The 56,078-nt window shown below is 42.9% G+C and overlaps 5 protein-coding genes across 5 annotated transcripts in view; 2 read left to right on the top strand and 3 right to left on the bottom strand.

Moving 5' to 3' along the window:
• LOC306924332 (rho guanine nucleotide exchange factor 2-like) overlaps window positions 1–4,626 on the top strand; it is a 75,491-nt gene extending 70,865 nt beyond the window's left edge. Inside the window, exon 24 of the mRNA XM_079502824.1 lies at window positions 246–4,626. Within this exon, the coding sequence (XP_079358950.1) occupies window positions 246–328 (83 nt within the window). The 3' untranslated portion in view covers window positions 329–4,626. The remainder of the gene's footprint in view (window positions 1–245) is intronic.
• Window positions 4,627–11,204: 6,578 nt separating this feature from the next.
• LOC306924333 (free fatty acid receptor 3-like) lies at window positions 11,205–12,725 on the top strand (the record flags this gene model as incomplete). The annotated part of the gene is made up of 2 exons (XM_079502825.1): window positions 11,205–11,303; window positions 11,862–12,725. The coding sequence occupies 2 exons, from the start codon at window positions 11,205–11,207 to the stop codon at window positions 12,723–12,725; spliced, it is 963 nt and encodes a 320-aa protein (XP_079358951.1).
• Window positions 12,726–22,609: 9,884 nt separating this feature from the next.
• Window positions 22,610–38,037, bottom strand: LOC306924334 (uncharacterized protein). Its single transcript, XM_079502826.1, has 4 exons — window positions 37,773–38,037; window positions 28,643–30,237; window positions 25,788–25,824; window positions 22,610–24,866 (listed from the first exon to the last, which is right to left on the bottom strand). Exons 2-4 carry the CDS (start codon window positions 30,233–30,235, stop codon window positions 23,260–23,262), a joined length of 3,237 nt encoding a protein of 1,078 aa, XP_079358952.1. The 5' UTR covers window positions 30,236–30,237; window positions 37,773–38,037; the 3' UTR covers window positions 22,610–23,259.
• On the bottom strand, window positions 35,073–36,275 carry LOC306924416 (tripartite motif-containing protein 29-like; the record flags this gene model as incomplete). Its single annotated transcript, XM_079502910.1, has 2 exons — window positions 35,073–36,098; window positions 36,212–36,275. 2 exons carry the CDS (start codon window positions 36,273–36,275, stop codon window positions 35,200–35,202), a joined length of 963 nt encoding a protein of 320 aa, XP_079359036.1. The 3' UTR covers window positions 35,073–35,199.
• Window positions 38,038–41,388: 3,351 nt separating the features above from the next.
• On the bottom strand, window positions 41,389–42,987 carry LOC306924417 (E3 ubiquitin-protein ligase TRIM39-like; the record flags this gene model as incomplete). The annotated part of the gene is made up of 1 exon (XM_079502911.1): window positions 41,389–42,987. One exon carries the CDS (start codon window positions 42,985–42,987, stop codon window positions 41,389–41,391), a length of 1,599 nt encoding a protein of 532 aa, XP_079359037.1.
• Between the last annotated feature and the right edge of the window lie 13,091 nt (window positions 42,988–56,078).

Below are 56,078 nucleotides of genomic sequence, written 5' to 3' on the forward strand. Positions count from 1 at the left end.
TCGGTCAGTAGGGACCTTCCTCAGGCAGGTCAGCCTGAGGAAGGTCCCTACTGACCGAAACGTTGCTTCATTAAATAAGACAATACTCTTGTGCCGAGCAGATACACAGTGTGCGGGTGTACCTTATTGCTTTCTTTGATGTCCACTGGCCTACGCACCTGTGCATACGCCTGATTGCTAGGTGTGCGATAGTTTTCTCCTACATTGGCGTCATATTAAAAATAACTCCCAACGTATTCTTTCAGACCTGCAGGACATCCCGGAGGAGTCCGAATTTGGGCCGGAGAGTCGGGAGGCGGAGCCTGAAGCTGGGACCACGCCCAGTTAACGGTGGCCCCTCCCTCCCACCGCAAAGCCGCTGAACGCTTCTGTGGGGAAAAAAGGAAACGGGTTCATTTTTCAACTGAAAAAAAACTGCTGGATGAGTTCAGTTCGGCTCCGTGAAAAAACATTCATTGCATACTTAAAGGGACACTTCACCCTTTTTGCAAAAAAAATATATGTTACTGACGTTTAGAAGCGTTAGAACACTTTCCTGGGGGTCTTTATGTGTGTAATATGTGGTTTTAGATATTTTAGATTGTAGCAGTGAACCCAGTGTCTCTGATGTCATGGACACTGGGCTCACTTCCTTCCTGGACTATAATTCCCATAATACTTTGGTGCACTGCTCCTCCTTGTGGATAGGGGGGGGGGGGGGGGGGGGGGGGCTGTCTTACTGAGACAACATGTAGTCCAGGAAGTAAGTGAGCCCAGTGTCCCTGACATCAGAGACACTGGGCTCACTGGCTACCCCCAGGAAAGTGTTCTAAAGCTCCTAAACATCATTAACATATATTGTTTTGCAAAAAGGGTGAAGTGTCCCTTTAACACACTACATGCTCCATGACTCTGGACAGTACGTTTAGTATATACTCAATGACTGTGGACTACATTACTGTACATACTGCATGACTGTGGACTAATATAGTACAGACTACATACTCCATGACTATGGAAAAGTACATACTAGGGGGTGTGCATTTCACATTCTGAAAGTTATTCGGTACATATATATATCGAGTCCTATAGGGTATGTGAATCGCCAGCTTCATCGTGATAATAATTCTAATATTATTTTACCGATATCACTCGATTATATCGCGTTTCGCTTCCATTTTAGGCGCGTTGCGTTTCGATATATATCGACGACATCTTATGCCCCCGGGGCTGACAACAATCATGTTACATTTACATTCACTTAAAGGGGCATTCCACTCATTTTCAACATTTCACTATGTCATTAATGTACCTTTTAAGAGCTGTTGTGTGGAAATAATAAAAAAGTTCCCCCATTCTGTGTTTCCTAGAACTGTAATTATGAAAAACACCTCTAGTTCCAGGAAACACAGAATGGGGGGACTTTTTTATTATTTCCATGAACAGCTCTAAGGTATATTAATGACATAGTAAAATGTTGAAAATGGGTGGTTTTCCCCTTTAACAAAGGAGCAGACTGGAATGTGATTTGACAATACATTTTTATTTAACTTTTTACCGTCATTTTCTAATCACTGAATTGTATTACTGGAGATACAATAAATGATTATCATGTATTTATTATTGATAACATTTATTAATGATAATATTCTGATCATCCATCCAGGCTGCTCGTGTTGTCGTTGGGGAAGATCATTTCTACCCTCCAGACGAACCACCGCGTTGCAAAGCTGCAAACCGGCGTGACCACTGCCTTATTAACCCATTCTGGGCGGGAACCCCTTTTTGGTGTTTTAAGCATTATGTTACACTTTAGCTATTGAAAAATAGCAGATCTACAAGCTCATCAGTGCCGCGCTACGAGCTTGTAGGTGTGCTATTTTTGAAAAATCGTGAACATGTGGCGCAAATGAAATTGAATATATATTCTTTCAGAGCGAATGTTTTTAACTCAAATATTTGCTTCTGGGATGTTGTTCCATGGAACAACATGTTTTCAGATGGGGGTCGGCGGCCAATTATATATATTTTTGGGGGTCCTTGACATGGAAATGTTTGAGAACCACTGACAGAAACATCACTAACTCAGGAAATAAAGAACCGTGTGAGCATCCACAAGCCATGGTCGCTTCTGGATTTTAACCCATTTAGACCTGAGATCAGATTCTAAAAATGTCTTCTACATCCTGACAGTTTTCTGAAAAAGCTATGTTTCTGTGTCGGTCGTTCTTCGATTTTTCAAAAATAGCAGACCTACAAGCTTGTAGATCTGCTATTTTTCAATAGCTAAAGCATAACATAATGCTAACACCAAAAGGGGTTCCCGCCCAGAATGGGTTAAATTCCGAAACGGTGTCTTTTATCTGATTTTAAAAATTATTAATATATATTTTTTTTAAATGTGAATCATTTGTTTTGCTTTGCATAGATCGGAACAATTGAATCAATGAAGTTTGAACCAGATCGATGGATTGTTACCCCCCCCCCCCCCCCTAGAATCTGGATATGCGTCCCGACAGAATCCGACATTGGTTCAAATCAGTGAATAATCACACCTCTACCACTGTACCGTATTATACACTCCATGACTACGGACTACACAGAACATATTACTATGACTATTTGACTACATCTTTACTACATACTCTGTGACTATGGGACGATGTACAGTTGAGTATTCTGAACATATTCATGAACATAACATGCGTAGGTCGGAGCAGCCCCCGGAGGTTGAGGACCTCATCCAGAGAAGTTGAAAAATGAAACTTTTTTTCTCCTCGAGCGAAACGTCGCTTTCACACCCAAGTAAGCTTCACCGACAAACCAGTCACGAAACGCCAAAACCATGACTTTACAGCTGGATCCACCAACCTACCGACCGACCGACCGACCACGTCCTCCAATGGGACGGGGAGTGATGGTAGAATTAGACTCTACTTTGCTTTGGTTTAGTAAAAAGAAAATGCATGAGACTTATGACCCGTCATAATATAAGATACGTTTTTTTTGAGCTATCCTCCTTAATATAAGATAAGTTATGATCTATCCTCTTTATATAAATGTGGATCATCATCATCCGACTTGGCGTTCCACCTCGGGGGGGGGCGCACGGGGCGGTGACGCCCCGGCCCCTCGCGCTGGGATTCCGAGAGGAACGGTGACCGTTTTGTTTTATCACATACCCCCATAGGCCTTATTTATCCACAAAGAAAGGAAGAAAAAAAACGGCATTTAATGAACCCCTTTTGATTGAGGAAACGCATTAGGCAGGCGCTGTCAAAAAACTAAAAATGGCTCAACGTGCGACGGGGAGAAGAGAATTGGCCCGCCACTACTCGCCGCTATGCAGCCGTCGACAGTCGCTCTGTTTTTCGAGTTGGGCTGTTTTGACCTCAGTCGTACCTTTTTTTTACCAAAACCGTATGTGTAGCGTCTCGTTTAGGAGTTCACGACTTCACTGTCTTGACGTGAGTTTCGTTAGTTGCGAGGCGGCTCCTCCTCCTCGTTACCAGTTCAAGAGACATTATGGCAGCTGACCAATTGGCACAATTGGCTGACCAATTGGCTGACCAATTGGCTGACAATTGGCTGACCAATTGGCTGACAATTGGCTGACCAATTGGCGCACAAGGCTTAGTCGGCACCCTCAAGCATTCCTTGTGTGTACTGTTTTTCCTACCCGCCTCACCCAAGGCAAACGAAGACAGGTGCCGGGGGGTATGTGATAAGTTCTGAGCCCTCCTATCCTAAATGTACGATATGTTAGTCCTCCTGAGATGTTGTTTGAAGGCTCCATCCCTGTATGTCATTGTAAACTCTCTTTTGAGCGTTTTGTCTCTGTCTAAAACCGATATATCCGTTAACGTACTGACAGAGTCGGGGGACACCCGAGAATGGAGAACTTGAAACCTTTTTATGTAATCTTATGGAATGAGATTTAGACGTGTAGATTTTACCTTGCATTTTGCCAGTAGAGTTCCCGCGGAGCGCGGTAAGGAAGTATGTTATTTCTGATGTACTGTAACTTGACTTGTAGTCTCACTTATTATGTACAAAGAGCTGTGCTCCTCTCCTCTGCCCCTGCTAGGACAAACGGCACCACCTGCTGTCTGGACGTGTTATTACACGTCAACAAGAAGGGCCCCTCTCTTCTTTTTGGGGGGGCTCCGATTTCATACCAGCAAACCGTGAAGTCACTGTAAATTCTGCTAAAACTGTAAACTATCTGCTTGCGCGTGAGCAATACTGTACCATTGGCGAGACAGGAGATAGTTGTTGAAGTTATTTTTTTTCCCCCCCCTTCGGTTTGAGTATGCAGACATTGAGTGCCGTTTGGTTCCTGCGGGGCATTCCGTTGAGACTGACTGAATAGGGCGGGGTGGGGGGTTGGGGGGTGTATTATACTTGTTTTACAAATATTTGTGCCTGCTTTTTTTTTGTTCTTCCAAAGGGCTTTCGGGGTCAGGTTCCTATATCTGGCTCACATCAAAAATCCACTTGTATCAAAACAAAACCAAACTGCCTGGTTATCAGAGTAGAGTAGAGTAGAGGGGAAGTCTTTGGACCATTTTCTTTTTTAATATATATATAAATATAATTATATTATGACGTCCTCTTGTCGGGTGGAAACCTAGTGTTTCAAATTCAAGTATAGCAGATCGACGAGCTCGAAAAAACGCGTCGTTTCGTGTCGCGTCGCGTTTCGAGCATGTAGATCTGCGACTAGGCTACAGTAGCTTGACAGGATAGGGGGAGCGAGACGGGGGGTGGGAGGGGGGGTGGTTTCGGGAGACACGCAGCAAAGGTCGTCGGGTTCGGGACTCGAACCCGCACCACGCTGTCAGGCCTAGTTGCCTGGACCGCTCAGCCAGGCCGCAGGGCGTTCATTTAACGAAAAAACACCGGAAGTTAAAAAATCTCGGAGATGGGTGGTTTCCGCCCGACAGCGACGGCATGAAGAGGGGCCGTTCAGAACCAAAGCTGTAGTGTCCGAGGGGTCACGGGGTCAAGAGCCGTGCAGGGGGGGGGGCTTACCCCAACGACTGACCTTTAACCCCTAGAGCCTTACCTGTATACTTCTCCTTACGGCGGTGCTGCGATGCGTTGTGAGCTCATCGAGGTGCTATTTTCAGCTCGCGACGCCATCGAAGTATATATTATAACGGAAGCATCGCGGCCGGTTCAGGCTAACGCTCCGATATAGACTAACGCTGGTCAGCATGACTCTGTTCAATAAGTCTTAATATTATTTTAATATGATATAATGGGAAAGTTGACTGAACGAGGTTTATTTTAATGCCACACATAACATCCCGGTAGCTGCCCTTGGTCCGGTCTCGGCTCCATTAGCACGAGCTGGAGTTAGTCATGGTTTTGCTCAACAGCAATTTCTTTTGGTCAAACCTCGGTAGCGATCACTGCCTGACCAGCACCATGACATGATGTTCTGGTTCATTCTAAACCACCGGTTCCCAAACAGTAGGTCGGGGAGCACATTTTCAATGAAAATGTGCTCCCCGACCTACTGTTGGATTTTTACTCAAGTCGTGACCCATGACATTTTTTCATGGGTAACGACTTGAGTAAAAATCCCATTTTCTTTTCCTACATTTAAAAAAATAATGATTTTTCAAAAATATTTTATTTTTATTTATTTTCGATTTTTACTAAGAGAACCGTCGTTCACGATCGCCAATTTTTTGCCCGCGGCTGAAAGTTGTAGTCCGGGGGCGGCCTTAACCACTTGAGCTCCATTTCAATAATCCTATTTGTGAACATGTTCGTCTGTATAACGAATGCCGTGCCCCAAAATGAGGATGCCAGGTTGAGTGGTTTAAGAACATCTGTAGACCGGCGTTCACACCGGATACGATACGTTTATTTTTTTTCCCGGGGGGAGCAACAACGAACTCGGTGTTAAGTCAATTATGAAGACGTGATATTTCACGCCTACGCCCGGAGAGAGACACACATTTAGATGGAAAATGTTCAACTCAAGCGGTTTTCGCTGAAGAGAACTACAGAAACGGTGTGTGGAGCGAATTAAGCCAAACGTGTCACATCCGGTCTGAATGCAACAAAGTGTTGAGTTTCCCACGATTCAAGCGAAAACTGTTTTTTTTATCGCGTTCAGTGTGAATTCACTTTGAACGTAACATCAACAACGAAATCAGACACAGCAGGATATATATTTGTCATTTTCCCCCCTCTCTCATATTGCCCGATTATTATATTTTAAGTAAATTTAATCGTCTGTATAAATGTTTGATCAGTCATTTTGGGGGGGGGGGAAGATATGAGACCTTGTAAATGTTTTATGTTATTTTATTGCCTTTTTTTTTGTATCATTTTCCCAGTTGACTTCCCGTTTACTGTGTGCTGTTCATAAACCTTCCAGAAATTCCGATCAGTGGTCCTGTGTGGTTTGTCCGTGCACGTGTTTGTGTGTGTGTGCTTGTGCGCGCGTGCGTGCGTGAGAGAGAAGTATGGGGTGTGTTGTGTGTGTCACATGACATCAAAGTCCATTAGAGACAATGCAGTCACACCCAGGCAGCAGATGGTATGGTACTACTACAACAAACGCATACGCAGGCTGGGAGGTCCCGCTTTACAGCAAACAGCGGGAGGTTCTTCCAATAAATAGGGCAGACACACCTCCTGGCTGCCTGTCTTATGTCGGCCAGATACGATATTTAGTCGGCAGTACATATTGTCCCAATACCATCGATTCTACAAATGTCTTCTAAATCCTGACAGTTCTGTGAAAAACCCATGTTTCTATGTCAGTTGTGTTCAAAAAGTTTCATGTCAAGGACCCCCAAAAATATGTAATGTAATTGGCCGCCGACCCCCATCTGAAAATATGTAGTTCCAAGGACCTCCCCAGAATCAAAGATTTGAGTTGAAAACGTTCACTCTGAAAGAATATATATTCAAAGATTTCTGCCTCATTTTCCCGATTTTTCAAAAATAGCAGACCTACAAGCTCGTAGCGCGCCACTCGGTGGCGCGCTATGAGCTTGTAGATCTGCTATTTTTCAATAGCTAAATTATAACATAATGTTTAAAACACCAAAAGGGGTTCCCGCCCAAAATGGGTTAAGAACAAAACCGCTGTAGTTGAGGCAACCTTTCACACTTACTGTGTGCATTGACTATAATATTAGTTTTTTTTCATATGGGCCCTTGCATGTCTGAAGTAAAATGAGACGGAAGTAGCATGAGCTTAAATTCATATTTCGAAAATGTTTCAGATGTTTCAAAAATGTCTGAGAATAAGAATGATGATGGTCATGGAAGGGGAACCTTCTGAAAGCTTCAGAAAGGCAAAGATAATCAACTTCAAAATCTCCAAATAACGGTCAAAATGACCTCTCAGACATGCTAGTGTTATTAAGAAGTTTGTACAATTGGCCAAATCAATTTTATTCCATACCCTCTGGTGGGTACTACTAGATAATTATACACAACTCATGTCCATGGGATACTTTGATAATAATTGGAATTCATTCATATCACTTCTGTTTAACCACTTGGAGTAGACCCTCTATAGTCTGGAAATAAAAAGGTCTGGGTTTCCGTCGAGGCTAATACTTAGTAAGATGGACCACCAAACCTTCTTTCCCAAAAAATTGCAGATCTACAAGCGCACAATGCCAACGCGTAGTGATCTTGTAGACCGGCTATTTTTTGGTGAACGTTCCCCCTCAGAATAGGGATGCTGGGGTTCAAGGGGCGACTGTGGCTCAAGAGGTAGAGCAGGTCGTCCAATGATCCATGGGTCGGCGGTTCGAATCCCGGCTCCTCCTGGCTACATGTCGAAGTGTCCTTGGGCAAGACACTGAACCCCAAATTGCTCCCGATGTGCTGGTTGGTACCTTGCATGGCTTCCGCCGCAATCGGTGTATGAATGGGTGAATGTAATGCACAATCTATGTAAAGCGCCTTGGATAAAGGCGCTATATAGATTTACCATTTACCAAGTGGGTCAATGTCAAGTTTTAAGTTATTTTCACAGTTATCTGTCGTACTGGTACTTTAAGTACATTTGAGGCCAATACTTTTGCACTTTTACTGAAGTCATATTGTAGTCCCTGGAATTTTACTTGTATTTCTATATTGCAGTATTGATACTTCTACTTAAAGGACCACTTCACCACTTTTCAACCTATCTTCATATAATAGGTCCTCACTAATAATCATGATAAAATGGCACAATTCTTTTATACTCAGTCTTGTCTCATAGGAGGGCTGTGGGCAGTTTAGAAACGTCCTCCAGTGACATCATTAGGCAGATTTATTTTTTTACAAAGATGTTTAGATTTTCATTTTCGTGAGAACGATGGCTTCCATTTTCGCATTGCAACTTTTCAGGACTACAAAGCCTGCAGTTTCTATTAGCTTGTATTCCCCATCGATGATGTCACTGGAGGACGGGTTTCTGAACTGCCCACAGCCCTCCTATGAGACACAGACCGAGTAGGAAAAAAATTGTGCCATTTTGTTTCATACTTATTAGTGAGGACCTATTATATGAAGATAAGTTGAAAAGTGGTGAAGTGGTCCTTTAACCCATTCTGGGTGGGAACCCCTTTTGGTGTTTTAAACATATGTTATACTTTAAGCTATTGAAAAATAGCAGATCTACAAGCTCATAGCGCTACGAGCTTGTAGATCTGCTATTTTTTTTAAATCGTGAAAATGTGGCACAAATCTTTGAATATAGCGAACGTTTTCAACTCAAATCTTTGCTTCTGGTGGTGTGGGGGGGGGGGGGGGGTCGGAGGCCAAATACATAGAATTCTGGGGCTCCTTGACATGAAATAGTTTGAGAACCACTGACGGAAGACATTTTGTAGAATCTGGTCTCGGTCAAAATGGGTTAAGTCAAAATTGTGAGTACTTTTTCCACCACTGGTTGCCAGGCTCACATATGTTTGCTTCTGTCTGATAACGCCATTCATTCAAACGCCTGCTTGACCGGGCTGATATGATGTTTGAACATGAACATGCAGAACAAACACGGACGGGTACAGAAGCTAATTAAATGCCCCACTTCCAAAAGGCAGATGTTCTGTCCCTCGTGCAAACAATTCTGCCATGAGTCTTGTCAGAAGACCCAACCCTGACCGTCTTGAAGACTGGTGATATAACACTTCTGGTTTCCAGCATCGACGGAGGTGAGCTTGCAATTTGTTGTATTGATAATCTGAATAATATTTTACTTTTCCTCATGCAGTACGTATGCAAACCAGCCAAACCTTAACCTCATCATTTCATATTGATGCATTTCATTTCTGATGTGTAGACCTATGTAGTCTTGCATATACAGCCATTTCACAGCTCCACCAGTATAGGCACAGATCTCTGGAGGTCTGGCTGTGTGGATCTTTATTTTTATTTTTATGAGCGATAGGTTGGAAAGACATTTCTTTGAGACACACATCTGGGTATTTGACCAATAAGCACCTTTATTTGCACCTTCAACACGTTTATTCCTTACTTCTATTGGCATGGAGTCACTGTATAGCTAAAAGAATAGAATAGGTTCTATCTATGCACACAGAATAACTCTTCCTATTTCCGGTCCCCTTCCCTATAGAGCGTCGCAGTCCCGCCTCCTACCCTGGACCAAGGACAGTCTAAGAAGGATGAGACGCGAAGACCGTACGGGCGACGCCATGTTGCTTTGGAAGGAAAGAAACATGCGCAATGGGCTATATGCAGCCAACACTTCCGCGTTCAGCTTCCTTGGTCTCAACTGCGCATGTTTCTTTCCTTCCAAAGCAACATGGCGTCCCCCGCACGGTCTTCGCGTCTCATCCTTCTTAGACTGTCCTTGCCCTGGACCAGGAAATGAAACCCAATGCATTTTCCTCATAGACATTTCTTAAAGTATTTATTTAAAGACGGTTACGCCGCGGACAAAGCCAACTCGAGTCGTGACAACTCATGACAACACAAACAATATTTTGGACCAAACAAATAATTAGAAAGAAGAAAAAAACGGCAGGTTACAACACTTTTTGTTGTTTTTCTTCTTTGTAATTATTTGTTTGGTCCAAAATATTGTTTGTGTTGTCATGAGTTGTCACGACTCGAGTTGGCTTTGTCCGCGGCATAACCGTCTTTAAATAAATACTTGTCTATGAGGAAAATGCATTGGGTTTCATTTCCTGGTCCAGGGTAGGAGGCGGGACTGCGACGCTCTATAGGGAAAGATAAATGGGCGGAGTTTGGGCAGAGCCTGCCTTAGAAGGACTCGTTCTGGGCACCATGTTGTTGTTGTTGTACACTGCCCGAGTTCAGTGCATTCAGTGCTTGCTTTGACTACAGACTGACGTAACAAACAACATGGCGGCCGAGTTATGCCGCCGTCGGCCCGAATGTCAACCATCTCGTCACCTCGCTCTTTCCCTATACTTCCTTCCACAGGTGTTACTGATGACACTACTACTCCATTTAAGTGTACAGTGGTTCTCAAACTTTTTCATTTCAAGGACCAACATAATTCTATGAGAGTGTATAGAAATGGAACCAAAATGTACCCTTAGGTGCCCTGCCATTTTGGTTCCATTTGTACACGCAGTTACACACACATTCGGAACGGGGACTGCCCATTCTGGGCGGGAACCCCTTTTGGTGTTAGCATCATGTTATGCTTTAGCTATTGAAAAATAGCAGATCTACAAGCTCGTAGCGCGCCACCGAGTGGCGCGCTACGAGCTTGTAGGTCTGCTATTTTTGAAAAATCGAAGAACGACTGACAATAGAAACATAGCTTTTTCAGAAAACTGTCGGGTTGTAGAAGACATTTTTAGAATCTGATCTCAGGTCAAAATGGGTTAAGTCAGACCTCCCCGTTTGTCCGACCTGTGCTGCGGGTTACAAATCAACCCGTGCTGCGGGTTACATCCGGGCCTCTTCCCTACATCCTTCCACTGTGTGAAAAGAGGAGTTAACGGGCAATTATGGGCACTGTATTTTGCCCGTAAACCTCAAGTTTAGCAGGCATATACAGAAATATACGGTAATATACAGGTGTGATGGTACAATTCGGGAGTTTACCAGGCTCTTCATCTGTAACACCTGTGAAGGAAGTATAGTTATATAGGAGTTATTCTGTGTGCACAGAGCTTATTCTGCTAAACTGAAACGTTCCTCTGCGTCACTGATGTCATGCTCTCTGTGCAGTGTCTTATAAACGACAAGAGTAACTAACCACCATGCCAAAGATGGGCCACCTGCTGCTCTCCGTCCACATCGCCACCTTCCTGACGGCGCTTCCCGGCAACGTCCTGGCCTTTCACGCCCTCCTCCGCCAGGTGCGGAAAAGTACTCAATTGTTTTTACTTCAGTAAAAGTACCAATACTGCAATTTAGAACTACTACAAGTAAAAGTACGGAATTGAAAATGTACTTGAGTAAAAGTACAAAAGTATCGGCATCAAAATGTACTTAAAGTAGTAAAAGTAAAAGTACTCATTGTGCAGAATGTCCCATTTCACAAGTTCAAAATGTGTACAAAATCTATTGAAAATAGCCGATCTACAAGCTCACAATGCGTCGCGTTGCGACACATTGTGAGCTTGTAGATCGGCTATTTTCAAATGGCCGAAATGTATAGGGTTGAAGTGGTTAATGTATGTTTTCTAATCAAAATTAAAATCTCCAAAGTAACTAGTAACTAAAGTTTTCAAATAATTGTAGTACAAATTACAAAAAGTACAAATTGTGGCTCTGAGATGTAGTGGAGTAGAAGTACAAGTAGGCCTACTGGAAATTGGAAATACTCAAGTAAAGTACAAATGCCTCAAAATTGTACTTAAGTACAGTACTTAAGTAAAAGTACTTAGTTACTTTCCACCACTGTCCTCCGCCAGGTGCGGCGGCGCCACCCTACCCCCGCAGACGTCCTCCTCCTCAACCTCGCCACCTCAAACCTCATGTTCCTCCTGGCGCTCCTTCCGTTCAAACTGAACGAGGCTGCGGAGTCGGACCGCCTACCCTGCTTCCCGTGTACCGTCGCCAGCTTCCTGACCTGTCTCGCCGTCTGCACCGGCGCGCTGTTCCTGGCGGCCGTGAGCGTGGACCGCTACCTGGCCGTGGCTTTCCCCCTCGGGTACTACGTGGCCCGCAGGCCGCGCCACGCGGCCATGGCCAGCGTCGTCTTATGGGCGGTGTCTTCTCTGAATCTCGGCGTGGCCTACGCCATCGAATGGTGGATTAATAAAGGCGATGGTGGCGACGGCGCCAAGAAAAATAACACCACTCCCGTCCCTCTCCCCCCCACTACTCCCCGGCCGTCGTTAACGTGCTACTTGAACCCGAACGCGGACCAGCTCGGCGTCCTCGTCCGGGTCCGTCTGGAGGTCTTCGTGGTTCTCTTCGGCCTGCCTCTCCTCGTCTGCTGCTTCTGCTACGTCAACGTCGTCCTGGTTTGGGCCAGGCTGCCCAACGCCGGGCGGCGGCGGAGGCTGCGCGCCGTGGGCCAGGCCCTGGGCACCCTGTGGGTGTTCGCGCTCTGCCTGGGCCCGTACGGCGTGTGCCGCGTCGTGGGGGCTGTGCGTCAGGACGACGGGAGTGGTTGGAGCGAGGTGGCGTTGCTTGCCGGCTCCTTCAACGCCTGCCTGGACCTCGTCGTGTTCTACTTTTCCTCGGCGGCCGTCAGGAGCTCGCTCAACAGCTGCTTCAAGAGATGTCTCATAAGAGCAGCTGAAGCCAAGCCATTCATAACCATACGCTAGGTGTGTCGATGTTGTATGAATGTACAGTAATACATGATCATTGATTTCTATGTAATTATTTCCAGTAATGTTTATTTGTATCCTGCACATGTGCGTGCGTGCGTGCGTGCGTGCGTGCGTGCGTGCGTGCGTGCGTGCGCACATGCACACACACACACACAGTCACTCACTCACTCCCTCACTCACTCACTCACTCACTCACGCTCACTCACTCACTCACTCACGCTCACTCACTCACTCACTCACTCACTCACTCACTCACTCACTCACTCACTCACTCACGCTCACTCACTCACTCACTCACGCTCACTCACTCGCTCACTCACTCACTCACTCACGCTCACTCACTCACTCACGCTCACTCACTCACTCACTCACTCACTCACTCACTCACTCACTCACTCACTCACGCTCACTCACTCACTCACTCACTCACTCACTCACTCACGCTCACTCACTCACTCGCTCACTCACTCACTCACGCTCACTCACTCACTCACGCTCACTCACGCTCACTCACTCACTCACTCACTCACTCACTCACTCACTCACTCACGCTCACTCACTCACTCACTCACTCACGCTCACTCACTCACTCGCTCACTCACTCACTCACGCTCACTCACTCACTCACGCTCACTCACTCACTCACTCACTCACTCACTCACTCACTCACTCACTCACTCACGCTCACTCACTCACTCACTCACTCACTCACGCTCACTCACTCACTCGCTCACTCACTCACTCAGGCTCACTCACTCACGCTCACTCACTCACTCACTCACTCACTCACTCACGCTCACTCACTCACTCACGCTCACTCACTCACTCACTCACTCACTCACTCACTCACTCACGCTCACTCACTCACTCACTCACTCACTCACTCACTCACGCTCACTCACTCGCTCGCTCACTCACTCACTCACGCTCACTCACTCACTCACGCTCACTCACTCACTCACTCACTCACTCACTCACTCACGCTCACTCACTCACTCACACTCACTCACTCACTCACTCACTCACTCACTCACGCTCACTCACTCACTCACTCACTCACTCACTCACGCTCACTCACGCTCACTCACTCACTCACTCACTCACTCACTCACTCACGCTCACTCACTCACTCACTCACTCACGCTCACTCACTCACTCACTCACTCACTCACTCACTCACTCACTCACTCACTCACTCACTCACGCTCACTCACTCACTCACTCACTCACTCACTCACTCACTCACTCACGCTCACTCACTCACTCACTCACTCACTCACGCTCACTCACTCACTCACTCACTCGCTCACGCTCACGCTCACTCACTCACTCACTCACTCACTCACTCACTCACGCTCACTCACTCACTCACTCACTCACTCACTCACTCACTCACTCACTCACTCACTCACTCACGCTCACTCACTCACTCACTCACTCACTCACTCACTCACTCACGCTCGCTCGCTCGCTCGCTCGCTCACTCACTCACTCACTCACTCACTCACTCACTCACTCACTCACTCACTCACTCACTCACTCAAAGGACAGCAGTGGAAATTATGCTGCAGTGTTTCTCAAACTTTTAAATGTGGTTCTTCGACCCCGTCAAGGAACCCTGCGGGTCCCTATAGTCTCCTACCCCAATGGAAACAAGGCGCCATAGTGCTTTCTTGGGTTTAAATCCTCTTGGCAGACCTTGTATTAAACTGTACTCTTTTCTGTAAACTGCTAATCAAGTATTAATCAATCAATCAATTCATCAATCAATCAATTAATCCCTGGAACCCCACTTTGAGAACTACTGTTCTATTGCGTTTTGTCCAGTTGACAGATGAAGAACTTCATTCATTTTGGGCGGGTTTAATTTTAAACATTATGTTATAATTTAGCTATTGAAAAATAGCAGATCTACAAGCTCATAGCGCGCCACCGAGTGGTGCGCTACGAGCTTGTAGGTCTGCTATTTTTGAAAAATCGTGAAAATGTGGCACAAATCTTTGAATATATATTCTTTCAGAGCCAACGTTTTTAACTCAACTTTGTTTCTGAGGGGTTCCTGGAATAACATATTTTCAGATGGGGGGGTAGGTGGCCAATTACATATCATTTTTCGGGTCCTTGACATGAAATATTGAGCACCACTGATACAGAAACATGAGGTTTTTCAGAAAATTGTCACCATTTCGAAGACATTTTTAAAATTTCGACGTCAGCCCTAAATGGGTTAATCTGCACACCTCATAGACGGGGCTCATTGCTGACCATGTTTAGGGTCCTATACCTCCACAAGTGGAAGGAAACATCACCACCTTGGCTTGAAGGTTGACCAGAGATGACCCGTGTGTTGTGAATGAATGAATGAATGAATGATTTTATTTCCGTGTCAGGCTTTCGCAGCCCATTCCTCACAGGATTATATTCAGACACAATTTTCAATAAATGATATGTCCTGTGCCAACACGCTGACACCAAAATATTAAACAAAAATAAACATCACACAATGTATACATAACTCTGACCGAGAGTACATTCAAGTAGTCATTTTATTTTTTTTAAAGAGAGAGAGAGAGGGAAAGAAAAGAACTATGTTGTACCTACCATGGTATGTATTAGACGTTGTAATGTGAGTTACAGCGAGAACCCCTTTTGGTGTTTTAAACATTATGTTATAATTTAGCTATTGAAAAATAGCAGATCTACAAGCTCATAGCGCGCCACCGAGTGGCGCGCTACGAGCTTGTAGGTCTGCTATTTTTGAAAAAATCGTGAAAATATTTATTTCAGAAAACTGGAGGATCTTTGAATCTTTGAATATATTTATATTCTTTCAGAAGACTTTTTATTTATTTCGACGTCAGGCCTAAATGGGTTTAACCTGTATGCCTATGTATTAATGTTGTTCACACTGTAGGCTTGTGTCCCTGTAGGACGGTATAGGCCACCAACCAGCACAGTATGTCTTGGTGAGGTCTTGCCTATGATGTTGATCATCAAGGCAATGTTCTCAGTACAGTAGACAAGCAGCAGGAGAATGATCTCTGAATCCAGTCCTGAAATATACACCACACACACCTCCTCCTCCTGCATTGCATCCATCATGTGGACTGAACTCACACACCAGGTAGAAAAAAATAACTCTTCAATTGGTTGAGAATTTGAGAGCTTGGAAATAAAGAACCAAAACTTTGTTTTTTTATCGGTCAACCAATTACAGACAGTGGAAAATGTCATTGTACCAGATATAACGTATAGGCTAGACTGCTCGATCTGTGCCAGCTGTGTGATGTAATTTGAATGCCATTGTGTTCAAGGTTGTGCAAAATAGAGAATTGTGTGTCATTTTTTTTTGGTTTTTTAAAGTGTTTTCACCAATTTCTCACATGGCTCACAAAACAAATCTACAAATACTAGGCCTATATTACTGTTACTGTCAGGGCAGGGATTTCATGGAGGCCATGAGTGCCGTGCACCCTCTGTGACCCTCAGCTAGGCCTTCTTTCTGCCCGTCAAAGAATCTATGCCAGTGGCATTGATGACCTGCCCACATGTGTAACAGGTACGGTCACCCCTTTATCGTCTCGCCCCACTACTCTACCTAGCTGTAAATAACAAATATAATTCATGTTGGTGATTATATAAAAGGTATTATCATATTAATTTATCATTGTGAAGTTCACTCTGTATATCCACGGGCATAATAGCATGATGATTCCATTACAAAACATGGGCTACATGGAAGAAATGTGTTTAATAAAACGAAATGAACTGCGAGAAGGTCCTAAATTAACTTAATTAAGCAGTCACTGTCTCTGTGTCATGATGTTCCTTCTTAATTTTACAGAGTAATAGAGATCGACTCTGCTGCCCCATCTGGCGGAGTCAGGTTAGAGATCGACTACTATACAATCAAATAAATCTGTATACAAGATAATTTCAGATTTCAGAGAGGGAGGGAAATACTAAAATAACTGTTAACTTCATTAAAACATTTTGCGGGGGAGAGTTGGTAAAGGGGCGAGTCGTTTGGTATTCCCCACATGCACTGCCCCAGCTTATTTTATTTAGCAGTTTTCTGCTCTGCTCTTTATGATCAATTCTGTTTCTAGACACCAGTAATTTTGTTGAGATTCGGAATTCTTATAACCCCTAGAATGAGTGGAATCCAGTGACTATGATGAGTGCATGAACTACAAAATAAAACTTAAATAATTAACGTTAACTGCTTGTTTATTTCACATCAGGTCAAACACTTATTTATTTGGATTTATAGGCTATACCAGCCTTACAGTATAGAGCAGAGAAGTAGTCCACTTTGAAACAAAAGAATGCTTAATAATCTCACATCACATTAAAAAGAAATATCGCATCAATCTATTACAGTGCTTCAACCAGTTGTCTGAGTAATATTTAGTTGACTCTATTGAATATTATATATAATATTATAATATTTATTTGTGTAAAAATCAACACAAAGGAAGCTCACAATAATCCACTCCCTTCTAGGACACTCAAAAGCATGACAGTGATACAAAGTGTTTTCATTTTTGCTTAACAGGAGAGATGATCAGAGGAGAAGCTTTCTCATCACCATCAGGAATGAGCGGTGAGAAAAATGGGAAATTGAATCTCTTATCAGATATCATATTATCTTCGCAGTAGAGAAGAGCCCTGGTTTCAACATCATAAAAGGAGACCTGCTGTGCCTCAATATCCAGAAACACACCAATCTTCTGGACATCGATTTTTACAGAGTCGGGCGTCAAACATTTATTCTCCACTGAGTAGTTTCCTCCATTAACCACCTGCAAGCTGATGGCTTCATTCCAAGGCAGCTCACTATTTTTTCTGTTGATAGACTCATCAACCACCCCAATGGTCCACGCAGTCTTTCCTTTAAGCTGAACCTCATAATAAACCTTCCCTGAATAAAAGCCCTCTTTTACCAACACACAGGGAACTGTATCAAATCTCTCTTTCTTGTCAGGAAGAATCTTTCTCACGTTTCCATATTTCACTTGCTTCCCGTCCAAAGACAGGATGAGGTTGGGGTGCGCTGTGTCAGGGTCCAGAGTCACATCTACTGCATACTGCTGCTGGATCTTCTTCAGCATGACTTCGGGGAGCTTCTCCATTTCTCCATCCAGTGTCTCCTGCAGCTGAACGATAGCTGTGCGTATATTCTTCACACTCACCTCACAGGACAGCTTAACCTGACTCAACGTGCTCAGGTGTGCTACGCTGTAGCGAGACGGGAAGCTCTGCAGAAGGTGGAGGTGGTCCTCGGTGTCCAAGAGCTGCTCCAGTTCAATGCTTTTCCTCTGGAGCTCAGTGACCTCTTCCTCCAGCTTTCTGATGAGGCCCTCGGCCTCGCGTGTTGCCGATCGGGACTTCAACTCTATCACCTCGATGAGCTCAGCCTCTGTTTTCTTAATGGAAGACACCAGAGCGGAGCAGACCTGAACGGTGTCCGCTTTTTCATTCTCTGCCATTATATTGTATTTCTCTACTGTGACTCTGAACTGCTGAATCTTTTCCTGTCGCTCCCGGATCATCTTCTCTAGCTCAGCCTTTTTCTCGTCCAGCTGCGGACGCTTCTCTTTGTACTCTACCTCTATCAGGACCGTGTCGTGATCTTTATGATCTGTCTTCAAACATGTGACGCAAATGTATTTGCTGTCTCTTCTACAGAAGAGCTCCAGCATCTTGCCGTGTTCTTTACACAGCCTGTCCTCCAGTTTTACAGGGTCGACTAACTTGTGTGTCTTCAAGGCTGCAACTCTTTGATGAGGCTCCAGATGCATCTCACAATAAGAGGTCACACATGACAGGCAGCTCTTCACGGCTTTAATCTTGGTGTCAGAGCAGACATCACAGGGCACCTCCTCTGGGATGGGAATGGGAGCATCTAGTTTAGACTTCTTGAAATGAGCAGCCAGCTCAGAGATCAGCGTGTTGACATAGAGATCTGGTCTCGGGTCAAAAGCTTTTTTACACATGGGACAGTGGCAGACGTCAATGCTGTCCCAGTACTTTGTGATGCAGGCTTTGCAGAAGTTGTGTCCACACGGAGTAGCTACAGGCTGACTGAAGAGATCCAGACAGATGGAGCAGAGAAAATTGTCCTCTGACATCGCACTGGCACTGGCAGAGGCCATAGCTGTAGGAGGAGAGGAGATGTTTTATTAACCCAAATATATCATAGTGAAAAACATACATTTTGTAATAGTGACTGTAAAGCAGTCTGAACACAAACTAAATGGCTGCCATATACTGTAAATGTAGAACATAAGATGTGCTGAACTCACGATTAAAGTAAGTTATTATTATTATTTATTATTATTATCATTATATTATAAGAAGAGGAGGAAGAAGAGGATAGAGGGGATATTTTATTAAACCAGAGACGTCAGGGGACTGCTCTTAAGTCAGAACTCCTGTCATACCTAAACGTTTTAAGATTGACTGTAAAGTCCTTGTCTTTTCATCAATAAAAAATAAGTGAAACAAAAACGATTGACTGTAAAGCACTCCGAACACAAGCTGCATGGCTGCCATATACTGTAAATGTAGAAAATAAGATGTGCTGAACTCACAATTATAGTTGGAAAAGTGAGTGTTGTTGAATTCTTAAAGTATTTTATAAGAATTATAGACAAGGAAAGCACTTCCCAGTTTACTGTTCCCACACAGACATTTGTGTTCACTGGATTTCCATTCGTTGATAAGGTGTAAGGACAGTAACACATTACATTATTAATCTGTAAGTTTCATATAATGAAAGTAGTAGTAATGATCTGCAGGACCTCTCCTTTCCCTCCTTTTATCTATCTGATCAGGTGTTATCCATTTGCAGTAAAGCCAAATATCTGGGACATGTGATAACTGACCAACTGTCTGATGATTAGGATCTGTATAGGCAGCCCCGTATACTGTATGCTCAGGCCAACATGCTTGGGAGGAAATTCCACTCATGTTCACCTGAGGTTAAAGTAAATCTCTTCAGAGCATACTGCACTCCCCTCTATACCGCCCCCTTGTGGGTTACATTTAAGAAAGCAAGCATGTATAAATTGCAGGTTGCCTATAATGATTGCATGCGGATATTGTTGAAAAAAACAAGGTGGAGCAGTGCAAGTGAGTTATTCTGTAGTGTGGGAGTATACATTTTTTCATTCCTTACTGAGAAACGTAATGTATAAATGTATGTGTCGGCTCAATGAGTCTCAAAACTGTATAATTATGCTGCTATGTAACCCCCCCAGCTTCAGTAGCACTAGGTACCGGTCTGCTTTTTGGAAGCACTGGTATGACTTTTTATTGTAAAATGTATGTTTTTATGGGTTAGGGGTGTTTCTTCTCTGTATGTAGTGTTTTATGTTGTCTGTTTTGATTGGACCCTGAGTCTGAACAAATAAAGTTGACCTACTGTAGTAGCCTACTCGGGCTTTGAATCTCTGGGTCTCTCCTGGCCAAGACAAAAGTGTGTGTATGTGTGCGTGTGTGCGCACGCGCGTGCGTGTGTGTGCGCACGCGCGTGCGTGCATTATTGCATGCGTGTGTCAGGCTGTCAGAACCTTTTACCTAATAATACAACTTATACTAATAATAATCTATTACTAATACTTATAGTAATATAGTCATAATGGGATATATATTGTCTTGTCATTGTGTACATTGCCCACAGCTGGTTATTGTACAACCAATGATACGTACAGGCAGGGTTAATGACTGCCACCAGGTGGAGTAACAATCTATAAACCACATAAAACCATCTCTCTCCGACCTCGGAGCCACTGAAAATCTTTTAGTAGCACACAAGCCGAAGAGGACTAAGTTTAATATTAACGGGACTGTACAAAGCATCATATTTGAAAACAAAGTGAACTAAGTAAGGAACAACTGTGGTATGTGTGTAACTTGAACCCCAAACGTCCGTGTGCATGGCAATTAAAGTAAAATTGTCCTTGACTATTTTTGCTATATTCATGTAAAATGCAAACACAAACAACTCAAGTCCAACTACAAAACAGTAATAATAGTTCGGGTACTCAGACGGTGGAAGAGTCTGGTGTGGACCCAGGCTAAGCAATTTCATCATAACAACCACTCCCTATTCCCTAAGTAAGATCTGAATACAAACAAGAATCATAGCATTCTGAACTCACCTGTTTGAATGTAGAATTTCCCTTTCTGTGAATGCAGACTTTCCCCCCCCTTTTTTGTACACCTTTAAAAAGATAGAAGCGTGCAGCGATCTTCCTCTGATGTGAAAACCTTTCAGAACACTTACAGTTGAGGCTTCAGTAGGCTGAGGTTTTGTTTCTGCAGAATTAATGACTGTAGTGTATAAGTTTCGTTTCCGTGAAATGGCACAACAGTAGGCTAATGCTCCTCCCCGATCCCTGACCTTCTCTTCCTGATATTATAGTTAACTCTTTAGAGACAAATCATAGAAAAAGGGCAGCATCCTGTCAGACTTCAGTTCTTGTCTGACTCTTGGTGAGGTCCTGTGGTCATTGCCTATGATGTTGATCATCAAGGCAATGTTCTCAGTCAGTACAGTAGACAAGCAGCAGGAGAATGATCTCTGAATCCAGTCCTGAAATATACACCACACATACCTCCTCCTCCAGTTATCCTGCATTGCATCCATGCATGTGGACTGAACTCACACACCAGGTAGAAAAAAATAACTCTTCAATTGGTTGAGAATTTGAGAGAGCTTGAAAATAAAGAACCAAAACTTTGTTTTTTATCGGTCAACCATTTACGGACAGTGGAAAATGTCATTGTACCAGATATAACGTATAGGCTAGACCAGGGTTAGGCAACCTTAGGCACGGGTGCCAACAGTGTGATCAGTGGCACACTGGCATAAGTGTGAGAGACAGAGGTTTTCTTTTAAAATTAATTATTCAATAACGTTTAGTCAGTTAAATGAAGTAAAAAAAGCACATAATTCTATATTCATTCAAACTCCTAACTCTGACTGGGGACTGGGAGGGAGTCTGGGAGATATGTTGATGGGAAGAAAATACTTCTAAAGAAGAAGAAACAAAGGTTGATTTACACAAAATCAGTTAGTAATATTTAATTTTCTTTTTTTTTAATTAGTTTTTATTTGAGAAAAACAGACATGAACAAACACGAGCAACAACCACAAAAAGCAAGAAATATTACATTTTCGATGTGGTGCAGTCATTAAAGTTAGTGGCACTTCATGTCCAAAAGGTTGCCGATCCCTGGGCTAGACTGCTCTGTGCCAGCTATGTGATGTCATTTGAATGGCATTGTGTTTAAGGTCGTGCAAAACAGAGAATTGTGTTGTTTTTTTAACAAAGTGTTTTGTTTTTCACCAATTTCTCACATGGCTCACAAAACTGCAAATACTAGGTCTATATTACTGTTACTGTCAGGGCAGGGATTTCATGGAGGCCATGAGTGCCGTGCACCCTCTGACCCTCAGCTAGGCCTTCTTTCTGCCCGTCACAGAATCTATGCCCAGAGGCCAGTGGCATTGATGACCTGCCCACATGCACTGCCCCAGCTTATTTTATGTAGCAGTTTTCTGCTCTGCTCTCTTTTTTTTGTCAAATAGGTTTTTATTGAGAACAGATTATAAATTGTTACACAAACATTATATGAATTACATTTTTCTTTTATAGAAAACAAAAAAAGAAAGAAAGAAAAGCCTCAACCCTCCCACCCATACTGCTCAGTGATACTATAGAATAAAATAGTAATTTGAAAAATGGAAAACATCTGAAAAGAAAATGGCATACAGTCAACCATATCAGTGGTATCCTGTCTATTAATCGTTTCTACTCAAGTAATGGACAAGGGGCAGCCAAACTTTATCAAATTGTCTCTCCCTGTTTCTCAGGAAATACCTTATTCTCTCAAGATGAAGTGTACAAGTCATTTAATTTAGCCAATGCTTAAATGCAGGAGCCTCCTCCTTTTTCCAGTGCGTCAGAATTAGTTTTCTTTGCTGTAATCAGACCATATGAGAAGAGTTGTTTCTGTGCTCTCGTCAACATAGACATGGAGTCGGACTGCTCTGCTCTTTCTGATCAATACTGTTTCTAGACACCAGTAATTTTGTTGATATTCTGAATTCTTATAATCCCTAAAATGAGTGGAATCCAGTGACTATGATGAGTATATGAACTAAAAAATAAAACTTAAATATAAATTAACGTTAACTGCTTGTTTATTTCACATCAGGTCAAACACATATTTATTTGGATTTATAGGCTATACCAGCCTTACAGTATAGAGCAGAGAAGTAGTCCATTTTGAAACGAAAGAATGCTTAATAATCTCACATCACATTAAAAAGAAATATTGCGTCAATCTATTAACAGTGCTTCAACCAGTTGTCAGTAATATTTAGTTAACTCTATTGAATATTATATATAATATCATAATATGTCTTTGTGTAAAAATAAACACAAAAGAAGCTCACAATAATCCACTCTTTTCTAGGACACTCAAAAGCACGACAGTGATACAAAAAGTGTTTTCATTTTTGCTTAACAGGAGAGATGATCAGAGGAGAAGCTTTCTCATCACCATCAGGAATGAGCGGTGAGAAAAATGGGAAATAGATTTTCTTATTAACATATAAGGGTCCGCAGTAGAGAAGAGCCCTGGTTTCAACATCATAAAAGGAGACCTGCTCTGCCTCATAATCCAAAAAAACACCAATCTTCTGGACATCGATTTGTACAGAGTAGGGCGTCACACATTTATTCTTCGCTGAGTAGTTTCCTCCATTAACCACCTGCAACATGTTACCTGACAGCCTACTATTTTTTCTGTTGATGTCCTGAGGAACCACTCCAATGGTCCATGCAGTCTTCCCTTTAAGCTGAACCTCATAATAAACTTTCCCTGAAGAAAAGCCCTCTTTTCCCAGCACACAGAGAACGGTTTCAAATCTCTCTGACTTGGCAGGAAGAATCTTCTTGACGTTTCCATATTTCACTTGCTTCCCGTCCAAAGACAGGACGAGGTTGGGGTGCGCTGTGTCAGGGTCCAGAGTCACATCTACTGCATACTGCTGCTGGATCTTCTTCAGCATGACCTCGGGGAGCTTCTCCATTTTCCCATCCAGTGTCTCCTGCAGCTGAACGATAGCTGTGCGTATATTCTTCACACTCACCTCACAGGACAGCTTAACCTGACTCAACGTGCTCAGGTGTGCTACGCTGTAGCGAGACGGGAAGCTCTGCAGAAGGTGGAGGTGGTCCTCGGTGTGCGAGAGCTGCTCCAGCTCAGTGCTTTTCCTCTGGAGCTCAGTGACCTCTTCCTCCAGCTTTCTGATGAGGCCCTCGGCCTCGCGCGTTGCCGATCGGGACTTCAACTCTATCACCTCGATGAGCTCGGCCTCTGTTCTCTTAATGGAAGACACCAGAGCGGAGCAGACCTGAACGGTGTCCGCTTTTTCATTCTCTGCCATTATATTGTTCTTCTCTACTGTGACTCTGAACTGCTGAATCTTTTCCTGTCGCTCCTGGATCATCTTCTCTAGCTCAGCCTTTTTCTTGTCCAGCTGCGGACGCTTCTCTTTGTACTCTACCTCTATCAGGACCGTGTCGTGATCTTTATGATCTGTCTTCAAACATGTGACGCAAATGTATTTGTTGTCTCTTCTACAGAAGAGCTCCAGCATCCTGCCGTGTTCTTTACACAGCCTGTCCTCCAGTTTTACAGGGTCGACTAACTTGTGCGTCTTCAAGGCTGCAACTTTATGATGAGGCTCCAGATGTGTCTCACAATAAGAGGCCACACATGACAGGCAGCTCTTCACGGCTTTAATGTTGGTGTCAGAGCAGAAATCACAGGGCACCTCCTCTGGGATGGGAATGGGAGCATCTTGTTTAGACTTCTTGAAATGAGCAGCCAGCTCAGAGATCAGCGTGTTGACATAGAGATCTGGTCTCGGGTCAAAAGCTTTTTTACACATGGGACAGTGGCAGACGTCAATGCTGTCCCAGTACTTTGTGATGCAGGCTTTGCAGAAGCTGTGTCCACACGGAGTAGTTACAGGCTGACTGAAGAGATCCAGACAGATGGAGCAGAGAAAACTGTCCTCTGACATCGCACTGGCACTGGCAGAGGCCATAGCTGTAGGAGGAGAGGAGAGGCGATGTTTTATTAACCCAAATATATCATAGTGAAAAACATACATTTTGTAATAGTGACTGTAAAGCACTCTGAACACAAACTAAATGGCTGCCATATACTGTAAATGTAGAACATAAGATGTGCTGAACTCACGATTAAAGTAAGTTATTATTATTATTTATTATTATTATCATTATATTATAAGAAGAGGAGGAAGAAGAGGATAGAGGGGATATTTTATTAAACCAGAGATGTCAGGGGACTGCTCTTAAGTCAGACCTCCTGTCATACCTAAACGTTTTAAGATTGACTGTAAAGTCCTTGTCTTTTCATCAATAAAAAAAAAGTTGACTGTAAAGCACTCCGAACACAAGCTGCATGGCTGCCATATACTGTAAATGTAGAAAATAAGATGAGCTGAACTCACAATTATAGTTGGAAAGTGAGTGTTGTTGAATTCTTAAAGTATTTTATAATAATTATAGACAAGGAAAGCACTTCCCAGTTTACTGTTGAATTCCCACTCAGACATTATTTTGTGTTTACTGGCTTTCCATTCATTGATAAGGTGTAAGGACAGTAACACATTGCATTATTAAACTACTCGGGCTTCGAATCCACTCTCCTGGCCAAGACAAAAGTGTGTGTATGTGTGCGTGCGCGCGCTTGTTTGTTTGTGTGTGTGTGTGTGTGTGTGTGTGTGTGTGTGTGTGTGTGTGTGTGTGTGTGTGTGTGTGTGCGCGCGTGCGCGTGTATTCTTGCATGCGTATGTCAGGCTGTCGGAACCTTTTACCTAATAATACAAATTAAACTAATAATAATCTATTACTAATACTTAGTAATAGTCATAATGGGATATATATTGTCTTGTCATTGTGTACATTGCCCACAGCTGGTTATTTTACAACCAATGATACGTACAGGCAGGGTTAATGATCTGTAGCTTGTAGCTCCGGAGCTACAGAATGAGCGTAGGGACTGGGGAGAGGGCACATATGGGGCTAGTAGCACACAAGCCGAAGAGGACTAAGTTTAATATTAACGGGACTGTACAAAGCATCGTATTTGAAAACAAAGTTAACTAAGTAAGGAACAACTTTGGTATGTGTGTAACTTGAACCCCAAACGTCCGTGTGCATGGCAATTAAAGTAAAATTGTCCTTGTCTATTTTTGCTATATTAATGTAAAATGCAAACACAAACAACTCAAGTCTAACTACAAAACAATAATAATAGTTTGGGTACTGATTTAGACGGTGGAAGAGTCTGGTGTGGACCCAGGCTAAGCAATTTCATCATAACAACCACTCCCTAAGATCTAAATACAAACAAGAATCATAGCATTCTGAACTCACCTGTTTGAATGTAGAATTTCCCTTTCTGTGAATGCAGACTTTCCCCCCCCTTTTTTGTACACCTTTAAAAAGATAGAAGCGTGCAGCGATCTTCCTCTGATGTGAAAACCTTTCAGAACACTTACAGTTGAGGCTTCAGTAGGCTGAGGTTTTGTTTCTGCAGAATTAATGACTGTAGTGTATAAGTTTCGTTTCCGTGAAATGGAACAACAGTAATGCTCCTCCCCGATCCCTGACCTTCTCTTCCTGATATTATAGTTAACTCTTTAGGGACAAGTCATAGAAAATAAGCAGCATGATCCAGCTGTCAGACTTCAGTTCTTGTCTGACTCTTGGTGAGGTCCTGTGGTCATTGCCTATGATGTTGATCATCAAGGCAATGTTCTCAGTACAGTAGACAAGCAGCAGGAGAAGGATCTCTGAATCCAGTCCTGAAATATACACCACACACACCTCCTCCTCCTGCATTGCATCCATCATGTGGACTGAACTCACACACCAGGTAGAAAAAAAACAACTCTTCAATTGGATTGATAATTTGAGAGCTTGAAAACCAAAACTTTGTTTGTTATCGGTCAACCAATTACGGACAGTGGAAAATGTCATTGTACCAGATATAACGTATAGGCTAGACCAGGGGTAGGCAACCTTAGGCACAGGTGCCAACATTAATTAGCACAAGAGAGTGTGATCAGTGGCACACTGGCATAAGTGTGAGAGACAGGGGTTTTCTTTTAAAATGAATTATTCAATAACGTTTAGTCAGTTAAATGAAGTAAAAAAAGCACATAATTCTATATTCATTCCAACTCCTAACTCTGACTGGGGACTGGGAGGGAGTCTGGGAGATATGTTGATGGGAAGAAAATACTTCTAAAGAAGAAGAAACAAAGGTCGTTTTACACAAAATCTGTTCAATTCTTTTTTTTGTATTAGTTTTTATTTGAGAAAAAAGACATGAACAAACACGAGCAACAACCACAAAAAGCAAGAAATATGACATTTTCGATGTGGTGTCATTAAAGTTAGTGGCACTTCATGTCCAAAAGGTTGCCGATCCCTGGGCTAGACTGCTCTGTGCCAGCTATGTGATGTCATTTGAATGGCATTGTGTTCAAGGTTGTGCAAAACAGAGAATTGGGTTTTTTTTTTTAAACAAAGTGTTTTGTTTTTCACCAATTTCTCACATGGCTCACACAACTACAAATACTAGGTCTATATTACTGTTACTGTCAGGGCAGGGATTTCATGGAGGCCATGAGTGCCGTGCACCCTCTGACCCTCAGCTAGGCCTTCTTTCTGCCCGTCACAGAATCTATGCCCAGAGGCCAGTGGCATTGATGACCTGCCCACATGCACTGCCCCAGCTTATTTTATTTAGCAGTTTTCTGCTCTGCTCTCTTTTTTTTGTCAAATAGGTTTTTATTGAGAACAGATTATAAATTGTTACACAAACATTATGATATGAATTACATTTTTCTTTTATAGAAAACAAAAAAAGAAAGAAAGAAAAGCCTCAACCCTCCCACCCATACTGCTCATTGACACCGCATACTATAGAATAAAATAGTAATTTGAAAAATGGAAAACATCTGAAAAGAAAATGGCGTACAGTCAACCATATCAGTGGTATCCTGTCTATTAATCGTTTCTACTCAAGTAATGGACAAGGGGCAGCCAAACTTTATCAAATTGTCTCTCCCTGTTTCTCAGGAAATACCTTATTCTCTCAAGATGAAGTGTACTAGTCATTTCATTTAGCCAATGCTTAAATGCAGGAGCCTCCTCATTTTTCCAGTGCGTCAAAATTAGTTTTTTTTTGCTGTAATCAGACCATATGAGAAGAGTTGTTTCTGTGCTCTCGTCAACATAGACATGGAGTCGGACTGCTCTGCTCTTTCTGATCAATACTGTTTCTAGACACCAGTAATTTTGTTGATATTCTGAATTCTTATAATCTCTAAAATGAGTGGAATCCAGTGACTATGATGAGTGTAGGAACTAAAAAATTAAAATTAAATAAAAATTAACGTTAACTGCTTGTTTATATCAGGTCAAGCACTTATTTATTTGGATTTATAGGCTATACCAGCCTTACACTATAGAGCAGAGTAGTCCATTTTGAAACAAAAGAATGCTTAATAATCTCACATCACATTAAAAAGAAATATTGCATCAATCTATTACAGTGCTTCAACCACAGTTGTCTGAGTAATATTTAGTTAACTCTATTGAATATTATATATAATATCATAATATGTCTTTGTGTAAAAATCAACACAAAAGAAGCTCACAATAATCCACTCCCTTCTAGGACACTCAAGCATGACAGTGATACAAAAAGTGTTTTCATTTTTGCTTAACAGGAGAGATGATCAGAGGAGAAGCTTTCTCATCAAAAGTGTTTAATTGTTGCTTAACAGGAGAGATGATCAGAGGAGAAGCTCTCTCATCACCATCAGGAATGAGCGGTGAGAAAAATGGGAAATATATTTCGTTATCATATATGTCTTCGCAGCAGTAGAGAAGAGCCCTGGTTGCAACATCATAAAAGGAGACCTGCTGTTCCTCATAATCCAAAAACACACCAATCTTCTGGACATCGATTTTTACAGAGTCGGGGGTCACACATGTATTCTTCACTGAGTAGTTTCCTCCATTAACCACCTGCAACGACATGTAACCTGACAGACAACTACTTTTTCTGTTGCTGGACTGATGAACCACTCCAATGGTCCATGCAGTCTTCCCTTTAAGCTGAACCTCATAATAAACTTTCCCTGAAGAAAAGCCCTCTTTTCCCAGCACACAGAGAACTGTTTCAAATCTCTCTGACTTGTCAGGAAGAATCTTCTTCACGTTTCCATATTTCACTTGTTTCCCGTCCAAAGACAGGATGAGGTTGGGGTGCGCTGTGTCAGGGTCCAGAGTCACATCTACTGCATACTGCTGCTGGATCTTCTTCAGCATGACCTCGGGGAGCTTCTCCATTTCTCCATCCAGTGTCTCCTGCAGCTTAGCGATAGCTGTGTGTATATTCTTCACACTCACCTCACAGGACAGCTTAACCTGACTCAACGTGCTCAGGTGTGCTACGCTGTAGCGAGACGGGAAGCTCTGCAGAAGGTGGAGGTGGTCCTCGGTGTGCGAGAGCTGATCCAGCTCAGTGCTTTTCCTCTGGAGCTCAGTGACCTCTTCCTCCAGCTTTCTGATGAGGCCCTCGGCCTCACGCGTTGCCGATCGGGACTTCAACTCTATCACCTCGATGAGCTCGGCCTCTGTTCTCTTAATGGAAGACACCAGAGCGGAGCATACCTGAACGGTGTCCGCTTTTTCATTCTCTGCCATTATATCGTTCTTCTCTACTGTGACTCTGAACTGCTGAATCTTTTCCTGTCGCTCCTGGATCATCTTCTCTAGCTCAGCCTTTTTCTCGTCCAGCTGCGGACGCTTCTCTTTGTACTCTACCTCTATCAGGACCGTGTCGTGATCTTTATGTTCTGTCTTCAAACATGTGACGCAAATGTATTTGTTGTCTCTTCTACAGAAGAGCTCCAGCATCCTGCCGTGTTCTTTACACAGCCTGTCCTCCAGTTTTACAGGGTCGACTAACTTGTGCGTCTTCAAGGCTGCAACTTTATGATGAGGCTCCAGATGCATCTCACAATAAGAGGCCACACATGACAGGCAGCTCTTCACGGCTTTAATGTTGGTGTCAGAGCAGACTTCACAGGGCACCTCCTCTGGGATGGGAATGGGAACATCTAGTTTAGACATCTTGAAATGAGCAGCCACCTCAGAGATCAGCGTGTTGACACAGAGATCTGGTCTTGGGTCAAAAGCTTTTTTACACATGGGACAGTGGCAGACGTCAATGCTGTCCCAGTACTTTGTGATGCAGGCTTTGCAGAAGCTGTGTCCACACGGAGTAGTTACAGGCTGACTGAAGAGATCCAGACAGATGGAGCAGAGAAAACTGTCCTCTGACATCGCACTGGTTCTGGCAGAGGCCATAGCTGTAGGAGGAGAGGAGAGGAGATGTTTTAGTAACCCAAATATATCATAGCGAAGTGACTGTAAAGCACTCTGAACACAAACTAAATGGCTGCCATATATTGTAAATGTAGAACATAAGATGTGCTGAACTCACGATTAAAGTAAGTTATTATTATTATTTATTATTATTATCATTATATTATAAGAAGAGGAGGAAGAAGAGGATAGAGGGGATATTTTATTAAACCAGAGATGTCAGGGGACTGCTCTTAAGTCAGACCTCCTGTCATACCTAAACGTTTTAAGATTGACTGTAAAGTCCTTGTCTTTTCATCAATAAAAAAAAAGGTGAAAAAAAAAAGATTGACTGTAAAGTCCTTGTCTTTTCATCAATAAAAAATAAGTGAAAAAAAAAGATTGACTGTAAAGCACTCCGAACACAAGCTGCATGGCTGCCATATACTGTAAATGTAGAAAATAAGATGTGCTGAACTCACAATTATAGTTGGAAAAGTGAGTGTTGTTGAATTCTTAAAGTATTTTATAAGAATTATAGACAAGGAAAGCACTTCCCAGTTTACTGTTGAATTCCCACTCAGACATTATTTTGTGTTTACTGGCTTTCCATTCGTTGATAAGGTGTAAGGACAGTGACACATTGCATTATTAATCTGTAAATTTCATATAGTAGCCTACTCAGACTTCAAATCCACTCTCCTGGCCAAGACAAAGGTGTGTGTATGTATGTGTGCGTGCGTGCGCTTGTTGTGTGTGTGTGTGTGTGTGTGTGTGTGTGTGTGTGTGTGTGTGTGTGTGTGTGTGTGTGTGTGTGTGTGTGCGCGTGTGCATTCTTGCATGCGTGTGTCAGGCTGTCAGAACCTTTTACCTAATAATACAAAGTATACTAATAATAATCTATTACTAATACTTATATTAATAGAGTCATAATGGGATATATATTGTCTTGTCATTGTGTACATTGCCCACAGCTGGTTATTTTACAACCAACGATATGTACAGGCAGGGTTAATGACTGCCACCAGGTGGAGCAACAATCTATAAACCACATAAAACCATCTCTCTCCGACCTCGGAGCCACTGAAAATCTTTTAGTAGCACACAAGCCGAAGAGGACTAAGTTTAATATTAACGGGACTGTACAAAGCATCATATTTGAAAACAAAGTGAACTAAGTAAGGAACAACTGTGGTATGTGTGTAACTTGAACCCCAAACGTCCGTGTGCATGGCAATTAAAGTAAAATTGTCCTTGACTATTTTTGCTATATTCATGTAAAATGCAAACACAAACAACTCAAGTCCAACTACAAAACAGTAATAATAGTTCGGGTACTCAGACGGTGGAAGAGTCTGGTGTGGACCCAGGCTAAGCAATTTCATCATAACAACCACTCCCTATTCCCTAAGTAAGATCTGAATACAAACAAGAATCATAGCATTCTGAACTCACCTGTTTGAATGTAGAATTTCCCTTTCTGTGAATGCAGACTTTCCCCCCCCTTTTTTGTACACCTTTAAAAAGATAGAAGCGTGCAGCGATCTTCCTCTGATGTGAAAACCTTTCAGAACACTTACAGTTGAGGCTTCAGTAGGCTGAGGTTTTGTTTCTGCAGAATTAATGACTGTAGTGTATAAGTTTCGTTTCCGTGAAATGGCACAACAGTAGGCTAATGCTCCTCCCCGATCCCTGACCTTCTCTTCCTGATATTATAGTTAACTCTTTAGAGACAAATCATAGAAAAAGGGCAGCATCCTGTCAGACTTCAGTTCTTGTCTGACTCTTGGTGAGGTCCTGTGGTCATTGCCTATGATGTTGATCATCAAGGCAATGTTCTCAGTCAGTACAGTAGACAAGCAGCAGGAGAAGGATCTCTGAATCCAGTCCTGAAATATACACCACACATACCTCCTCCTCCAGTTATCCTGCATTGCATCCATGCATGTGGACTGAACTCACACACCAGGTAGAAAAAAATAACTCTTCAATTGGTTGAGAATTTGAGAGAGCTTGAAAATAAAGAACCAAAACTTTGTTTTTTATCGGTCAACCATTTACGGACAGTGGAAAATGTCATTGTACCAGATATAACGTATAGGCTAGACCAGGGTTAGGCAACCTTAGGCACGGGTGCCAACAGTGTGATCAGTGGCACACTGGCATAAGTGTGAGAGACAGAGGTTTTCTTTTAAAATTAATTATTCAATAACGTTTAGTCAGTTAAATGAAGTAAAAAAAGCACATAATTCTATATTCATTCAAACTCCTAACTCTGACTGGGGACTGGGAGGTAGTCTGGGAGATATGTTGATGGGAAGAAAATACTTCTAAAGAAGAAGAAACAAAGGTTGATTTACACAAAATCAGTTAGTAATATTTAATTTTCTTTTTTTTAATTAGTTTTTATTTGAGAAAAACAGACATGAACAAACACGAGCAACAACCACAAAAAGCAAGAAATATTACATTTTCGATGTGGTGCAGTCATTAAAGTTAGTGGCACTTCATGTCCAAAAGGTTGCCGATCCCTGGGCTAGACTGCTCTGTGCCAGCTATGTGATGTCATTTGAATGGCATTGTGTTTAAGGTCGTGCAAAACAGAGAATTGTGTTGTTTTTTTAACAAAGTGTTTTGTTTTTCACCAATTTCTCACATGGCTCACAAAACTGCAAATACTAGGTCTATATTACTGTTACTGTCAGGGCAGGGATTTCATGGAGGCCATGAGTGCCGTGCACCCTCTGACCCTCAGCTAGGCCTTCTTTCTGCCCGTCACAGAATCTATGCCCAGAGGCCAGTGGCATTGATGACCTGCCCACATGCACTGCCCCAGCTTATTTTATGTAGCAGTTTTCTGCTCTGCTCTCTTTTTTTTGTCAAATAGGTTTTTATTGAGAACAGATTATAAATTGTTACACAAACATATGAATTACATTTTTCTTTTATAGAAAACAAAAAAAGAAAGAAAGAAAAGCCTCAACCCTCCCACCCATACTGCTCAGTGATACTATAGAATAAAATAGTAATTTGAAAAATGGAAAACATCTGAAAAGAAAATGGCATACAGTCAACCATATCAGTGGTATCCTGTCTATTAATCGTTTCAACTCAAGTAATGGACAAGGGGCAGCCAAACTTTATCAAATTGTCTCTCCCTGTTTCTCAGGAAATACCTTATTCTCTCAAGATGAAGTGTACAAGTCATTTAATTTAGCCAATGCTTAAATGCAGGAGCCTCCTCCTTTTTCCAGTGCGTCAGAATTAGTTTTCTTTGCTGTAATCAGACCATATGAGAAGAGTTGTTTCTGTGCTCTCGTCAACATAGACATGGAGTCGGACTGCTCTGCTCTTTCTGATCAATACTGTTTCTAGACACCAGTAATTTTGTTGATATTCTGAATTCTTATAATCCCTAAAATGAGTGGAATCCAGTGACTATGATGAGTATATGAACTAAAAAATAAAACTTAAATATAAATTAACGTTAACTGCTTGTTTATTTCACATCAGGTCAAACACATATTTATTTGGATTTATAGGCTATACCAGCCTTACAGTATAGAGCAGAGAAGTAGTCCATTTTGAAACGAAAGAATGCTTAATAATCTCACATCACATTAAAAAGAAATATTGCGTCAATCTATTAACAGTGCTTCAACCAGTTGTCAGTAATATTTAGTTAACTCTATTGAATATTATATATAATATCATAATATGTCTTTGTGTAAAAATAAACACAAAAGAAGCTCACAATAATCCACTCTTTTCTAGGACACTCAAAAGCATGACAGTGATACAAAAAGTGTTTTCATTTTTGCTTAACAGGAGAGATGATCAGAGGAGAAGCTTTCTCATCATTGATTGATTGATTGATTGAAGAATTTATTAACAGTTTGCAGAATTACAGTACATTTCAAGCACAAACTCAATACAAAGGCTGTTAACTGTGAGTGGACGACCCAATTAAGCATTACACTTGTTTCCAACAGGGTCCACCATGTTCAAATCATCAAAACATTTAGAGACGTACAAATAGACACTTCTATAGACAGAACAGGAATTCATCAAAAAGGAGGTAAAAAGGGAAAAGAAATATATACAGTGAGGGGAAAAAAGGGGGGGGCGGGGGGGGGATTCAGATTTTACGGGGGCCAGTTTCGAATTGCAGCCATCCGTAGGTGCCCTTTGAGAGCGGTTTTGAAGGAGTCAAGGGATTCGCATGTCTTAATGACAGTTGGTAGGGCGTTCCACATTTTGGTGGCATAGGAGCGAAAAGAATTTAGTCCCTTGTTTGTGCCGAATCTGGGTTGTACATGGTTCGTTGCACTCCCTCTGGTGTTGTGGGTGTGGACTTCGTTAACATTAAGGAAGTATCTAGACAGGTACATGGGTATCTTGGTGGTGTATCGAATCTTGTGGACCAGACCCATTGCAAGTTGCTGTACTCTGTCGTCGACCCTAAGCCATTCCAGCCTGTCGAAGTGGAATCAGAAGTGGAATCAGGAATGAGCGGTGAGAAAAATGGGAAATAGATTTTCTTATTAACATATAAGGGTCCGCAGTAGAGAAGAGCCCTGGTTTCAACATCATAAAAGGAGACCTGCTCTGCCTCATAATCCAGAAACACACCAATCTTCTGGACATCGATTTTTACAGAGTTGGGTGTCACACATTTATTCTCTGCTGAGTAGTTTCCTCCATTAACCACCTGCAATGTGTCACCTGAATACTCAGGCAGACGACTATCTTTTCGGATGATGTCCTGAGGAACCACTCCAATGGTCCACGCAGTCTTCCCTTTAAGCTGAACCTCATAATAACCTTTCCCTGAAGAAAAGCCCTCTTTTCCCAGCACACATGGAACTGTATCAAATCTCTCTGTCTTGTCAGGAAGAATCTTTCTCACGTTTCCATACTTCACTTGCTTCCCGTCCAAAGACAGGATGAGGTTGGGGTGCGCTGTGTCAGGGTCCAGAGTCACATCTACTGCATACTGCTGCTGGATCTTCTTCAGCATGACCTCGGGGAGCTTCTCCATCCAGTGTCTCCTGCAGCTGAGCGATAGCTGTGTGTATATTCTTCACACTCACCTCACAGGACAGCTTAACTTCACTCAACGTGCTCAGGTGTGCTACGCTGTAGCGAGACGGGAAGCTCTGCAGAAGGTGGAGGTGGTCCTCGGTGTGCGAGAGCTGCTCCAGCTCAGTGCTTTTCCTCTGGAGCTCAGTGACCTCTTCCTCCAGCTTTCTGATGAGGCCCTCGGCCTCGCGCGTTGCCGATCGGGACTTCAACTCTATCACCTCGATGAGCTCAGCCTCTGTTCTCTTAATGGAAGACACCAGAGCGGAGCAGACCTGAACAGTGTCCGCTTTTTCATTCTCTGCCATTATATTGTTCTTCTCTACTGTGACTCTGAACTGCTGAATCTTTTCCTGTCGCTCCCGGATCATCTTCTCTAGCTCAGCCTTTTTCTTGTCCAGCTGCGGACGCTTCTCTTTGTACTCTACCTCTATCAGGACCGTGTCGTGATCTTTATGATCTGTCATCGAACATGTGATGCAAATGTACTCGTCGTCACTTCTACAGAAGAGCTCCAGCATCCTGCCGTGTTCTTTACACAGCCTGTCCTCCAGTTTTACAGGGTCGACTAGCTTGTGCGTCTTCAAGGCTGCAACTTTATGATGAGGCTCCAGATGCGTCTCACAATAAGAGGCCACACATGACAGGCAGCTCTTCACGGCTTTAATCTTGGTGTCAGAGCAGGCATCACAGGGCACCTCCTCTGGGATGGGAATGGGAACATCTAGTTTAGACTTCTTGAAATGAGCAGCCACCTCAGAGATCAGCGTGTTGACACAGATATCTGGTCAAAAGATTTTTTACACATGGGACAGTGGCAGACGTCACTGCTGTCCCAGTACTTTGTAATGCAGGCTTTGCAGAAGCTGTGTCCACACGGAGTAGCTACAGGCTGACTGAAGAGATCCAGACAGATGGAGCAGAGAAAATTGTCCTCCGACATCGCACTGGCAGAGGCCATAGCTGTAGGAGGAGAGGAGAGGAGATGTTTTATTAACACAAATATATCATAGCAAAGTGACTGTAAAGCACTCTGAACACAAACTAAATGGCTGCCATATACTGTAAATGTAGAACATAAGATGTGCTGAACTCACGATTAAAGTAAGTTATTATTATCCTTCTACCCTAATAGAAAGGGGGTACACAAGCACATGGCCGTTTCGTCCGTGCTCCTTCTCCTACCAAACCACTCTGTTAGCACACATCTCTCCATGCACAAAAAATCTTGCACGCCACCCGAATCCAGCTGCACTACATCGCTTCCCCACAACTGCCATATTTACTGTACAAATATTACTTTTGTCTGACAGTTATTGCGCAACATTTCAATGTGATGCAAATTACATCACAACTTCCTCATTCCCCAGCACCTCCCCTAAGAAGGAGGAGAGGAGATATTTTATTAAACCAAAGATGTCAGGGGACTGCTCTTAAGTCAGACCTCCCCTCATAACTAAAAGTTTTAAGATTGACTGTAAAGCACTCCAAACTCAAGCTGCATGACTGCCATATAGGCATATGATTATAGTTGGAAAAGTGAGTGTTGTTGTATTCTTAAAGTATTTTATAAGAATTATAGACAAGGAAAGCACTTCCCAGTTTACTTTTGAATTCCCACACAGACATTTGTGTTTACTGGCTTTCCATTCGTTGATAAGGTGTAAGGACAGTAACACATTACATTAATATGTAAGTTTCATATAGTACTCAGGCTTCAAATCCACTCTCCTGGCCAAGACAAAAGTGTGTTTATGTGTGCGCGCGCACACGCACTCGTGTGCGTTTGTGCATTCTTGCATGCGTGTGTGGTCAGCACCTTTTACTTAAACAACGTTAAACTCACCAACATTGCAGCTGTAGGGCAAGCTTGAATTATCCTCTTTCAATCTGCCAAGCTTTTGTTTCACAAAAATCCACCGTAGACATCGAGCTACTTTCTGTCAAGACATTCTATCTGCAGGCGATTCTTTTTGGATTTGTGTTGGACTTTGGAAGCACTCGTCGAAGTCACTGAACGGCCCTACGTACCACCTGTTTTGCATTTGCACATAATGCAGGAGGCAGCAGCGCGACCCGTTAATAAAAACGAGTGCTTCCAAACTCCAACACTTAGAAAAAGAATCACCTGCAGAGAATTTCTTGACAGAAAGTAGCTCATAACATGTCTACAGTGGATTTTTATGAAACAAAAGCTTGGCAGATTGAAAGAGGATAATTCAAGCTTGGCCTAGAGCTGCAATGTTGGTGAGTTTAACGTCGTTTAGTACAAGCAAAACGCAAAAGCAAATTGGATGAATGGGGAGTCAATGGAGGGTATTGAAACACTAGATTCATCCCATTGTAAAAACAATCTAGAGTTGCAAATTGCGGCTAGTGTGGACCCAGGCTAAGCAATTTCATCACAACAACCACTTAGATCTGAATACAAACAAGAATCATGGCATTCTGAACTAACCTGTTTGAATGAAGCGTGCAACGATCTTCCTCTGACGTGAAAACCTTTCAGAACAGTTACAGTTGAGTTGGGGCTTCAGTAGGCAGAGGTTTTGTTTCTGCAGAATTACTGACTGTAGTGTATAAGTTTAGTTTCTGTGAAATGGCACAACAGTAATGCTCCTCCCCGATCCCTGGTCTTCTCTTCCTGATATTATAGTTAACTTGGTTTAACTCTTTAGAGACACCACAAAATGCTCTGGTCAGGCTCTGCCACGTGGGCCTAATCAGCCTAAATCCCCTCACCTGTGCAATTTCCAGCCTCTGCCTCAGCCAATTGATTGCCATGGTAACCCCACACCTGCAAATTGATTACATAACCACTCCACTTTTCACAGTCAGTTTGCACTCTTCACACACACCTAGGATTCCACCCACGTGGCACGTGGAGCTTCATTTCCATCTTCAGCTTCATTTCCATCCACCAGCTGTCTAAAAACCAGTTAGAGACGCCGGCTTTTGGAAGCATGGAGCATGGAAGCTCAAGTGTGCCTGCGCTGACAGGCAGACAGACAGCGTTTAAAGGAGCATTCAGTGATTTCCGCCCCGGTAACAAAATGTGCACATGCACGCTCTACAGTGGGGGGAAGTGCAACAGGCCAACAGCATGTGCACCAAGGCCCGCCCCCACTCGATCATGATTGGAGGAAGGCCCCTCTCATCCTGATTGGATGAAGGCTTTGCCACCTGCCACCAAAACTGAAACTAGGGTTTTTTGACCCCAGGGGCTCACTGGGGACAGGGAGGAACTCCTTATATGGTCAGCACACTCTATAGTAGAGAGAATTATCCAAAAAAAAAAGAAAAAATAAGTGATATTTGAATTAAGTCAAATCACTGAATATACCTTTAAGACCTGAGCCGACAGCCGTGGCCCCCGCGAGAGTCAGCCGCGTGGGTGCCGGGTGGAGCTTAATTTCCATCCACCAGCTGTCTTAAAAACCCGGAAAAGACGCTGGCCGACAGAGAAAACGTTTGCGGCTGTCTGGTAGGTCTGGCTACGGCTAGACAGATACAGACGGGTGGGATGGGACACAGACAGACAGTTAAAATGGGTGCTATGACAACAGGTATTGCATACTACAGATATCTCCATATATACAGTATGGGCACAAAAGGGACACAGACAGATAGTTAAAAGGGGTGCTATGACAAGTTGACAACGGGTACGTTCCCAAGTTGCATCGACGGGCACATACAAGTCTAGTCATATAAAATAAGCGGCAGTGGCGTGCACAGATATACACTAGGGGGTGCTGGAGCACCCCCTGCCCTTTTGGCAATGTGCCCTTTTGAAAAAAAATAAAAAAATCTTATATATATTTTGTTTTGTACAGTATACACTGTACAGTATGTGGACCATGGTGACATTGATCAATTCTTAATAAAAAGCTTATAATATATTATGTAGGCCCCAGAATCTATAAATCTCACACTATTTAGGCAACCGGCCGGTTCCACGCGCTGCACAAGGTGCCCTTTTTTATCCTTGAGCACCTGCCCCTCTAAATGTCTGTGCACGCCACTGATAAGCGGCATGATCCAGCTGTCAGACTTCAGTTCTTGTCTGACTCTTGGTGAGGTCCTGTGGTCATTGCCTATGATGTTGATCATCAAGGCAATATGTTCTCAGTACAGTAGACAAGTAGCAGGAGAATGATCTCTGAATCCAGTCCTGAAATATACACCACACACCCCATTCGACTGTTTCAGTGCATAGAATATGCGTTATCATCCGTCATCAGGACCATACAATGGGCCCAGTATGGACATTTTCCACATACTCACTGTTTCAGTATGTCATTATCAGCTATTGTGACGGTTGATAATGGTATTTTTGTGTCACTGATGTCAATGACGGAGGCGCGCGACTCGCTCGGCGGTGCCTCACGTGGCTCAAGGCCACCAGACACGACTCAGCGCCGTCCGAGTTACGTCCCGATAGGCGGAGAATAGTATATATTAGTAGCCCCTAGTTTCCATGCGCCGACAATAGAGTTGGAAATGACACGTTCAGCCAAACACCACAATGTCTAGTATGCCAGTATGGCCATATTGGCCGTATTCCAACATCCTGATAACGGTTGATTTCGTATATTTAATACAGTGATAACGGGTGAGACATACCTCCTCCTCCAGTTCTCCTGCATTGCATCCATCATCTGGACTGAACTCACACACCAGGTAGAAAAAAAAACTCTTCGATTGGATTGAGAATTTGAGAGCTTGGAAATAAAGAACCAAAACTTAGTTTTTTATCGGTCAACCATTTACGGACAGTGGAAAATGTCACTGTACAGATAACGTATAGGCTAGACCAGGGGTAGGCAACCTTAGGCACGGGTGCCAACATTAATTAGCACAGGAGAGTGTGATCAGTGGCACACTGGCATAAGTGTGAGAGACAGGGGTTTTCTTTTTAAATTAATTATTCAATAACGTTTAGTCAGTTAAATGAAGTAAAAAAGCACATCATTCTATGTTCATTCAAACTCCTAACTCTGACTGGGGACTGGGAGGGAGTCTTGGAGATAGTTGGGTTAAGTGTAAAGATCATTATGGTGATGTGAAGAAAACATTTCTAAAGAAGAAACAAAGGTTGTTTTACACAAAATCAGTTAGAAATATTTATTTATTTCCGCTTAGTTTTTATTTGAGAAAAAAGAAGACATGAACAAAGACGAGCAACAACCACAAAAAGCAAGAAATATTACATTTTTGATGTGGTGCAGTCATTAAAGTTAGTGTCGATGTGGCACACTGACTGGCAAGAAATGTTAAACATGGCACTTCATGTCCAAAAGGATACCGATCCCTCCTGGGCTAGACTGCTCTGTGCCAGCTATGTGATGTCATTTGAATGGCATTGTGTTTAAGGTTGTGCAAAAGAGAGAATTGTGTGTCGTTTTTCTTTTAACAAAGAGTTTTGTTTTTCACCAATTTCTCACATGGCTCACAAAACTACAAATACTAGGTCTATATTACTGTTACTGTCAGGGCAGGGATTTCATGGAGGCCATGAGTGCCGTGCACCCTCTGTGACCCTCAGCTAGGCCTTCTTTCTGCCCGTCACAGAATCTATGCCCAGAGGCCAGTGGCATTGATGACCTGCCCACATGCACTGCCCCAGCTTATTTTATGTAGCAGTTTTCTGCTCTGCTCTCTCTGATCAATTCTGTTTCTAGACACCAGTAATTTTGTTGAGATTCGGAATTCTTATAACCCCTAAAATGAGTGGAATCCAGTGACTATGATGAGTGTAGGAACTAAAAAATAAAACTTAAAGAATTAACGTTAACTGTTTATTTCACATCAGGTCAAACACTTATTTATTTGCATTTATAGGCTATACCAGCCTTACACTATAGAGCAGAGAAGTAGTCCATTTGGAAACAAAATAATGCTTAATAATCTCACATCACATTCAAAATAAATATTGCATCAATCAATTACAGTGCTTCAACCATTTGTCTGAGTAATATTTAATTAACTTTATTGAATATTAATATAATATTTTTTTGTGTAAAAGTCAACACAAAAGAAGCTCACAATCTAGGACAGTGATACAAAAAGTGTTTTCATTTTTGCTTAACAGGAGAGATGATCAGAGGAGAAGCTTTCTCATCACCGTCAGGAATGAGCGGTGAGAAAAATGGGAAAAAGATTTTCCAATCATAAAAGCGTTTGCAGTAGAGAAGAGCCCTGGTTTCAACATCATAAAAGGAGACCTGCTTTTTCTCATAATCCAAAAACACACCAATCTTCTGGACATCGATTTTTACAGAGTAGGACGTCACACATTTATTCTTCGCTGAGTAGTTTCCTCCATTAACCACCTGCAACAACCTGGCACCTGAAAACTCAGGCAGACGACTATGTTTTCGGATGATGTCCTGAGGAACCACCCCGATGGTCCACGCAGTCTTCCCTTTAAGCTGAACCTCATAATAAACCTTCCCCGAAGAAAAGCTCTCTTTTCCCAGCACACAGGGAGCATTATCAAATCTCTCTGACTCGTCTGGAAGAATCTTCTTCACCTTTCCATATTTCACTTGCTTCCCGTCCAAAGACAGGACGAGGTTGGGGTGCGCTGTGTCAGGGTCCAGAGTCACATCTACTGCATACTGCTGCTGGATCTTCTTCAGCATGACTTCGGGGAGCTTCTCCATTTCTCCATCCAGTGTCTCCTGCAGCTGAGCGATAGCTCTGCGTATATTCTTCACACTCACCTCACAGGACAGCTTAACGTCACTCAACCAGCTCAGGTGTGCTACGCTGTAGCGAGACGGGAAGCTATGCAGAAGGTGGAGGTGGTCCTTGGTGAACGAGAGCTGATCCAACTCAGTAATTTTCCTCTGGAGCTCAGTGACCTCTTCCTCCAGCTTTCTGATGAGGCCCTCGGCCTCGCGCGTTGCCGATCGGGACTTCAACTCTATCACCTCGATGAGCTCGGCCTCTGTTCTCTTAATGGAAGACACCAGGGCAGAGCAGACCTGAACGGTGTCCGCTTTTTCATTCTCTGCCATTATATTTTTCTCCTCTACTGTGACTCTGAACTGCTGAATCTTTTCCTGTCGCTCCCGGATCATCTTCTCTAGCTCAGCCCTTTTCTCGTTCAGCCGCGGACGCTTCTCTTTGTACTCTACCTCTATCAGGACCGTGTCGTGACCTTTATGATCTGTCTTCGAACATGTGACGCAAATGCACTTTTCGTCTCTTCTACAGAAGAGCTCCAGCATCCTACCATGTTCTTTACACAGCCTGTACAGTTTTACAGGGTTGACTAGCTTGTGCGTCTGCAAGGCTGCAACTTTATGATGAGGCTCCAGATGCGTCTCACAATAAGAGGCCGCACATGTCACGCAGCTCTTCATGGCTTTAATGCTGGTGTCAGAGCAGACATCACAGGACACCTCAACTAGAATGGGAGCATCTAGGTTAGACTTCTTGAAATAATCGGCCATCTCAGAGATTATCTTGTTGACACCGAGATCTGGTCTCGGGTCGAAAGCTTTTTTACACATGGGACAGTGGCAGACGTCACTGCTGTCCCAGTACTTTGTGATGCAGGCTTTGCAGAAGCTGTGTCCACACGGAGTAGTTACAGGCTGACTGAAGAGATCCAGACAGATAGAGCAGAGAAAACTATCCTCTGGTATCGCACTGGCAGAGGCCATAGCTGTAAAAGGAGAGGAGAGGAGATGTTTTAGTAAACCAAAGATATCACTAAAAACTTTAATATTGTAAGATTTACTGTAAAGCACTCTGCACACAAACTAGGCTACATGTATGGCTACCATATAGAAAATATGATGTGCTGAACTCACGATTATAGTCTGAAAAGTGGATGCTGTTGTATTCTTAATACTTAATAAACCTACCAGGTTTCTTGGAAAGGTTTGCTATCATCCCCCCGTACCCTCCAAACTGGGGTCCCACAGGGATCTGTACTTGGTCCCCTCCTTTTCTCACTATACACTAAATCCCTTGGCACTATCATCTCTGCTCACAATATATCCTATCACTGCTATGCCGATGACACACAACAGTTTCTATCCTCCCCCCCTCTGTCACCCAGGTGGAAGAGCGCATCACTGCATGCCTGGCTGACATCTCACAGTGGATGTCTTCCAACCACCTCAAGCTGAACCCAGACAAGACTTGTCTCTTCTTCCCAGCTAAGTCCTGCCCTATGCGGGAGCTAACTATCTCCGTAGACAATGCCCTGGTAACGTCTGTCCCGACAGACACGGACCTTGGTGTTTTCCTGGACAGTCAGCTCTCGTTCAAAACACACACCACAACTGTCACTCGATCCTGTATGTTTACACTCTATGGTCCTCATTCACAAAGGAGAAATACGCCACAGTGTAACGGAAGCGTAAAGGTCATGCGTATAGATAGCGGAAAATCCGTCCGATCACGCTACGGTTAAGTCCCATGTTATTCAGGGAACCAGGTGTAATCACTTCATTTGTGCGTATCGCTGAGTGTATCCTTTCCACATTTTTTCCAAGCAATTCGCCTGGTGTCGCCTGGTTTGAACGAACATCCACGACCATATAAGGCAACAGCCAAGATGAGCTTGTAGAGCAGTTAATTTTGACAGGCGGGTCTCTGCACGGACAGATCTTCAAGCAAACAGCGCGAGTTATATGTATATAATTTTAAACGAAACTTGCCAACTTGACACGCATTGCTTCACTCCTTGTTCAATGTCAGAAGTTAATAAGTTAACTGATGTTACAGTTACTTTCACATAATGAGAAATAAGTTAATTTGTAGGCTACTGTTCACCACACACCAAATGCTATATTACAACTCGGCAATGATAAAAGCCCTTACTGATGAATGCACTGCAGGGTTATAAAAAAAAGAAAGAACAATTGCACACTCGCCTAGAGGTAAAATAGATATCAGAGCTGCATTGATTCATGCGGGGATCAATATCATCTCACTGTCATCTGTCTGAATGCCATGTGGAGAATGGATTTGTTCTGATCATGGCATATACATTTTCAACCATATACGGCGGGTAGCCTATATCCTCTTTGTCAGATCCTCTTTGTCAGCCTAAGTGCAGGTTAATTTCATGATGTCGTCATATTAAAATGATTCGCGGGACATTTGGCACTGTTCTTAATTGTATATTTTATTATGTACAGAGGCAAACTATTATTGTTTTGATGCATGTTTATGCGTAATTGAACACTGATCAGTGCCACCTGCGGTGGGCGTGTATGTGATTATGGGTGTGTCATGTGTTCAATAAAAGCCTCACTTGCTGTGAGGACAGCGTCCTGTGGAGCTGTGAATCTGAGCTGTCTGTGTCCGTCTACATTTATTTTCCCTCGTCAGTGTGGTGCTATTACAGTGGTGGTCTACAATGCTGGGGCTGTGATGAACTTTGCTGAACAGGTTATGGGCCCAGGCCCAGCAGTTTAGTAGGCCATTCACTGGACTGGTACGTGTTTTACACGTCGGGTCATAGCATCATGAAAAGAACAACAGAGGCAAGTAGCCGTTGGTCGCGACTGTTGTTTGACGGGGATGAAGACCATTGGGAATTATGGTTGACGAGGTTCTTGGCCTACCTTTGTTTGAAAGGGCTGAAAGAGACAATTTCAGCAGAGCCCGAGATAGATGGCGCTGACGCTGGAGCAGAAGCAGCTCGGAGGCAAGACGAGACGAAAAACGCAGAAGCGTATGCTGAATTAATTCAGCCCTTGGATGATAAAAGTGTGTCGCTGGTGATGAGAGAAGCACCGGACGACGGGCGGAAAGCGCTGGGAATTTTGACTGACTATTATGCGGGTAAAGGAAAGCAGAGAGTTATCAGCCTTTACACCCAACTTACCTCGCTGCTCAAACAAAGTGACGAGAGTGTGACAGACTACGTGATCCGCGCAGAGACCGCCATTACGGCGTTAAGAAATGCCGGAGAGACTTTAAGTGATGCTTTGCTAGTTGCGATGGTTTTGAAGGGGCTCCCTGACTCGTTTAAGCCATTTGCCATTCATATCTCGCAAGCAGATGAGCCATTACCATTTGCTGAATTCAAGACGAAATTAAGGAGCTACGAGGACACAGAGACGATGCGCGCTCCAGACGCCGAGGACAACGTGATGGCGGCGCGGGCGCAACAACGACCATCGAGAGGCAGAGAAGCAGGTCCAGGTGAACGGACAGCAGCAGCAGATGTGGTGTGCTACAGGTGCGGCCTGAAGGGGCACCTGGCCCGCACATGCCGACGCAAACTGTGGTGTAAACACTGCAGGAGCACCACCCACCAAGACACGACCTGCAGGAGACAGCGCCGAGACGACGCACGGAAGGTTTCCGAGGAGGCGACAGGTGACGAGGAGGACGAGTACGTGTTCCGGGTGCGAGAAGGGACGGCAGCGGAGTTCCAGCCAAGCCGGGGTGTCGACGCGAGGGGCCTGATGGTTGACTGCGGGGCAACCACGCATATTGTGACAGACCATGACAAGTTCAAGCGGTTCGATGAAAACTTCCAGGCCGAGTCGCACTGTGTTGAGCTGGCTGATGGCACAAGATTCAAAGGCGTAGCAGAGCGCCGAGGGGATGCAGTGGTATCTCTGATGGACAGCCGTGGCCGCCATCTCAAGACGACGCTGAAACGGGACAAAGACATGTTGTCGGTGAAAGCGGCGACTGCCAGCGGAGCGACTGTGATCTTCAAGGAGGGGAAGAACGTCCTGATACACACAGACGGTACGAAATTCCACATTCACGTTCCACGATAGACTTTATTATTTGCACACTGTAAAAGATGATGTGAAATGTGATGACCAAGTTAAAGGGTGTTTTGATTTGCAAACATGGCACGAAATACTAGGGCACTGTAACTATGATGATGTTAAAGGGGCATTCCACCCATTTTCAACATTTTACTATGTCATTAATATACCTTAGAGCTGTTGTGTGGAAATAATAAAAAAGTCCCCCCATTCTGTGTTTCCTAGAACTAGAGGTCTGAAAAAAAATCATTAACATGGTGAAACACATCTTGATGATGTCATCAAGATGCGTTTCACCATGTTAATGATTTTTTTCATACTTACAGTTCTAGGAAACACAGAATGGGGGGACTTTTTTTTATTATGTCCACACAACAGCTCTAAGGTATATTAATGACATAGTAAAATGTTGAAAATGGGTGGTTTTCCCCTTTAAGAGGTTGCCACCTGTTGTGGAAGGTATGCAAATTAAAGGTACAGCTAACAAACCCCCACATTGTGAAGTGTGTACTCGGGGCAAGTTTGTTCAAACCAGGAGTAGAGCGCCTGATGTGAGAGCTACCGCACCATTAGAGCTGGTGCACACTGGTTTGGCAGGCCCTATACACCCAGAGTCCAGAGAGGGGTACAAGTATGCACTGTCATTTACTCAGGGCCGGATTAACACCTCTGAGGGCCCCTGGGCACTGAAGCTCGAAGGGCCCCCCTTCACGCGCGCGCAACATTTTTGCTGTTTCGGAGTCGTTTTGGGGCAGTTTTATGCCGTTATATTGGCCTATTTCCAGTCGCCTACCCCCAAGAGTGACAGCCAATCTAGCGCATTGTTGCTGCTTTACACACAATTGCACTTTTCAGCTGCCCTTTTCACCAACAATAAAACACTAATCTTTTTAGACACCATTTATTTCATTCGGATTAGCAGGGAAATGTTCTGTGGAGCTTAAAAAAAATAAAATAAAATGTTTTTTTTTTCTTGTTTTTTTTTAGGGGCCCCTGGTGCCCAAGGGCCCCTGGGCACGTGCCCAAAGTGCCCATATGGTAGATCCGGCCCTGCATTTACTGACGACTTTTCCAGTGCAGTGTTTGTGTATTTTCTCAAGAATAAGAGTGACACAGTGCAAGGCACTGAGAAGTTTCTTGCTGACACAGCCCCTTATGGGAAAATTAAACGTCTAAGATCAGATAATGGTACTGAATACACTTCAAAGGTTTTCAAATCTTTAATGGTTAAGAATTGCATCAAACATGAGACCTCAGCACCGTATTCTCCACATCAAAATGGAACAGCTGAGCGAAATTGGCGCACATTGTTTGATATGGCACGATGCATGTTAATTGAGAGTGGGCTACCAAAAGGTTTGTGGCCTTATGCTGTACAGACAGCGGCTGTTATCAGGAACAGGTGTTTTAACAAACGCACAAAGCAGACTCCAGTACAAGCCCAACCTGTCCAGAATGCAAAAGTTTGGATCAGAGTGTTTTTCTTATATTCAGGACAAAAGAGAACTTGATCCAAGGTGTGAAAATGTGTGTTTATTGGGTATGACAAAACCAGTCCAGCATACATTGTCTATTTTCCTGACAGCAGAAAAGTCCAAAGGAACAGATTAGTAAAGTTTGTTTCTAAAACTGGTGTAGAGCAACAGACTCAGACTAAGAGTGCACCTATTGATGATGATGATGACCTGGTGGTGGAATCCAGGGCCAGTAGAACTACTAGGCAAGGCCCAGGTCCAATTGTTGCAGTTCCAGTCAATGAGGCTGAAGAGGGTATCCAGCCACAGGCAGTTGAAGTTAAACCTGAGCCAAAGAAATATCCATCTGGTAGAATGAGAAGCAGGCCAAGTTACCTACGTGACTATGTTTCTGAGTATACATCTGATGAGGAAAGTGACCAGGTCCAGAGTAACATAGATTACTGTTATAGAGTGACATGTAACATACCTGTAACTTTAAAAGGAGCCTTAAGCTCAGACAAGTCAAAAGAGTGGGTCCATGCGATGGATGAGGAAATGCAATCGCTTAAAGAGAATAACACATTTACCTTAACCAATTTACCTGAGGGTAAGAAAGCAGTGGGGGGTAGATGGGTCTATGCAATTAAGCAGAACATTGATGGGTCTGAAAAATACAAGGCCAGATATTGAGATATGTGGCTAAGGGATACAGTCAAAAGATGGGAGTTGACTATGAGGAGACATTTTCTCCTACAGCTAATTTGACAAGTGTCCGAGTGTTGATGCAGAAAGCAGCACAGGAAAGCCTGATTCTGCACCAAATGGATGTTAAAACTGCCTACTTGAATGCACCTATAGACTGTGAGATCTATATGGAACAACCAGAGGGTTACGGTCCTACTTGAATGCACCTATAGACTGTGAGATCTATATGGAACAACCAGAGGGTTACGGTCCTACTTGAATGCACCTATAGACTGTGAGATCTATATGGAACAACCAGAGGGTTACGGTCCTACTTGAATGCACCTATAGACTATGAGATCTATATGGAACAACCAGAGGGTTACGAGGTCCAATCTAACTACAATGGAAAAATAGTTTGTAAACTAGAAAGATCATTGTATGGGCTAAAACAATCTGGCAGAAATTGGAACAAGGTTCTACATGAATACCTGACCCAAATTAATTTTGTACAAAATCAAGCCGATCATTGTGTTTACACCAGAGAAACAGAAAATGAAAAGGTGTTAATGGTAATATGGGTTGATGACTTGATCATTGCTGCAAGTGATGAAAATGTTCTGAGAGATGTAAAGAACAAGCTTGCATCAAGGTTCAAAATGAAGGATTTGGGCAGACTTAGACATTTTCTAGGCATTGATTTTAACCAGATTGATGACTGTGTAAAAATGTCTCAAGCAAAGTATGTGGAAAAAATCATAGAAAGGTTTGACATGCAAGATTGCAAGCCCAGGTCAACACCTAGTGAACAAAAACTAAACCATACTGATAATACTGACAGATTATACAGAGAGGCAGTCGGTAGCCTCATTTATCTGACCGTTTGTACAAGACCTGATTTAAGTTACATTGTAAGCAAACTGTCACAATACTTTGCAGAGCCAACTGATGAGCAATGGGTTACAGTCAAACATGTTCTGAGGTATCTTAAAGGTACAGTTGAGAAAGAGTTGTGTTACAGAAAGTGTGAAACTCTAGGTATTCAAGCGTATAGTGATGCAGACTGGGCGGCTGATAATGACAGACGAAGTACTACTGGTTATTGTATTGGCCTATCCAAAAATGGCAGTCTGGTTTCTTGGAAAACCAAAAAGCAGCCCACTGTCGCACTGTCCACTTGTGAAGCAGAATATATGGCACTAGCCGCAACAATCCAAGAGTGTCTATATCTAAAATTGCTTTTGAAAGACCTTGACAAATATGATTATGGTACATCTATGGTTTATGAGGACAACCAGGGAACAATTGCTTTGGCAAAAAATCCTGTAAGCCGACAAAGATGTAAGCACATCGACACAAAATACCATTTTATTAGATCACATGTGTCTGATGGTAATGTTGTGTTGCATTATTGTCCATCGAATGAAAATGTAGCAGATGTTATGACCTGTTGATGTTATAAACCTGCTACTAAATTCAAGTTGATTAAGTTTGCTGCTGTTTGGAAAGTGAAGAACTAAAGAAAAGTAAGGTGACAATCTAAGAGCAAGTGGGGGTGTTAAGAAGTGCTCTTAGTATCTTTTATTATGTACAGAGGCAAACTATTATTGTTTTGATGCATGTTTATGCGTAATTGAACACTGATCAGTGCCACCTGCGGTGGGCGTGTATGTGATTATGGGTGTGTCATGTGTTCAATAAAAAGCCTCACTTGCTGTGAGGACAGCGTCCTGTGGAGCTGTGAATCTGAGCTGTCTGTGTCCGTCTACATTTATTTTCCCTCGTCAGTGTGGTGCTATTACAGTGGTGGTCTACAATGCTGGGGCTGTGATGAACTTTGCTGAACAGGCACCAAACTTGATTGATCTCATGATGAGATAAATGTAGTAGCCTACAGCCTAGCTACAGTTGCCCATATTATAATTAATTAAGGTGAGCTGGCTTAAAACTATGACTGGCCCAATTGCACGCGCTGATGCAATAATGTGGACTTCTATTTTTTTATAGGGCTAATCAGATTGGACTGTTCAGCGGCTGTCCCCCCCCCCCCCCCCCACACACACACACACACACACACACACACACACACACACACACACACACACACACACACACACACCGTCGGTCAGACTGACTCAATGGAGCTCCATAAGAACAAAACAATTTAAATAGGCCTACTGCAGGCATTACTACACTAAACAACATTGGATTCGTACAGTGCAGAATGCAGATAAGTGTATGTTCTTATTATAATTGTGAGTTTGTTTTTTAACATGCAGCGCGAGACTGCGAGAGCCGATCTACAAGCTCACAACGCGTTGCACTGCGAGTAGAAAGCTGTCAAGTGAGCAGCGCAATCGCGCATTCTAGAAATATCCTAATAAATAAATAAAAAGGTGTCGGGCTTGCAGGGGCAGTTTCTGTATGGGACTCTAGGCTAACCTGCCTCTAGAATGCATGCATTTAGGCATACAAGTGATACTTGGCTTTTATATATTATGTGCTGACCAATGTTTTGGACACATGCCTACATATTTTATCTGAGATTTGGGGACTTTTAATTGATTCAGCATGAAGACTAAAGCCTTCTGAATAAATCTACGCAAGCCGTACACTACCCTCTGAGCTGGCGCAGCTTTTAGCAGAGTTTCCGAAAAACCAACGACACCGTCAAGTTCACGTTCAAGTTCATGAATTCCCACGTAATGTGGGAATCCACGTAAATGCCTGTCCGCTCACGCTCCGCTCACATAACGTCACTTTATGAGCGTAAACGCCGTTGTGAATGAGGACCTATAACATACGACAAATTAGATCGTTCCTCACCCAGGAATCAGCCCAGCTCCTAATCGAGACAACAGTCTTGACTATTGTAACTCCCTCCTTATGTGCACTTAAGCCTCTCCAACTGATCCAAAATGCCGCAGCTCGCTTGATCTTCAACCAGCCAAAATTCTTACACGTCTCCCCCCTTCTCCGCTCCCTCCATTGGCTCCCGGTCGCTGCCCGCACAGAATACAAAACTCTGATGCTGGCATTCAAAGCAACCAAGGGCATGGCTCCCCATATTAAGTATGATCGAACCCTACAAACCCTCCCGCGCACTCAGATCAGCCAACGCAGGGAAGCTGGAAGTACCTTCACTAAAAACGCCAGGACAACGCTCCACACATCCCAAACTCTTCTCCTTTCTGGCTCCAAAACTATGGAATGCACTTCCCATTGCAGTCTGAACTGCAGCCTCACTCCCAATCTTCCGCCGTAGGGCGTAGTCTGAAAACCCACCTTTTCAGACTCCATCATGGCCCGTAGAACTTGCCCTAGCCCCTTAGATAGCACTTTATGTAGACTTAGATAGCATTTTATACAGACTTATAGCATGTTACGTAGACAGCACTAGAATTGCATTTTATGTAGTCATAGCACTTTATAGTACATATGTATAGTATAATATAGTATAGTATGCATAGTTTATATATAGTTTCATTATATAGATATTCCACTGTTACGCTCTTAGCTCACCCATGTTTCATGATAACTACTTTTTATGTATGTGATGTATACCATGCTTTTTTGTTATTGCTTAATGTAAATCGCTCTGGATTAAGAGCGTCTGCTAAATGCCTAAATTGTGTAAATTGTAATAAGAACACTAGATAAGGAAAGCACAGAGTTTTGTGTGTACTGGCAATTTCCAGTGGTTGACATGGACACTAACAAATCACATTATAATCTGCAAATTAAGTTTCATATCCAATCAGGCTTCAAATCTACTCTCCAAGACAAAAATGTGTTGCGTGCATGCGTGTGTGCGTCAGCACCTTTTACTTGTTGTAATAGTCATATAGTGATTCACAAGTCCACATATAAAGCTTTCAGGAAATAGTCTTACCATGCACTGAATTAACCTCATTTGGGTCTGACTGCATTTTTTTTAGTAGCACACGAGCCGAAGAGGGCATCTTACCCCAAACGTCCGTTTGGCAATTATAAGTAAACTTGTCCTTGTCTATTTTTGAGTCGTGCAAACCACTCCAAGGAACAGCAATGTCCCTATGTCCATCCCTATGTCTGTATGTCCCTATGTTTAGGGTACCAACAGGGGGCGCTGTTGCACCACTCACTTCAGACAGGTCTGATTTTTGCAATATTAATGTACAATGCAAACACAAACAACTCAAGTCTAAGTAAGTCTACAGACTAGTAATATGTAGGTTACTACTAGACACTCATACTATAGTAGCCTATACCGCAAGTGGATTGAAGAGTCTATGGTGTGCATGGGGCCTAGGGCAGGCTAAGCAATTTCATCATAACAACCACTCCCCGACCTGAATACAAACAAGAATGGCATTCTGAACTAATTAATTTGAATGTAGAATTTCCTCTTTCTGTGAAAAAAAATCTTTTTACCTTTAAAAAGATGGAAGCGTGCAACGATCGTCCTCTGATGTGAAAATCCTTTCAGAGCAGTATACAGTTGAGGCTAGACTACAGTTATTACAGTAGGTTCTGTATAGGTTTTGATGTCTGCAGAAGAGTTTTGTTTCTGTGAAGTGACTACTGATGCTCCTCCTCCACCTATCCTATGTCCTCCCCACTCCCTGGTCGTCTCCTCCTGAAGTTAACTCTTTAGAAGGACCTCCGAGTGATCTCCAAACCCAACTGGGCATCCTAAAAACCCAACGAAACTTAAAGGGGCATTCCACTCATTTTCAACATTTTACTATGTCATTAATATACCTTAGAGCTGTTGTGTGGAAATAATAAAAAGGTTCCCCCATTCTGTGTTTCCTAGAACTAGAGGTCTGAAAAAAATCTTTTTTCATAATTACAGTTCTAGGAAACACAGAATGGGGGGACTTTTTTTTATTATTTCCACACAACAGCTCTAAGGTATATTAATGACATAGTAAAATGTTGAAAATGAGTGGAATGCCCCTTTAAGCTAAAGAAAAATTGTAACTGCCATGACCAAATCCGCAAAAAAAAAGAAAAAAAACGTTATCAATGATAAAGCGGAGGAAAACAAAAACAATCCTCAGGAGCTCTGGAAACTACTAAACAACCAGCTAGGCTGCGGTCAGAAACTAAAAACCAGGTTTACAAACATAAACATCAAATCGAACGACACCCTCATCACTGACAAACTTGATGTAGCCAACTACTTAAACAACTTCTTTACAAACATTGCAACAACGCTGGTTAACAAACTGCCCTCCCACTCTGGGCGTTTTGGTGTAGAGCACATCAAAACCTTCTACGAAAAGTGGAAAATGTCATTGTACCAGATATAACGTATAGGCTAGACCAGGGGTAGGCAACCTTAGGCACAGGTGCCAACATTAGCACAGGAGAGTGTGATCAGTGGCACACTGGCATGAGTGTGAGAGACAGGGGTTTTCTTTTTAAATTAATTATTCAATAATGTTTAGTCAGTTATTTCTATATTCATTCAAACTCCTAACTCTTGACTGGGGACTGGGAGGAGAATCTGGGAGATAGTTGGGTTAAAGGACCACTTCACCACTTTTCAACTTCTCTTCCTATAATTGGTCCTAACTAATGTTCATGATAAAATACCACCATTTTTTCTTACTCAGTCTGTGTCTCATAGGAAGGCTGTGGGCAGTTCAGAAACCCGTCCACCAGTGACATCATCGATGGTGAATCCAAGCTAATAGAAACGGCAGGCTTTCTTTTCCTGAAAAGTTGCAATGCAAAAGTTGAAGCCATCGTTCTCACGATATTAAAAATCTAAATATATTTTAAAACAAATCTTGTTTAAAAACAAATCTGCCTAATGATGATGTCACTGGTGGACGGGTGTCCGAACTGCCCAAAGCCCTCCTATGAGACACAGACTGAGTAGGAAAAAATGGTGGTGTTTTATCATGAACATTAGTGAGGACCAATTATATGAAGAGATGTTGAAAAGTGGTGAAGTGGTCCTTTAAGTGTAATGATCATTATGTTGATGTGAAGAAAACATTTCTAAAGAAGAAGAAACAAAGGTTGTTTTACACAAAATCAGTTAGAAATATCTAATTATTATTTATTCTTTTCCATTTCGTTTTTATTTGAGAAAAAAAGACAACACGAGCAACAGCCACAAAAAGCAAGAAATATAACATTTTCGATGTGGTGTCATTACAGTTAGTGTCGATGTGGTACACTGACTGGCAAGAAATGTTAAGCATGGCACTTCATGTCCAAAAGGTTGCCGATCCCTCCTGGGCTAGACTGCTCTGTGCCGGCTATGTGATGTCATTTGAATGGCATTGTGTTCAAGGTTGTGCAAAACAGAGAATTGTGTGGTTCTTTTTAATAAAGTGTTTTGTTTTTCACCAATTTCTCACATGGATCACAAAACTACAAATTAGGCCTATATAGCTATATAATATTACTGTTAAGGTGGTTGCACACTGGGCGCGTTTTTCGGAAAGCCGCTAAAAATCTGAAAAACGCGTTCAGTGTGTGGGGACCCTTTACTGTCAGGGCAGGGATTTCATGGAGGCCATGAGTGCCGTGCACCCTCTGTGACCCTCAGCTAGGCCTTCTTTCTGCCCGTCAAAGAATATATGCCCAGAGGCCAGTGGCATTGATGACCTGCCCACATGCACTGCCCCAGCTTATTTTATTTAGCAGTTTTCTGCTCTGCTCTTTCTGATCAATTCTGTTTCTAGACACCAGTAATTTTGTTGAGATTCGGAATTCTTATAACCCCTAAAATGAGTGCAATCCAGTCACTATGATGAGTGTATGAACTACAAAATAAAACAATAACAAATAAATGTTAACTGCTTGTTTATTTCACAGATTGATTGATTGATTGAAAATTGTATTAACAGTTTGCAGAATTACAGTACATTTCAAGCACAAACTCAATACAAAGGCTGTCAATTAAGCATTACACTTGTTTACAACAGGGTCCACCATGTTCAATTCATCAAAACATTTAGACACTTCTATATAGACAAAGAACAGTACAGGAATTCATCATAATGGAGGTAAAAAGGGAAAAGAAACATATACAGTGAGGGGAAAAGGGGGGGGGGGGGCGGTGGGGGGGGGGGGGGGTCAAACACTTGAATTTATGTGGATTTATAGTCCACCAACAGAAGTAGTCAATTAGAATGCTTAATAATCTCACATCACATTATAAGGAAATACTTTTTCCACATTTTGTTTTGTTACAGCCTCATTTCAAAAGGGATTAAATTACTTTTTTTTTTTAAATCAATCTACACACAATACCATATAATGATGAAGTGAAAAAGGTATTTTGTTAATTTATTAAAAATAAGAAACTGGAAAAACACATAACACACATAAGTATTCACACTCTTGACTTAGTACTACGTTGAGGCACCTTTGGCAGAAATTACAGCCTTAAGCTTTTTTGGGAATGATGCTGCAAACTTGGCACACTTGAATTTGGGGTATTTTTCCCATTCTTCTCTGCAGATCCTCTCAAGCTCTGTCAGGTTAGACGGGGAGCGTCACTGGCACTGCACAACTATTTGCAGGTCCTTCCAGAGATGCTGCAGAACTTGTTTGGTACCCTTCCCCAGCTCTGTGCTGCGATACAATTCTGTCTCTGAGGTCTACAGACAATTCCTTTGACTTCATGTCTTGGTTTTTGCTCTGCCATGCACTGTGAGCTGTGGGGCCTTATATAGACCAATTATTTGTTTACAAACATTGGGACTGGGCGCACGGGTGACGGAGCGCTTTTTTTTAATTACACGTGAGTGCAGTTAGAACCTTTCCATTGCATCTTACGAGAGGCAGTTATCTTCTGCTGCCGGTATGCGCGCGCATGCTGTTGCTTATCAGTGTGACGTCGTCTGTTAAGGCGTCTAT

Source organism: Electrona antarctica (assembly GCF_951216825.1).
Source record: "Electrona antarctica genome assembly, chromosome: 6".
Taxonomy (NCBI): Eukaryota; Metazoa; Chordata; class Actinopteri; order Myctophiformes; family Myctophidae; genus Electrona; species Electrona antarctica.

Bases quoted from the DNA above. Each gene is read 5' to 3' on its own strand.
- LOC306924334 (XM_079502826.1), bottom strand. From the start codon at position 30,235: ATGGCCTCTGCCAGAACCAGTGCGATGTCAGAGGACAGTTTTCTCTGC. The intron at 25,825-28,642 runs GTTAAGCAACAA...CTCATTCTGTAG, and splicing joins CTCCTCTGATCATCTCTCCT to CTCCGGAGCTACAAGCTACA. The intron at 24,867-25,787 runs GTACGTATCATT...CTCCTCCTACAG, and splicing joins ACAGATCATTAACCCTGCCT to CTATGGCCTCTGCCAGTGCC.